At 42.0% G+C, this 72,089-nt stretch overlaps 1 protein-coding gene and 1 pseudogene across 1 annotated transcript; one reads left to right on the top strand and one right to left on the bottom strand.

Moving 5' to 3' along the window:
* Window positions 1-10,973: 10,973 nt before the first annotated feature.
* On the bottom strand, window positions 10,974-43,244 carry LOC145399102 (uncharacterized). Its single transcript, XM_080271848.1, has 5 exons — window positions 43,216-43,244; window positions 43,091-43,169; window positions 11,654-11,815; window positions 11,311-11,415; window positions 10,974-11,163 (listed from the first exon to the last, which is right to left on the bottom strand). The coding sequence occupies exons 1-5, from the start codon at window positions 43,242-43,244 to the stop codon at window positions 11,038-11,040; spliced, it is 501 nt and encodes a 166-aa protein (XP_080127974.1). The 3' UTR covers window positions 10,974-11,037.
* Window positions 43,245-51,267: 8,023 nt separating this feature from the next.
* On the top strand, window positions 51,268-51,859 carry LOC145399033 (uncharacterized; annotated as a pseudogene).
* The last annotated feature ends 20,230 nt before the right edge of the window (window positions 51,860-72,089 follow it).

A 72,089-nucleotide genomic window follows, 5' to 3' on the forward strand; every position in this document is an offset into this window, starting at 1 on the left:
GTGTGCCGTAATGCTGCATTTTGCCTAATATTAATACAAATACTACTATACAGATCACAGACAATAAAGTAAAAGCCAACGAACCCTCTTAAGTTTATTGTAAAGGTTACATAACATAACACCAGGCTCTATATTGTTTTGTACTGATAGTACGAGATTTTCGATATCGTTTTACAATTCAGTTCTGTAAAAGTAGACAAAATGATACCATAGACCACTCCTCAAAACAACTGTGCTGAAAATACTGTTTGGAGGGGCAGTTCTTACAAATAGTTACTGATAATATGAAAGTCAAAATCACATGAAATAATTATTCATTTTGCTTTATTCCCTCTTTTGATTTCATAAGAGTTAAATGCATAAGAAACTCCAAGAATTAATTCCAAGTATGAATAAGTTCATGTACACACACACACACACACACACACACACACACACACACACACACACACACACACACACACACACACACACACACACACACACACACACACACTCACACAGTTAATTAGTTACCTAGTTAGCTTAGTGACATCATCCCTTGCATATTTCAGCACACATACACAAAATATGCAATATTTTGTCCACAGACATGCCATTTCCAATTTAACATATGTATGGTCAGTATAGTACAGTCTCCAGCAAAAACAGAGCGACCGGCTCGACGAGCAGGTTGGTATATGTGGCACCACCACACCCCCAGTTTCAACCCCTCCCCACCCTCGCCTCGTTCCCATTCATTCTCCTACCCTCCACCCTTCCCACATCCAAGGGCACGAGAGTAAAGTAAGGTCTATTCGCATTGTCTCAACCACTCTTCGGTCATCCTGTGGTCCTGGGAAATAATGGTTTTGTTATGATAACGAAGAAAAGAAACATATTACATAGTGTTTCACTCCATAGTATAGTTATTTATACATCACGATCTGCATGCAGGGTGATCTAAAATAGTAGTATATTCGTATGATAGGGAGGTCTGTAATCATACAATTTATCATTTTGACAGTTGTGGACATTTGTGCCGGGAGGGGGTTGGTGATACCTAATACCCTCCTCAGGCACAAAATGATCCACAGGTATACATGGCGCGTGATGAGAAGGGTGGGTGGTGAACTGAATATGAAAGGAAGGCAATGATTGATTATGTGTGTCTGGATGAAAGAATGCGAAGATGTGAAATGGATGCAAGAGCTGATAGAGGTTGGGGGAGTGGACTTTCTGACCACTACTTGGTGGTGGCCAGAATCAAGATCCAAGTAAGATGGAGAAATAGAAGAAGGGAAGGACGGGAGGAAGGAGTAGTTGCAAGGAGAGTGGAAAGGTTACAAGAGGATGAGAAAAATGAAAAATATAAGAGAGAAGTGGAGGAACGATTGGGTAAATATGAACTGGAGCAAATGGGGGACGTGGAAGGTCTGTGCAAGATATTCACAGAAGAAATATGTGCAGCATGTAAGGTGGTGTGTGGGGTGAAGAGAAGATGGAAGGGGGTGCAAGGAACAGAATGGTGGAATGAAGAGGTGAGAGAGGGTGTGGCACAAAAGAAGAAAGCATACAATGAGTGGATGAGAAATAAGGACGTGGAAGAAGTTGAGAGGCGGAAGAGAGAGTTATATGTAGAAAGGAAGAGAGAGGTGAAAAGATTAGTAAGACAGAGTAAGAAGAGGGTGGATGAGGAATTTGGAAGGAATTTGAGTGTAAAGTGGAGGAACTGTAAGAAAATGTTCTGGAAAGAGGTGAAGAGAGTAAGACAGGGTGGTAGTGAAGTTAGTAGGGGAGTGAAAGGTAAAAATGGTAGATTACTAGTGGAGATGGGAGAAAATGTGAGCAGATGGAGAGAACACTTGAAGGAATTGTTGAACATAGAGAATGGAAGTAATGCGAGTATAAGTGGCTGGGAAATGGCTGGGAGAAGGAGGGATGTGAGAAGACAGGAAGAAATCAGTAGGATAGAAGTTGTGGAAGCAATGAAGAAAGTGAAATTGGGGAAATCCCAGGGAATTGATGGAGTGTGTGTTGAATGCTGAAGCATGGGGGAGAGATAGTAGTAGAATGGATGTGGCAGATGTGCTGATTGGCCTGGGAGGATGGTAGAGTCCCGGAGGATTGGAAGTCAGGTATAATTATTCCCGTGTACAAAGGAAAAGGAGAAAAAGAAGTGTGTGGTAATCATAGGGGCATTTGTTTTCTTAGTGTAATAGGAAAAGTGTATGGTAGGACACTTATTGACAGTGTTAGGGAAATAACAGAGGAATTAGTTGGAGAACAATAGGGAGGCTTTAGGAAGGGAAGAGGTTGTGTAGATCAGATATTCATTCTTAGACCTTTAGTGGAAAAGTTTCTGGAGAAGGGAAAGAAGTTGTATGCGGCCTTCATGGTTCTGGAGAAAGCATATGACAGGGTGGATAGACAAAGATTGTGGAAAGTATTATGAATATGTGAAGTAAATGGAAAGTTGTTGAATGCTGTGAAGAGTATGTATGATGGTGCTAAGGCTGCAGTGCTTGTGGATGGTGAACTGAATGAATTTTTCTCTTTGAAGGTTGGGTTGAAACAGGGATGTGTCATGTCTCCATGGTTGTTCAATCTGTACATGGATGGGGTAAAAAAAGAGATAGAAGGTAGGGCAGTGGATGTTGGAGTGGCCCTAATGAGAGAGGGTAGTGTTTGGAAACTCCCTGTACTGTTGTTTGCAGATGATACTGTGTTGTTGAGTGAAGACGAAAGGGAGCCGCAAGGCTTGGTGGATGAGTTTGGGAGAGTGTGTAAGAAACGGAATCTAAATGTGAATGTAGGGAAGAGTAAAGTGATGGTCTTTGAGAGAAGTGAAATCAGTGAATGACAGTGAGGCTGGATGGTGAGGAAATGCAAAATGTGAGTGCGTTTAAGTACTTGGGTAGTGTGATGAGTTAAGATGGAAATTTAAAGGGTGAACTGCTTGAAAAAGTACAGCAAGAAAGAAAGGTTGCTGGTTCCTTGAAAGCAGTGATAAGAAACAGGGAAGTGAGCATGGAAGTGAAAAAGTTACTACATGACAGTATTGTGATACCAACTCTAACGTATGGAAGTGAAGCTTGGACGTTGTTGGAAGGACACAAATCAGGAGTGAGAGCAATGGAAATGAGTTATTTAACAAGAGCCTGTGGAGTCACATGGATAGACAGGCTGACAAATGAGGATATAAAGGAGCATTGTGGTGTGGATGTGGATGTGATAGGAAGCGTTAGGAGGAATACACTGAGGTGGTTTGGCCATGTGGAGAGGATGGAGGGTGAGAGACTGACGAGGAGAGTGTATGTGAGTGAGGTGGAGGGGGGAGAGGGAGAGGAAGGCTGAGGATGAGATGGAGGGATGAAGTGGAAAGGTATAAGAGAGAGGGGGGTGTGAGTTGGGAGCAGGACAGTGAGATGGCGGGGAACAGGGCGACGTGGAGGCGATTTGTTTGTGGCCACCCCGTACGGGATTGGGGCGTCTGGCAATAGACAGACAGACAGACAGACAGTTGTATCCAGTCAGTGTGTAACATTAAACAGCTGGAAGCTATAAGTAGATGTTTTTAGTGGTAGGTGGTGTGCTCCTTCCCTTACTCGACATAATCACTGTTACTTTACAAACTCTGTTATAGGTCAGTACCATTAGTTACTACTAATACCTCACGTGTGATAATAGCAAAGTGTTGCTGATAAGTAAAAGACATGATCAGTAATATCTTGGTTATTGATGTCTTAGTACATGTTATCGGATAACGTTGGGCAACAGGGACTGGATGACAGTTTGTCTGGTGGTTAAGCCGAGGCCATGACGTGGTTGCTGGCATTACCAAAGGTCAGTCAATATTAAGACGCCATTCATTGCTGCTGACAGTGTTATAAGTATCAAGGTCAATTTCATACACAGGACAGCCAACAGTAGAGTGAGCCGCGTGGTGTGCTGACCCCGTACACACCATACAACCAGGGTCGGATTACCAGGTAAAAGGAAAATGAGCAACTGCCTACCAGGCCACGGCCTGTCACAGGCCATCCAGACTTCCAAAGCGAAATAAATATACGTTTTGGGCGTCCAAATAAGTGTCATCATCCATCAGGCCTTCAAAAACGGCCATTATTATGGCATCTCAAAATTTCACTGGAAATAACGGAAAAAAGAGATCTATATGTTGCAGGCCAACCGTCTGCCTTGCCTACCAGGCAACAGCAGGGTTAATCCGGCCCTGCATACAACCAACCCCCTCCACCCATTGCCTCAGCCACTTATCGCCACTCAGTCCAGCAAGGGACCCGCCACCTCCTCATAACAATATGAGAAATATAACCTTGCCTTATTTAGTTATAACTGCAATAGGGTGTAATTTGCGATTCACACGTTTATAACAAGGCGTATTTCGAAAAAAGTAACCATTAACTAAATTGGCCGAATGGATGATCTGCATGGTAACCAAACAAACTTGTCTCGATTGCAGCTTACGCTAATCAACATTATCATGCCGTACAACAGATAATTCAGTTTGTTCGTTTTCAACGAGCACGTTATCAACAAAGGTTTGATGAGTTACAGTTCACAATGGTCAGTGTTACTTATAGCAACATAATAGACGTAGTGGTCAGGTTAACCTTATGATTATTTGCTCTTCAACTTGTGTCCTACAGTATGTCTGTTACTACTTTCCTCTGTCTCTGTGTGACCATGGTTTTTCCCATTAGCTATCGTCAGCCGAAACGTCAATTGCCTCAGAGAGGGAAGGATGTTAATATGGACAAACGGTTTTGGATACGCAAATATTTAATAAGGAAGACTAACTGACTACCGGTATATTTAAGAACACATTTTAAAACTATATGAAACAATGGGGTCAGACATTGGATTTATATGATAATGGCATGTTGTGGGTAACTGGGGGAGTGATAAGGGCCTGTCAACACCGAGTAGGACCATCCACCATCTTTGCTATCGCCCTGTTCCAGTTGCCCTACAATATCAATAACATGTGGTATTGTGATAATACTGAATATTTTACTAGAGACCTGGTGTTCTAGCCTGACTTACCCTGCAAAGTTAAAGGCTACGTTCAGACTCTAATGCATTATAATCTGCACTGGGTATCTGAGTGAATTACATTTAGAAAATTAGGTCTTACTGTGTAATGATCATTAAATATTTATTTTCCGTATCGTTGAACTATAAATATCACTATTATATTGCACAGTGGACAATATTGTAATGCACACTTCATGGTGATAATAAAGACGTGTTTATGAGCACTGGTGGAAAATACACACACACACACACACACACACACACACACACACACACACACACACACACACACACACACAATCCACCCCGGGCAGAGCCGTCGACCCCGGGCCCAACTCCTCCCTGTACCCCCACCACAACGTGTGACGGCCAGCTACCCCCCACACACACCACCGATCACTACAAACATCTACCTGTAGCTTCCAACTGTTTAATATTACACACTGACTGGATACAACCGTCAAAATGATAAATTGTATGATTACATACCTCACTATCATACGAATATATTACTATTTTATATCATCCTGCATTCAGATCGTGGTGTATAAATAACTATCTTGTGGAGTAAAACACTGTGTAATGTGTTTTTATTCGTGATCATAACAAAACCACTATTTCCCAAGACAGATGGATGATGGAAGAGATGTTGAGACAATGCGAGTAGGCATTACTTTACTCTCTTGCCCTTGGATGTGGGGAGGATGGAGGGAACAAGGCAGGGAGGCGGTGGGATGAAACTGGGGGTGTGGCGGTGCCACATATACCAACCTGCTCGTCGAGCCGGTGGCTCTTTTTTTGCTGGAGACTGTACATTACGTTAATAATGCAGGGGCAGCTGTGATAAGACAGTACTTGGTATTTTAGGATTATTTAACAATTTTGAAAATCAAATGGCCTGTAAATATTAAATGATCCAAGCCTACAAGGATGACAGAACATTACAAAAAATACTTGGCATTTTGATGCTATAATCAACACTACACATAAAATTTTAATACCTCATAAGCATACCAACATGTTTTTGGTATGTTACTATTCTCACCATGCAATGCATTTATGTCAGAAGAGTCCAACCCTGGATGACAAGGAGCCAAGAGAGGACAGTTAAAACAGAACATGTATTACACTCTCAGTACATGTACACAACCGCATTTCGGCTGGCGTACGGCTTCACCTGCCCGTCTCAATCGTAAGGTTATGACACATCATTAAACGTAATCTAGTTAACACTTGATGCTTGTAATATGGAATGAACTCCCTGTTTCTATAAGTCTGGTGTACACTAACGGTGGGGTTGAGGTTGGTTCTGTAAGTTATGTGTTGTGTAACATTAACTGGTTTGTCGTTGGTATGTGTGCTTATCCTGTCTAAAGGATCGGCGTCACAATCAAACAGTAATGCATCTCTAATAAATCTATAAGCTGGCATTTTGGTCTGTCGGCACATTTAAAACACAAAATAAAACTTTTTTTTTTTTCCATCAAGCACTTCAAATTATGACTCAAGAAATCTTCGCCTTCTTTTTCCAGTCACATAGTGGTGGATGGACTCCTGACTCGATGAGGCATATAAATACTAGTAAGTTTATGTTCTCCCTCACGCCCAACAAAAATTTGATAGTTTTGTTGTAAATTGCAGTTACTGATCCAGGGTTATCTGTAAATCAGGATTCACAGCTATACAGTAGTAAGTAGTTACAACTGCAGCAAACACACTCTGTTTGTAAACGTACTCGTATAGCATATTAATACTGACGCCACAGAACACAACATACTTATTGGTTGTTGCTTCATTTGATGTTCCATGCAGTGACAGTGCGGTGTAAGTCATTGCTTCGTCACTGAACCAAGCCCCTGGGTACAAATAACTACATGAATACTTTATTTCAGTCACACGTCCTAACAGTGAGGTTCCGTCACCATCATCACCGATTTTCAACAAGAATTTAGTTCTTTAAAATTTATTACCATTCTATAGTCTTGACTATATTCCATCACCATATTAGATCAGACACATTTCACGTGACGTTGCTAGGATCGCCGTGCCGTCCATCAACAGCAATCAGTGCAACCATCCTCAGAACCCAACTACATCAATTATTCGTTGAAAGCATCCGTATCATTAAATTTGGTCTATGGAGATACTAAAGAATACGAGTATACAGTTAGATGGTGCTCCTCTCCTCAAACCCACCGTAATTGTGACTGCTGCAGACCGTAACACATTCCTAGTACACTCATAAGTGGCCTTGATTGCAGCTCACATCACCTTTCTGCAGCCTAATGATCTGAGGACTCTAAGTAGCATGTTACGTGGGACCCTATCATAAGCTTTGCTGTAAGCTAAATACGACACACACGGTTTAGATAATCTACTCTGTACAACCTCGTCCTTGTCGTACACCCGTCTGATTTTTTGTCTGTTAGCCCATAATTTAAGTCTGTATAAGATCAGTACGTCACACATTTTTGCTAGTGTCCTTTAGAGTAAAGGTGGATGATGTCTGTTCCAGTTTTCACTCAATTAACGCCGGCGTGCCGTAGGAATCAGTTCTGGTGCCAACCTTATTCCTGGTTCATATTAATGATCTCTTATCTGTCACCCACAATCCCATCCACTCATACGCAGATGACTCAACACTCAGACACCCATTTACAAAGTCTAATATTTCTACCTCTCAACTCTGTACAGCCATCTTCATAAATCAAGACCTATCTACGATCAGTGAATGAGGACTAAACAACCTTGTCTCATTTAATGCTAGTAAAGCTAAATATATACAATTTACTAATAGACAGATATTGCCAGATTTGTACATTACCTTCAGTGCTACTAATATTCCCATCTCCAAAAGTATTGAAGTTTTTGGCTTCTCACTTAACAATGCCCTCAGCTGGACCTCTCATGTTAGATCACTTGCTAAAACGGCCTCAAGAAAACTTGGATTATTGTACAGAGTCCGTAACTTCTTCACTGATGAGCAGTTAGCTATAATTATAAGAGTCATGTGTGCTCTCAGCTTGAATATTGCTCACCCTTGTGGAATGGATGTGGAGAGGTTGCATTAAAACAAGTAGACAAAATTCAGAACAAAGCTGTTAGAATTATTAACAACCCTGCCATTGCAAATAAACTACCTCCCCTGCAAGTAAGAAGGAATGTTGCTTCCCTTGCATTATTTTACAGATATTTTTATGGCAAATGCTCAGACAAAGTTGTGTCCATGGTGCCACCTCTCCACGCCTTCCCTCGTGCTACACGGGCATCTGGTAGCGCTCATGACTGGAGTGTCACTCAGCCATATTGCAGAACTTTTGCCTATCAGAATTCTTTCATTCCCCGAACTGCATCTCTCTGGAACTCACTTCCCCAGAGTTGTTTCCCTCCAAATTTCAACCTACAGCTGTTCAAATCTAACTGTTACAGATATTTTATAAACAGAGGACACCAGTAATCTGGTGTATGGATTTTTTTTTTATTCATTAGTTTTTCCTTCCTCCGTTCTGTTATTAAAAAAAAGTATATAGTATATATGCTTCTTCCTCTGTAGTTATCATAATCTAATTTTTCACCAGTTTTAAATATTACACGCAGCTTTTTATAACACAGTTTAACGGGATAACACAAGTTAAAAAGTACAACATTAAAAAGATACTCAAAAGAATTCAAAACTAAGAAACTGGCAGGTTACAAATCAGACAAGGGCGTATACCCACATAACGCTTGCATTTGTCCATGTCCTCAAAAACCTTGTCCAGCTCTTGCAATGTAAACGGAATATCTTGCACTGGGACTGTCGGAGCAGACTATGTCAACTACATCCTGCGTCATTGTTTGCTGAGCCGGATTAAACTTTTTTTTTTTTTTTTATGCTTTCTAAACTGTTCATCTTCTGGTTCATATTCGTCGTTCAGTCAGTGTTATCGTTTCATTTAATGGATTTCCACATCAGCTTTGAGTCAATAGGGTCAACTAGTCTCTTCCACCTTGGCTGGTTCTCATACCAAGTCGTACCGTACGTCACCCCCCGTCTGAGACACCGCCGGGTTACTTAATCGACAACCTTACAATTTTCATGGGATGCTCAATATTCACACAATCATTGGTCTCGAGGTGTGTTGGTGTCATGCCCTCCATCACACTAAAATTTTAAAGTCTTCCACATCCACCACATCATGCTTGGGACTTTTTCTAAGTGATAATTACTATTCATTTGGCAAGACACACCCAGGTCCCCAGATGGTTATATTAACATTGCAGGGGTCATGTAATTCATTCCTTGTGTATTAAATGTTACCTGCAACGGTACGTGGTCCGAACCTTTAACAGTTTGGCACATACCTCTTTCACTAAGTGAACGCAACTCCTTTTCATTATATGTAAATTAATTTCTGAACTCCATATCTCACTTCGTTTAAAAGACAAGTCCCCTTTCAGGATTTTTCTATTAACCTTTAAATAGTTTGCCACAACAGTTTCACTTATTGTAAATATTCACCAGTATTAGTACATGGTTGTTTACGGTTTCATTTCACCCAGGCACAGTCATATACAGTCATCATCTCCGCTTCGATCCGAGGCACGCCCACACGAGCATGGTTTTCTATAGTCAAGAAAACAAGCATTCAGTACACCATATAATTATAGCCTATTCATAATAAGGTGAGCCATCTAGTCACGTATAACCCTCCCAACCTTATATCTGGGTATAATAACAGTCCTAATCTCATCATATCTTCAACATTAGTATCAACAAGAGATTTGAGTTATATAACTTGACAGCATACACTTAACATCATCACACCTTTCCTGTGGTGTGTGGCGGCCATTGTTTGACTTCATAGAAAACACATTAAAGCCTGGAGCACTTTTCTGATTTTTGTTTTTTTGTTCACTTCCAGCATCCATACACTGTCGTAATTTAACAAAAACTCTAAGGATATCTGGATTCTGTAACTAAACTTTTGCTCCACCAATATTCCATGAGCATAGTTTCAACTTGGTAACATCATCACAGCGCCATATACGGGAGGGTCACACGGTTCTTCCAGTCATACGCAAGTTTGACTCCTACATTCTCAGGCCTATTATTCTCTTTCTTCTCCCGTCGTGTCAGCTGCGCCATCTCCTTCCTTACTGCTGGGTATACAATTGAAAACAATGATCAACCCCCCCCCCCCCAAGTCAACGCCACATATTAAATGCTGGCGGGCAATCGAACGAACGAGACAATTAAGATTCTTTCACAACTACCCAGACACACACTGTTTTCACCACCAATAGATGACCCTGCCCAACACACGCCAGACTGGAGTTGTGGACATGAAATCGTAACATAATCTTTCTCCTACTGTGTAAGATTTTTAAAGTCACATTTTAAGAGTTATATAAGAAAACAAGATGTTTACAGCGATTCTTGATGAAAATATTTCCCTTGACTGCCGATCTGTCTATTCAAACTGGATTCTGAAGACATAATAGGGGTTTTATGAAATGGTCAGACTATCGATAAGATTCTCAAATCTTCCAATATTCATTCCGGGGTAACTGCACATATTATATTATTTTTTTTATTTGTTTTCAGTAAGATTCTCAAATCTTCCAATATTCATTCGGGGTAACTCCACATATTATATTATTTTTTTATTTGTTTTTCCTTCCTCTGCTCTGTTATTTAAATAAAAAATTTAGCTGGTCTCTGCAGCTGTGTGGTCGACATATCCAGTTACCCACATCAGTAAGCTTACAATTTGTATATTTATATCTTAGTGCTGATAGATGATATATCAGGTTTAGGAGAGATATCGATTGCAGGGGTATTACGGAACTATTGGCCTTCATTAACCCAGTCCCTGGCGGACGACTCGGATAAACAACCAATTGGCCACACTAAACATGTAATAAGATAATAATGGAAAGTATGTTGTTGGGCTGAAAGGGTTGAAGAAGTCCACATGTCTAGAGCGGTGTGGCACAAAACATAGGAAATCCTGGTCTTTACATCTTAGTGGTTTCTGTTGGCTCCTCCTCTTCATTGTTTTGACTTTGCTTGGCGCCTTTTCCGCTTTGGGTGTTGTCACTGGTACTCCCATCCGGTATATTCTTCCTCTTGAAAAATCCAGCCTGCAGGAAGAGAGTTGAAGTGACATAGAGTTGCTTAGTGGTCAGGTGAGGTTAGATCAAGTTAAGTTGGGTCAGGTTAGGTTAGGTTGCATGGGCTAATGGTTTAGACACATGAAGGATGAAAACTGATAAATATCGGTCACTGACCATGGCAAGACCGGAAGCCACAATGGTAAGGATGAGAGCGCTGGCAGCTATCACGGCCAACCAACTCCACCAGGGCAGTCGCTTCAGCACCGACACAGACACCACCTGTAGGGGCAGTCACGGTAGTCAGAAATTTCTGTAGACTACTGTACTCTGTGTTCTGAAATTTGTGCCTACCTCTACTAAATATTCGTTTTACACTGACATATTGGAACTGATTTATCTTCAGAATTATTATATTATTTAAATAACAGTAATGTATGATGTACAGTACACGTAGCCACCGAGATGTGAGTTAGAGTGGGACAAAGATTCAACCCCATCCCCACTCCCCGAAACTGACCGAGGTGCCGCCGGTGATGAAGATTTGTGTACTGGCAGTGGCAGTGATGGTGGCGGCGGTGGCAGAAGTGTCATCAGAATGTGCCAACAGCTGATACTCTTGTTCTCCCACCTCCACCACTCCCTCGGACCTCACCTCAATGAGGGTCCTACCTGTTGTGTGCTGTGGGGAACATGGTTGATATTAGGCTTTTGTTTACTCAAGGTACTGGTACATAGAGTTTACTCAAGGTGCTATGTTCCTCTGTAATTATTAACTTTGGAAAGTGAATAGGAAAACGCCACACTAATTCAGCATGAATTATGGGCATTACTTTGGCTTCCTGTAAAGAACCGGCACAACAGAAACGGGTAAGTACCATTGTTGTTTGGAATTAGCCTACAGTGCGGTACTACCGTGAGTTTGGAGTGTGGCCAACCACCCAGTAGCTGACCACACTCAGCAGTGTGGGGAGCAGAACACGTTTGCGCACTGAAATTGCGTTCAGGCAATCATAGACAAGGGGAAAAGCTCCATGTATAAAAATCGTACAAAAATCAGTAGCGGGTGGCTGATTTTATAACAGTGAACACTCAGCTGGTGTAGGTTCAAGTTGGTGCAACGGACCACGAACAAAACAAAAAAATAAATCATAATCATCATTACCATTATCATCATCCAGTCTCGTTTCCTCACCCAAAGATTTGGTGAGGTATCTCCAGAAAACAAGGAAAGAGAAAAACATAACTGAGAGAGAACTAAGCAACAGAATGCCCAAATAAATAGTCGACACACTCATCCAGTCACCGTTCAATCCCCCCGGAATCCTGACTCCACCTCAAGGGCATGTTACCCTTAAAAAAAAAAAAAAAAAAAAAAAAAAAAAGATACTACAATTAGTGCCCACCATCATGTGCAGGAATGCAAACAGAGGACTCAGAAGAACAGAGGCCAGGGTACTAACAATAGGAGAGAGAGAGAGAGAGAGAGAGAGAGAGAGAGAGAGAGAGAGAGAGAGCACTGCTTCACAGAGCGATGCTGATGGAGTCAGTGAAAGAATGAGAGCTGATGAGACAAAAAGCCGTTGACTGTACCCTATTTAACCTCTTAACCGCGGGGCGTCACTTTTGTGACGCTCGGGCGCAATGGATCATACTGCAGGGCGTCACTTTTGTGATTCTGTGTTATTTTGAATTATCCTAGGCTTTCAAGTGGTGGCTTGTATCATCTATCAGTACTGCCAATGTCCAACACTAGTCAGCACTCCAAATCTCATCTGTACTCCCATCCATTGTTGACATTTTAGCGATTTTCCCCCCTTCCTGATTCTCCTCCCTACCTCCCCTCCATTACCCTGTCCTCTCACCTCCCAGGCCGCGCTGCGCTAAGCAAATCTCCCCCAGATTTTTCCACAGATTTCATCCATTGAAATAAGCCCTATGCCCTATACTTATACAAAATAATATATACCAAAAAAAAATAAGGTAAGTGATAGTGGTATACACCAGGAATTGGCTAATTATCACCTGACAACACCTCACATGCATTCATTCGCTACATTACCATAGTAATTTCCCCTTTGAATTATGCCTTGTAATCTATGTCTGTAATAAAAATATATATCAGTAAGGAAGGGAGAAGCCTAAGTGACATTTACGTTCACCTGGAACTACCTATTTCTTTATGTATTGGTGAGATTTTCTACCAATAATTTATTAGCATGTAAGTTAGCAGCTGTCATCCTCATTGTCATTGTCAACCCTTGCCTTCTCAGATAAGCCGCGGCATTTAGTTCCTTGTCCTCCGCTGTGGTCAAAACATGTCGCACTCGCGCCCCGCCATTTCTGCCGCTTCTGAGCCCATTGCAAAGGGCCCCGTGACCTCTACACCCAGAAAAAGTCGTGAGGGAAGCAGGAAAGGACTCTGCAGTGGAACGTGAACTAGCGAAATTGTCAATGGTGATGATGGATAGTGATTTTGACCCTTCGGGGGAATCGTGTGATGAGCTGGGTGAGGAAATCGTGCCAGAAAGTGCTAGTACGAGTGCTTCAGTGTCGAAAGTTATCCCTAGCTCCAAGGGAAAGGAGCCGTTAGTGCAGCAAGGGAAGGAATTTGGGAAGGGAGTGAAAAGGAGGAGTGTTAGCCCCAGAACAATGTCCCCGCGTGACCCAGCCCGCCATGAGTCCCGAGTTGATTCACCTCCCCACTTCACTCATTTCTTCCTCTTCGTCTGCTGAATTATCTCTGGAGTCTTCATCGTTGGAGTCACCACCAGCATCAACAGTGAAGGCAGGCCGTAGAGGAAGAGGTAAATCCTGGACCAGTAAAAGTAGTGTTGCTACTAGAGTAAGTGTCATCAGAATGTGCCAACAGCTGATACTCTTGTTCTCCCACCTCCACCACTCCCTCGGACCTCACCTCAATGAGGGTCCTACCTGTTGTGTGCTGTGGGGAACATGGTTGATATTAGGCTTTTGTTTACTCAAGGTACTGGTACATAGAGTTTACTAAAGGTGCTATGTTCCTCTATAATTATTAACTTTGGAAAGTGAATAGGAAAACAACGCCACACTAATTCAGCATGAATTATGGGCATTACTTTGGCTTCCTGTAAAGAACCGGCACAACAGAAACGGGTAAGTACCATTGTTGTTTGGAATTAGCCTACAGTGCGGTACTACCGTGAGTTTGGAGTGTGGCCAACCACCCAGTAGCTGACCACACTCAGCAGTGTGGGGAGCAGAACACGTTTGTGCACTGAAATTGCGTTCAGGCAATCATAGACAAGGGGAAAAGCTCCATGTATAAAAATCGTACAAAAATCAGTAGCGGGTGGCTGATTTTATAACAGTGAACACTCAGCTGGTGTAGGTTCAAGTTGGTGCAACGGACCACGAACAAAACAAAAAAATAAATCATAATCATCATTACCATTATCATCATCCAGTCTCGTTTCCTCACCCAAAGATTTGGTGAGGTATCTCCAGAAAACAAGGAAAGAGAAAAACATAACTGAGAGAGAACTAAGCAACAGAATGCCCAAATAAATAGTCGACACACTCATCCAGTCACCGTTCAATCCCCCCGGAATCCTGACTCCACCTCAAGGGGCATTTTACCCTAAAAAAAAAAAAAAAAAAAAAAAAAAAAAAGATACTACAATTAGTGCCCACCATCATGTGCAGGAATGCAAACAGAGGACTCAGAAGAACAGAGGCCAGGGTACTAACAATAGGAGAGAGAGAGAGAGAGAGAGAGAGAGAGAGAGAGAGCACTGCTTCACAGAGCGATGCTGATGGAGTCAGTGAAAGAATGAGAGCTGATGAGACAAAAAGCCGTTGACTGTACCCTATTTAACCTCTTAACCGCGGGGCGTCACTTTTGTGACGCTCGGGCGCAATGGATCATACTGCAGGGCGTCACTTTTGTGATTCTGTGTTATTTTGAATTATCCTAGGCTTTCAAGTGGTGGCTTGTATCATCTATCAGTACTGCCAATGTCCAACACTAGTCAGCACTCCAAATCTCATCTGTACTCCCATCCATTGTTGACATTTTAGCGATTTTCCCCCCTTCCTGATTCTCCTCCCTACCTCCCCTCCATTACCCTGTCCTCTCACCTCCCAGGCCGCGCTGCGCTAAGCAAATCTTCCCCGGATTTTTCCACAGATTTCATCCATTGAAATAAGCCCTATGCCCTATACTTATACAAAATAATATATACCAAAAATAATAAGGTAAGTGATAGTGGTATACACCAGGAATTGGCTAATTATCACCTGACAACACCTCACATGCATTCATTCGCTACATTACCATAGTAATTTCCCCTTTGAATTATGCCTTGTAATCTATGTCTGTAATAAAAATATATATCAGTAAGGAAGGGAGAAGCCTAAGTGACATTTACGTTCACCTGGAACTACCTATTTCTTTATGTATTGGTGAGATTTTCTACCAATAATTTATTAGCATGTAAGTTAGCAGCTGTCATCCTCATTGTCATTGTCAACCCTTGCCTTCTCAGATAAGCCGCGGCATTTAGTTCCTTGTCCTCCGCTGTGGTCAAAACATGTCGCACTCGCGCCCCGCCATTTCTGCCGCTTCTGAGCCCATTGCAAAGGGCCCCGTGACCTCTACACCCAGAAAAGTCGTGAGGGAAGCAGGAAAGGACTCTGCAGTGGAACGTGAACTAGCGAAATTGTCAATGGTGATGATGGATAGTGATTTTGACCCTTCGGGGGAATCGTGTGATGAGCTGGGTGAGGAAATCGTGCCAGAAAGTGCTAGTACGAGTGCTTCAGTGTCGAAAGTTATCCCTAGCTCCAAGGGAAAGGAGCCGTTAGTGCAGCAAGGGAAGGAATTTGGGAAGGGAGTGAAAAGGAGGAGTGTTAGCCCCAGAACAATGTCCCCGCGTGACCCAGCCCGCCATGAGTCCCGAGTTGATTCACCTCCCCACTTCACTCATTTCTTCCTCTTCGTCTGCTGAATTATCTCTGGAGTCTTCATCGTTGGAGTCACCACCAGCATCAACAGTGAAGGCAGGCCGTAGAGGAAGAGGTAAATCCTGGACCAGTAAAAGTAGTGTTGCTACTAGAGTAAGTGTCATCAGAATGTGCCAACAGCTGATACTCTTGTTCTCCCACCTCCACCACTCCCTCGGACCTCACCTCAATGAGGGTCCTACCTGTTGTGTGCTGTGGGGAACATGGTTGATATTAGGCTTTTGTTTACTCAAGGTACTGGTACATAGAGTTTACTAAAGGTGCTATGTTCCTCTATAATTATTAACTTTGGAAAGTGAATAGGAAAACAACGCCACACTAATTCAGCATGAATTATGGGCATTACTTTGGCTTCCTGTAAAGAACCGGCACAACAGAAACGGGTAAGTACCATTGTTGTTTGGAATTAGCCTACAGTGCGGTACTACCGTGAGTTTGGAGTGTGGCCAACCACCCAGTAGCTGACCACACTCAGCAGTGTGGGGAGCAGAACACGTTTGCGCACTGAAATTGCGTTCAGGCAATCATAGACAAGGGGAAAAGCTCCATGTATAAAAATCGTACAAAAATCAGTAGCGGGTGGCTGATTTTATAACAGTGAACACTCAGCTGGTGTAGGTTCAAGTTGGTGCAACGGACCACGAACAAAACAAAAAAATAAATCATAATCATCATTACCATTATCATCATCCAGTCTCGTTTCCTCACCCAAAGATTTGGTGAGGTATCTCCAGAAAACAAGGAAAGAGAAAAACAACTGAGAGAGAACTAAGCAACAGAATGCCCAAATAAATAGTCGACACACTCATCCAGTCACCGTTCAATCCCCCCGGAATCCTGACTCCACCTCAAGGGCATGTTACCCTTAAAAAAAAAAAAAAAAAAAAAAAAAAAGATACTACAATTAGTGCCCACCATCATGTGCAGGAATGCAAACAGAGGACTCAGAAGAACAGAGGCCAGGGTACTAACAATAGGAGAGAGAGAGAGAGAGAGAGAGAGAGAGAGAGCACTGCTTCACAGAGCGATGCTGATGGAGTCAGTGAAAGAATGAGAGCTGATGAGACAAAAAGCCGTTGACTGTACCCTATTTAACCTCTTAACCGCGGGGCGTCACTTTTGTGACGCTCGGGCGCAATGGATCATACTGCAGGGCGTCACTTTTGTGATTCTGTGTTATTTTGAATTATCCTAGGCTTTCAAGTGGTGGCTTGTATCATCTATCAGTACTGCCAATGTCCAACACTAGTCAGCACTCCAAATCTCATCTGTACTCCCATCCATTGTTGACATTTTAGCGATTTTCCCCCCTTCCTGATTCTCCTCCCTACCTCCCCTCCATTACCCTGTCCTCTCACCTCCCAGGCCGCGCTGCGCTAAGCAAATCTCCCCCAGATTTTTCCACAGATTTCATCCATTGAAATAAGCCCTATGCCCTATACTTATACAAAATAATATATACCAAAAAAAAATAAGGTAAGTGATAGTGGTATACACCAGGAATTGGCTAATTATCACCTGACAACACCTCACATGCATTCATTCGCTACATTACCATAGTAATTTCCCCTTTGAATTATGCCTTGTAATCTATGTCTGTAATAAAAATATATATCAGTAAGGAAGGGAGAAGCCTAAGTGACATTTACGTTCACCTGGAACTACCTATTTCTTTATGTATTGGTGAGATTTTCTACCAATAATTTATTAGCATGTAAGTTAGCAGCTGTCATCCTCATTGTCATTGTCAACCCTTGCCTTCTCAGATAAGCCGCGGCATTTAGTTCCTTGTCCTCCGCTGTGGTCAAAACATGTCGCACTCGCGCCCCGCCATTTCTGCCGCTTCTGAGCCCATTGCAAAGGGCCCCGTGACCTCTACACCCAGAAAAAGTCGTGAGGGAAGCAGGAAAGGACTCTGCAGTGGAACGTGAACTAGTGGAATTGTCAATGGTGATGATGGATAGTGATTTTGACCCTTCGGGGAATCGTGTGATGAGTCGGGTGAGGAAATCGTGCCAGAAAGTGCTAGTACGAATGCTTCAGTTTCGAAAGTTATCCCTAGCTCCAAGAGAAAGGAGCCGTTAGTGCAGCAAGGGGAGGAATTTGGGAAGGGAGTGAAAAGGAGGAGTGTTAGCCCCAGAACAATGTCCCCGCGTGACCCAGCCCGCCATGAGTCCCGAGTTGATTCACCTCCCCACTTCACTCATTTCTTCCTCTTCGTCTGCTGAATTATCTCTGGAGTCTTCATCGTTGGAGTCACCACCAGCATCAACAGTGAAGGCAGGCCGTAGAGGAAGAGGTAAATCCTGGACCAGTAAAAGTAGTGTTGCTACTAGAGTAAGTGTCATCAGAATGTGCCAACAGCTGATACTCTTGTTCTCCCACCTCCACCACTCCCTCGGACCTCACCTCAATGAGGGTCCTACCTGTTGTGTGCTGTGGGGAACATGGTTGATATTAGGCTTTTGTTTACTCAAGGTACTGGTACATAGAGTTTACTAAAGGTGCTATGTTCCTCTATAATTATTAACTTTGGAAAGTGAATAGGAAAACAACGCCACACTAATTCAGCATGAATTATGGGCATTACTTTGGCTTCCTGTAAAGAACCGGCACAACAGAAACGGGTAAGTACCATTGTTGTTTGGAATTAGCCTACAGTGCGGTACTACCGTGAGTTTGGAGTGTGGCCAACCACCCAGTAGCTGACCACACTCAGCAGTGTGGGGAGCAGAACACGTTTGCGCACTGAAATTGCGTTCAGGCAATCATAGACAAGGGGAAAAGCTCCATGTATAAAAATCGTACAAAAATCAGTAGCGGGTGGCTGATTTTATAACAGTGAACACTCAGCTGGTGTAGGTTCAAGTTGGTGCAACGGACCACGAACAAAACAAAAAAATAAATCATAATCATCATTACCATTATCATCATCCAGTCTCGTTTCCTCACCCAAAGATTTGGTGAGGTATCTCCAGAAAACAAGGAAAGAGAAAAACATAACTGAGAGAGAACTAAACAACAGAATGCCCAAATAAATAGTCGACACACTCATCCCGTCACCGTTCAATCCCCCGGAATCCTGACTCCACCTCAAGGGCACGTTACCCTTAAAAAAAAAAAAAAAAAAAAAAAAAAAAAAAAAAAAAAAGATAAAACAATTAGTGCCCACCATCATGTGCAGGAATGCAAACAGAGGACTCAGAAGAACAGAGGCCAGGGTACTAACAATAGGAGAGAGAGAGAGAGAGAGAGAGAGAGAGAGAGAGCACTGCTTCACAGAGCGATGCTGATGGAGTCAGTGAAAGAATGAGAGCTGATGAGACAAAAAGCCGTTGACTGTACCCTATTTAACCTCTTAACCGCGGGGCGTCACTTTTGTGACGCTCGGGCGCAATGGATCATACTGCAGGGCGTCACTTTTGTGATTCTGTGTTATTTTGAATTATCCTAGGCTTTCAAGTGGTGGCTTGTATCATCTATCAGTACTGCCAATGTCCAACACTAGTCAGCACTCCAAATCTCATCTGTACTCCCATCCATTGTTGACATTTTAGCGATTTTCCCCCCTTCCTGATTCTCCTCCCTACCTCCCCTCCATTACCCTGTCCTCTCACCTCCCAGGCCGCGCTGCGCTAAGCAAATCTCCCCCAGATTTTTCCACAGATTTCATCCATTGAAATAAGCCCTATGCCCTATACTTATACAAAATAATATATACCAAAAAAAAATAAGGTAAGTGATAGTGGTATACACCAGGAATTGGCTAATTATCACCTGACAACACCTCACATGCATTCATTCGCTACATTACCATAGTAATTTCCCCTTTGAATTATGCCTTGTAATCTATGTCTGTAATAAAAATATATATCAGTAAGGAAGGGAGAAGCCTAAGTGACATTTACGTTCACCTGGAACTACCTATTTCTTTATGTATTGGTGAGATTTTCTACCAATAATTTATTAGCATGTAAGTTAGCAGCTGTCATCCTCATTGTCATTGTCAACCCTTGCCTTCTCAGATAAGCCGCGGCATTTAGTTCCTTGTCCTCCGCTGTGGTCAAAACATGTCGCACTCGCGCCCCGCCATTTCTGCCGCTTCTGAGCCCATTGCAAAGGGCCCCGTGACCTCTACACCCAGAAAAAGTCGTGAGGGAAGCAGGAAAGGACTCTGCAGTGGAACGTGAACTAGCGAAATTGTCAATGGTGATGATGGATAGTGATTTTGACCCTTCGGGGGAATCGTGTGATGAGCTGGGTGAGGAAATCGTGCCAGAAAGTGCTAGTACGAGTGCTTCAGTGTCGAAAGTTATCCCTAGCTCCAAGGGAAAGGAGCCGTTAGTGCAGCAAGGGAAGGAATTTGGGAAGGGAGTGAAAAGGAGGAGTGTTAGCCCCAGAACAATGTCCCCGCGTGACCCAGCCCGCCATGAGTCCCGAGTTGATTCACCTCCCCACTTCACTCATTTCTTCCTCTTCGTCTGCTGAATTATCTCTGGAGTCTTCATCGTTGGAGTCACCACCAGCATCAACAGTGAAGGCAGGCCGTAGAGGAAGAGGTAAATCCTGGACCAGTAAAAGTAGTGTTGCTACTAGAGTAAGGGCTGCTAGTGCTGTACGGCAACTCAGTGTCAGTGCGAGTGACCTTGAACGGGGTAAATCTCCCTTACAGCCACCCACCACCCTCACCCATCCTACACCGCCACGACAGGGAATCCTGGATGCCTTCGCGTGGACGGAAGGGTCCAATTTTGTGCCAGAACATTTAGTTTTTGATGAGAGTTCCTCAGGAGTACAGCCTGCCTTCACTCTTGACGATGATGCTGAGTGTGTGGACTTCCTTTTGGCCTTCCTAGATGACGAAGCCATGCAGCACATATGTGATGAGACCAACAGGTATGAATCACAACGTGCTGCAAGTGGTACAGGTGCAGCCAAGATGCAACAGTGGTCCATGCTGGGAGTGCAGGAGCTGTATGTGTTCTTTGCCCTCATGCTTCTCATGCCACACTCAAAGAAGCATGAGTTGGAAGAATACTGGTCCATGGACCCCTTACTACCCTCACCCACCTTCAATAAGTACATGGCCAGAGATCGCTTCCGGAACATCATGGGAAATACTGCACTTTGCCGACAACGATGTACCTTCCCAAACCGACCCACTCTGGAAGATCAGGGAGATTCTGAGCAGAATGAAGGATAAGTTTATGTCATTTTTCCACCCCTTTCAGATGGTTGTCATTGACGAATCCTTGGTTTTGTTCAGAGGACGTCTTCGGTTTGTACAGTACATTCCGAGCAAACGCCATCGCTTTGGAATCAAGTTCTTTGTACTGTGCGACTGTAAGACGGGGTACATCCTTGACTTCATCATTTATTCAGCCAGCACTGTCGATCTGGATAAAACACACCCCCTTGGCTTCTCAGGCTGTGTAGTGAAAGTGCTCCTTGAAAAGTATTTTGGTGGGAATCATGTGCTGTATACAGACAACTATTATACAGCACCGAAACTTGCCAAATACCTTTCAGAGCACGGCATTGGCTCCTGCGGCACTGTGAAAAGTAATCGTGCCCACTTCCCTAAATTCACAGAGGCAGGAACCTCGCAGTGAGGAGACGTGCACCTTCGCAAGTCTGAGAAGATGCTGGCAATACGGTGGCATGACAAGAGGGTTGTGCACATGCTCACCACCGTACATAAGGGGGAAATGAGAGACAGTGGGAAGTCGACCGTAGGACAGGCGAACCTGTGATGAAACCTGATGTTGTGTTAGACAACAATATCACCATGCGGCTGGTGGACAAGTCCGACATGATTGGTGAGATCGACTGCCTCAGGAAGAATACTAGGTGGAACAGGAAAGTTTTTCTCCATCTCATAGATATGACGATGCTGAACGCCTTCATCCTGTACAAGATGAAGGTCAAGCCACCCAAGTCCTTCTCCCTGAGGTTGTTCGCCAGGACTTGTGTTCAGCAGCTGCTGGAAAGATATGGTAGGGTGACAGCAGCAACTCCAAGGCGCCATCCAGTAACACTTCCCGACCGACTTGAGCAGAGGGTGTATATGGATCGGCACAGACTGGTGCTAATGCCTGCCACAGGCAAAAGGAAGGCTGCGATCCGCAGGTGCCAGTTGTGTGCACAGACCACCTGACGCACACCTGAGCTCAATCGCACCTCTTGACAGTGCGCTGAGTGCCAGGTTCCCCTCTGTGTTACCTGCTTCTTTGATAACCACAGCCAGAAGCAGTTCTAAAAGTGCAAGTGGGAAAGGAGAGTAATGTGGAAATAATGTGTAAATAATGTGTAAATAGCAAGTGAAAGCAATGGATGTTCAGTACATATGATTGAACAGTGTATTATAGTTTTATCTTACTGAAAATGACAGTGAATAACATAGTGTAAGTAAAACAGAAGTGTATATATTGAAAATACAATGGAAAATGTAAATAGTAATGTAAGTAATTAGTAATATAAGAATATGAGTACAAATACTTTATGTTATAACAGTGAAAGTGAATCCGTGGCTCTCTACGTATTTTACTGAATGAAAAATTGAATGACTTCAGTGACAATAAACTAATACTACTGAAGGAAACTTATGGATAAAAGCTCCAGATATATATAAGTGTTATATAGTAATAGAAATATAAAGTGTGAGGGGTTTTATGAATAATAAATGACAGAGTACCAAGAGCGAACTAGCACAAGTGCGAAGGTCATACGCGCTCGTAATTTTCATTGCTTTCACAGTGTTTTTTTTTTTTTGGAGTATGGATCCCAAACTACTTGATAATCATAGAGTAGTGTTTATAGTGTTAATATCTGGCTGTGGTAATCATATTACGGGTTGTCGGGAAGTGTAAAGTGGAGACTTCGTTACCCAACTTCAGAGGTCTCCACAAGTCCTACGGTAACAGACGAAGGCTCAGCAAACATTCCAGGAGAAAGCTGAAGGTATGTGCCATAAGCATATGTAATTTTAATATTCTAGGACTAATAACTGATTTTTGGCAAATATTTTTTGAGAGTCTGTCGGAGCCCGAATAACCCCGCGGGACACGCAAAACATTGGTAAACATGCCCGCGGTGTAAGGGTTAAAAGTATTGTGCAAGGTAAGAATCCAACAAGTGTGGGCCATACTCCATATATGGGTGAATAAATCCTTGTACAATATAAAAATATAATATATATATATATATATATATATATATATATATATATATATAAAGGCTCCAGGGCCTATATCTCGGGGGCAGTAGCCCATCCCAAAGCCCAGAAATCCTCCTACACCTCCACATGTCACCACTTCGGCGCTAACACCCACCGTCCATGCTGAATACATGCTAGGGTTGTCTAATACAGGACTGGTGTACTGGTTTTAGCGAGGGTACTTTTACAAGTCGGCGGGTCATCTGGTAGGTCAAGAAGTCTGCTTTTATGAACTTCAAATCGTTAAGCTGTTTCCTGCCCCAGCCGGGATTCGAACCTGGGTCCATGAGGACTGCAGGCCGCCTCTCTACTGATTCAGCCACCGACTCCCCTATATATATATACATATATATATATATTATATATTATATATATATATATATATATATATATATATATACATATATATATATAATGTTGGTTGGTTGGTTTGTTACCGTAACAGCAAAAACAGCACAACGTAGGGCATTTTTTGTTGGAACACGGTATCGTTAAAATGCTCCAACTTAACATGAAAAGTAAAACAACTTCCAGTCCAACCGGGCCACCGGTTCCCAAATTATGACTCATTTCTGGCTTTTTATCGTCGACCGGAGACCTCCGTAAATTACTAAACAGATAGATAGATAGATAGATAGATAGACATACAATCTCTCTCTCTCTCTCTCTCTCTCTCTCTCTCTCTCTCTATATATATATATATATATATATATATATATATATATATTTGTTGCCACACACAAATGATGGTATTTGTATCAGAAGTTTGTATTGTGGAGTCATTTGGGTATTCGCTTGCCGCATACAGTCGTAATCGGGAGTGTGGGGAAAACGTTTTCTGGCTCAGTAAGTATTTACGGTAAACTCTGGTTGCAAGTATGACGCCAGTTTAAATAACTGAATGTGACAAATAAAAGTGTAGCCAAAATTGCGATAATGTTGAGTATTCCTATTATTAAGTCCTTGCTGATCTCGTTACAAGAGGATTTACCATAAGGTCTGAAGTGTTCTAATGTAATCATATGTAAGTTTCACGTACACGATGGTAAAATAAATGCCTGGGTAGGTGAACAACTAAAGCTTTTACCTTACCAGAGGCTTTGTATCTCCGTGAATCTACTACCAGGAGAGAGACACTCTAGGTGATAACCACACACCGTACAGTCTCACACCCATTTGTCTCATAGCGACCTCATTCTGTGAGCTCAGGCCATCCACCTACACATGATTCTTTCATGCCTACTTGACCAGGCAGTCTCATACCTACACCATAGGGTCATCTCTTGGCTATCTCAGCTGGCCCACCAGGGTATCATACAATTATCACCTCAGAAAGAGGAACCACCACAACCTAAAGAGAGAGGTCATTTCAACTTCAGGATTTTAACATCTGTCCCCACTGGACAGAGATGTCCCCAGCCATTTTCTCCCACTGAGAGCTTAGGTTGTCTACCGATACCAGGTCATATAACATTCACTTCATCAGACCATCACAATCCACCTTCCCAGTGCACCTTCTCGCCCTGGACTTTCTCAGCAGGAAGCTTGGGCTATCTAGTTGTGCCTGAACATCTTACTCCTATCTTACATGACCATCTCACGCCTAGCATCCCAGCTGTAATTGTAGACTTACGAGTACGTAAGCCAGTCTCCAGCTACAACCCCAATGGGTCATTTCCACAATCACCCATTTTCCTTTATGCACCTATTATCACCCAATGGCCTCATTTTCTTCCACTGACACATTTATGGTGGATGGGGAAGTCCATCATTCACTTACTCGGTGTGCGGTTAATCTGAAGTAAGTTTACACTGAGTGGAAAATCAAATGGCTTCCTGCAAATCAGGAAAATATTTTCTGCGCTGGGTAGCAATCTTACTACCAAAGCTACATGTTCCCAACGTGTTAGGGCGATAAATTGGATTTACCGAGGGCTACTGTCCCGCCCTGTGAAACAGCAAACTGAAAAAGAAGCACCAAGCCTGAAACCCGGATGGACCAACAACTGACGACCAAAGGTCAGACAAGGGACACATTAAAGATGGCAGAGTGGAATATGTGAGGTGCGAATGGTGAGATGGAAGAAAAAGAGATTTTACAGGTACTTGAGGAGGCAAATGTCAATATATGTGGACTGACCGACACCAAATGGTGGGGTGAGTGCGCAAGAGAATGGAAGTATGGACTGCATAACAATGTACTGGAGTTGAGGAGAATGAGAGAGTAAAAGATGTTTGCATTGCTGTATGCAAGAGGTGAAGGCTAGCATAAAGGAGTAGGAGTCAGAAAGTCCAAAGATTGTATGAGTCAGAATGAAAGTAGGAATACATGTGTTGGCTACTGTTTGTGTGTATGCTTCAGCAGAGGGCCAAGCGCCTAGAGTGAAAGATAAGGCAGATGTGGAAACATGCATGGTAAAATCTGAGAGAAGTAAGAGTGTTTCTCACTGAAGGTATGAATAAATAAGCGTGAGGTGCTGGAAAATAAGGGGTAGTTAGACAGTGGGGTGTACCCACTGAAGTGGACGATGAGAACAGTAGTGCTCTGGTGGACGTTTGTGCTTGGAATGGCTTGGTGATAGCCAATACCCTCTTCTGGCACTAGATGATCCACAGGTACACATAATAAGTGATAAAGAGGATGGGTGATGAGTTGGATTCACGTAAGGTAATGACAGAATGATCGAATGAGAAGATTTGTGATTAACATGGATGTATAGAGGTTGGAGGAGTGGACTGTCTGACCACTACATTGTGGTGGTAAAGATCGAGATGCAAAAGCCATGAGTGAACAGGAGTAGAGAAAGACAGGAGAAAGCAGTTCCTCGAAAGAGACAAGAAAGGTTGGAGGAGGAAAAAATAAAGCGGAGTACATGAGAGAAGTGGAGAGAGTGGGTATATGTTATCTGGGGCATATGGATGAGGTGGAAGATACGTGTAAGATATTCACAGAAGAAATTAGTGCAGCGTTTGAGGTAGTGTGCAGGGTGGAGAGAAGACATGTGGGGGTGAAAGGAACAGCATGGTGGAATGAAGAGGTGAAATGAACTGTAGAAAAGACGAAGAAGGAATACAGAGACTGGATGGAAAGTAGAGTAATGAAGGATGTAGAGAAACGGAAAAGAGAAATGCCTGTTGAGAAGAGGAATGAGATGAAGAAACCAGTATGAGAGAGTAAGAAAATAGTACATAAGGAGTTTGGAAGATATGTGAGTGTATAATGGAGGGAATATGAGAAACTGTGTTGGAAAGAGGTGAAGAAAGTAAGGCAAGGTGACACGGAGAGTAAGAGAAGGGTGAAAAAATAATATGGCAGAATGTTGCTGGAGAAGAGAGAGAAAGTGAGCAGATGGAGAGAACATTTCAAGGCGCTGCTGAATATAGAGAATGGAAGTAGCGCAAGTATGAATGCATGGGGAATGGCTGGGAATAGGAGAGAAGCGAGAAGACGGAAGAGATCAATAGAATGGAAGTAACTGAAGCACTGAAAACAGTCAAAATGAAGAAAGTCCCAGGAATTGATTGAGTGTACGACGAAACGTTGAAATACAGAGGAAACAGTGACAGACTGGATTTAGAGGAAGAGTAGAATGGCCTGGGGGTCAGGTAAGGGAGGATTGGAAGTCAAGTGTAAATGTTTCCTTTTACAAAGGAAAATGGAAAAGAGAAATGTGTGAGTCATAGGGGTACTAGTATTTCTCTTCTCAGTGCAATAGTAACTATAAATGGTAGGCTACTTATCGATAAAGATGGGGAGATAACCGAGGAACTATAATAGTTGCAGTGAACAATGGGGTTTTTGAAAGTGAAGGAGTCGTGTAGATCAGATATTCGTTCTCAGATATTTAATGGAAGAGCATTTAGAAAAAGGAAAAAAGTTGTATGCTGCCTTCATGGTTTTGGAAAAAGCATGTGACGAAGTTGATAGACAAGAATGTGAAAGGTATTGAAAATACATGGAGTCGATGGGAAGCTATTAGGAGTCGATTGGAAGCTGTAGTCGCGGCGCACGACTCTGAGGTTGCCATTATCGTACCCTGGCAACCTACCTGTCAACAGTGCGTCCAATTTCGTATCATATTATACACTAATCATATTATTATAACCTAATATAGTATACATGAATATTATTATACACGAACATGTTATAAACGAATCACAAGCATATATTATACACGAAACTAGGAGCACTGTTGACGGCTAGTTGCCAGGGCACGATAATGACAACCTCAGAGTAGTGCGCCACAACTATAGTATTTGAGGTGCTGAGTTCATTACCGGGCTAAGCGCTAAAATGGCCGCCAAGCACCTACATGCACCAAACAGCTAAACCATCCCTTTATACGCCAGAAGTAAAAAAGTGCTGAGAAACAACCTACAAAGGGGTCAAACTCCTGGCTGAGTAGACGTGTGTTGCGCTGTCGTGCCACACAGCAAAAAAAAAAAAAAAAAAAAAAAGTCCTGTTCCGCACTAGTGCTCAAGGCAGGCGACTGGGTCCAGACTTCCGCCAGCTGTATGGTCGCTTTTCCTATGAGTTCAGCCTGTCCTATGTTCCTTATGTTGACTCCCCCCTTTTGTTGAAGTGAATGTGAGAGCATTACCAGGCTACCCTACCCCCCTTGAAGCTGGCCAATCAGATAGTTGGGTTGCACTGCAGCTAGCCAATAAGCTGATGCCTGATACTACTCCCACCAGCAGCTTTGGAGGGAAGAGAAGAGACAGTATTGTTCTCTCACCTGCCTTGTGAGTGCTGTCTCATTATTATTATAATGTTTTTTAACCATTATTGCTATTATTAATATTGCCATTGTGTTTGTGAAGTTACTGGTACTCGTAACTGTGTTTTTTTTATTTTTTTTTTTCAGGTTATGGGTTCTTTTTTTTTTTATCATCCAGGTTACAGGGGTGTTCTAATAATGTCCTCATACATTGAATGCTGTCTTACTTTTTTATCATTATCAGCAATATAATAATTTTTAATGTTTTTCTTGATGTTTTGTGATGTGGCTCGTGTTTATTGGTGGCAAAAACTCCGAGAAAAACACGCAAAGTTTCCGACCTTTAAACTGTTATTATTGTGAAAATAATAATATTTATGTCATAGAACTTTGATTTTATTCCACAGTATGACACTCCTGGGACATTATGCTAATATATTATTGGCCTCTTATGATGCATTTCTGTAGTTGGTAGTAGGATCAGAATATTTTCTTAGCCGATCGGTTAGGCAATGGGGGGCAAAATTATCCTTCTTCACACGATATCATCATGATTAATGACAGATAGCGCAAAATAGAAGTTATTGCAATAAAGGAAATACCATAAGCTACACTTAAAAAAAAACACATATCAAAATAACTCAAGCAGTTACCGAGATACCAAAGTTTTAAAGTTGCCAGACTTTAAACACATTTTCTGGCATTTTGTAGTTTTGGCGCTTAGTCCGGTAATGAACTCAGCGCCTGATTTGCTGTCAAGAGTTTGTATGAGGGTGCTACAGTAACGATGCGCATAGAGAATGAATCTAATAATTTCTTTTTTTTTGAATGTTGGACTGAAATATGGGTGCATCATGTCTACGCGGTTGTACGTTATTATATGGATGACATTTTAAAAGATATACAACATAGGGCAGTGGATGCTGGCTTGTCCTTACTGAGTGAGGGTAGGGTTTGGAAACTGCCTGTGCTGTTGTTTTCTGATGATACCATATTGACAAATGAAGACAAATGGAAGTTGCAAAGCTTGATGAATGAATCTGGCAATGTGTGTAGGAAGCGAAATCTAAAAGTGAATTTAGCTAAGAATAAAGCTATGGTCTTCGGTAGAAATGAAAGCACAGAATGCATGGCGAGGCTGGATGGTTAGGAAATGGAGAATGTGAGTGCCGTCAAGTATGTAGGTAGTGTAATGAGTAAGGATGGACGTTTATATGATGATGTGCTCGAAAGGGTACAGCAGGGAAAATTTGTTGCTGGTTCGTTGAAACAGTGATAAATAATAGGGACGTGAACATGGAAGTTAAAAAGATGCTATGGGACAGTATTATGATCCTACTTTGAGCTATGGAAGTGAAGCTTGGACCCTTTTGGAAGGACACAGGTCAAGAGTGAGAGAAGTGGAAATGACTTATTCGAGAAAAGAATGCGGAGTTATGTGGAGAAACAGACTGACCAATGAGGAAATGAAGGAGCGTTGTTATGAACCAGTGAGCAAGTGTAGCGAAACGATGTTTATGTTTAGCTGAAAAATGAGCGGCCCGACATAACCCAGCCCAGCCTGACACGACACAGGCCAACCACGATGGTGTTCAGAGGCTAATAACTTTTCTATTATGTGAGACAGAGATAAGACTCTTTCAGCAGGTAATAGATACATTCAATAAATTTTGTTTTTAGCTATATATTTACTCATGAGACCAAAGAAACCCCTTGGAATCCAAGCTATCCATGGAAATGTACCTAGGGCTTCAGTTGACATGTTCTAATATGAAATCGAATGGAAGATTTCCTGTTGTAAAAGTATGCTTCTTGCATGAATTCTAACAATTAAACATCGGATATTACGCTCATAATTTTACATGAACGTTTTTTCTATGGTTAGGGGGTGAAATCAGCAAGGGTGTGTTTAAGAGAGAAAAAACTTGAGAAAGTTAATTAATATTTTAGTTCAATTATTCTTCTGCTATTGTTCAACTCTGCCATCAGAAATGTGGAAAGTTTACATCAAGATGAAAATACGATGATAGGCATATGTACAGACGCTCGCTCGCTCGTCACGCTCACAAAGCGCACTCTACTGGTGGTATTGATGTGGTTGTGACTGAAAGCTAAGAGGAAATGATCTGACATTGTTTGGCCACGTGGAGAGGGAGCAGAACGAGTCTGACTTCAAGGGTATGTAAGTATGATAAGGGGCAAGAGGGGCGAAGGAGACAGAGAATAAGATGGAGGGATGGAGCAGAGAGATATATATGAGAGAAGGGGGTGTGGGTTACACAGAGGGCAGCCTGATGACAGAGGACAAAGTGACATGGAGGCGATTTGTTTGTGGCTATCCCTTATAGCTTTAACGTGTGTGACTACAGATAGGCTGACAGACCAATTATCTCCCTCAGGCCTATTTTCCTCAACGGACCTATTGTTACCATGAAGATAATCTCACAATGAACCTGTTTTCCCCATGGACATATTTTTGTCATGGACTTCTTTTTTTTTAACTCTATGTACCTATTTTTTTTTTCCCCATGGACCTAGTTTCCTCATGGACCTGTTTGCCCCCATGAACCAGTTTTCCTCACAGAGACCTGTTTTCCCCCACACACCGGCCCATCCCACCCACCCACCCAACCCTGCCTACCCACCATTCCCACCCACCACACCTACACTGCCCACACACGCCATTCACGCCACCCATCCTGCCAGTTTACGCTCCACCCTGACCACTTCAAACCGCTTGCCTATCCACGCACCCAACCACCCACGGTATCCACACACCACTGAGCACTATAGGATGAAGACGCTATCTCCGCTGCGAGAGCGTGATTTTGGGCTCCATACTGAAAAACTTACACTTGTCGCTTATAATACAAAAACGTATGAATTGTGACTTTTTTCTCGGCCTAGTTCAACGAATTATTTGGAGTATATTTAGCCAATGTGTATAAAACAACGCCATAGGTTGCTGCAGTGCAGAATTTACTCTTTACGGCACTAAGGCAGAGAAAGGTAATGCCAGAAAGGTAAGAGATGGTGTGGTATTAACGTTGAAATGAGAGTGATGAAGCTGTTTTACATCGAAGTAATGGTGTTGAAATGGTGTGAGAAGTCCTTAAACTATCCACGCCATGAAACTGAATGTCCAAATTGATAAAGACAGGAAGAAACATGGAAATATCTACAAGAGAGTGTGAACAGAAGAGAAAAGGACATGGAGAGAAAGACTGGAGGTAAATGGGCCCCTTTTAGTGGCCTCATTCATGCAGGGATACTGGGGAAGAATCTTCCGGACCCAACCCGAGGGACAGTAATGTTGTAGAATTAGCGACAAAATATATTTCTTACTTGTGAAATGTAACGCCATCTCTCTTCGATGAATTCCTGTGCCCATTTTCGTATCCATAAGCTGCACTGTGGACCATAGCACTATATTTTCCGGAATCATCAGCTGCTTTCAAAAACCCACAGAGCAACTCAATACAAAAACACTGGCGTCAGGCGTGGTGTAACATGGCTGCTGCTACACCAGCGCCACCCTGGTGGCGGCTATGTAAATTATGCGGTGCTACTCACGAGAAAGTCTGCATAATGTAGAGCTCAGTGCCACACACCCGGCCCACAACTTCCCACCCAATCTGCCCACTCTGCTTGTTCATTCACCCACCCCATTCATCAGCCCACCAATCTACTCACCCCACCACCAGTCTGCACCGGTAGGATGACATGCAAGTTTTCACACACACACACACACACACACACACACACACACACACACACACACACACACACACGCTCATTCAGAGAGAGAGAGAGAGAGAGAGAGAGACACACACACACACACACACACACACACACACACACACAGATACCTTTGCTTTCAAAGTATAGATACTGTATATTCTTTCTTCTGCTTGTAAGATTAGAACTGTGCTGTTCTGTATCCACCGGCTGCAGCTGAGCCACTAATACTACTGCGTTATTAAAAGATTTCTGGGGTGAGATGGGAGCAAGAACTTTAAGACTTAATTTAAAAACAGGTAAACACTCATGGATTTTGTGTGCGATGTGTGTCATTGAATTATAGGGAAGGAACTGTCAAAAGAATAAACTGAATGTGTGGAATGTTGGCAAGAGGGAAAGACTGGCGTTGCTTGGGAATATGAAAGCCACTGTGAGGAAGCCAAGGAACCTGGTGAATCGTTTACGTGTAGAATCAAACGTAGTTAAAAATGAAAACACTCTGGTGATGGTGAAATGGGGTTTGGTTTGGCAAAGGTTCTCGTTCAACATAAAATCATGCATAAGTGTAGGTGGAGAATGGTGAGTGTAATTGGTGGACAAGAAGAATATTACAAGCTGATTTATTACGTGTATATTCATGCATGAGTGAGAAAAGACGTTTGTGATACTAAGGCACAATCAGTTGTCAAGAACTGTCTGATCGTTAATCAGTGATGTTAGGTCTAATGAGCGATATACAGTTGGGAGAATAAGAAAACTACAAGAAACTGAATCAAATGAGAGGCAGGAGAAAAGTGTCTGATCAGGGTTAGGATACGCCAGCATGGAGCTGAATAATGAGAACAATGGTTATATATGAAATGCGAGGGGGAATTGGAGCAAAAGTTACAGTTTGCTGAAACGAAGGCGTGGAAGGTCAGCGATTAGGAACCAAATAAAGATTAGTTAATAAGCGAAGACGATCGTGTTTTATGGGAGACCTTGTTGTGTATATGGCCCAAAATAGAGTTTAAGTATTCACTGAGATAAAACATGGCTACAGCAGGTGAAACAATGGAAGAAAACATAGAGCAAAGCGGAGAACTGATATGAAAAAACAGGTCAAAAAGGTAACTGGAGGCGAAGACAGCAGACGTCATGAGGCAAGTGACATGAGTGGAAGTAACGAGGTGAGGAGCAAAGGAGCACAGTATATACGGGGTGGAGAGAGAGCACTTTTATGAGCTGCTGAATGTAAACTGCGAGAACGAGACTACGATTCTATTTTTAAGATTAACAAGAGTGGAAATTAGACTGAGAAAGAGTACAGTTAGACGTGACAGACAGGTGGCAATTCCGAGGTACTGAAGTTAGGAAAGGCTTCAGAAGCAGATAAGTGATGAAATGCAGAAGTATAGGCTGCAGTGGCAGTGGCATGATTACGTTTTGTTCCTTTATTTAATTTAATGGAAGGATAGTGAATGATTAGAAGGAAGATATCTATCTATAGATAGGTAGATTATATATATATATATATATATATATATATATATATATATATATATATATATATATATATATATATATATATATCATCATCAGCCGTTGAGGTCCACTGCAGGACCGGCCTATCCCTACCGAAGCAGGGGCGATACAAGCCAATGTACAGCTCCGTTCAGAAGTTCGTACTACACTCAAAGTGGAAGGCACAAGCCTCGGTCAGCTCTTTCTGGACGACATGTTAATACCCCGAACCGCTCGCCACCCCAGACAGAGCAGCAAATACCGGAACAGTTTCAGTCACACGACGAATGCGAAAATTGAGATGAAACGGATATTTATACAGATATTGGCAAGTATTATTACATATTAATGAAGGAAATACGTGGACATTATGCGGTTGTGATGAAAATATGTATACAAGTAATAATTTACAATACACAAATAGAGGGAAATGAAGAACTCTGATATGAATCAATAAGTGATTTGTGAGCTGACTTTTCTCCCAATGAAACACACACACACACACACACACACACACACACAAAACACACACATGCACACACAAACTCACACACGCACACACAAACACACATACACGCACAAACAAACACACACACACAAACACACAAACACATAAACACACACACACACACAAACACACAACACAAACTCATAAGAACAACAACAATAACAACAACAGCCACCACCACCACAGTCTCCGCCACTTGCCACCCACCACAACCACCCACCACCATCAACGTCGCCGCTGCCGCCACCGCCGCCACCCACCAACACTCACAATCCACCATCACCTCCGCAACCACCGTCCACCACCACCGACGCATTAACAAATCGCATAATTGTGGAGGAAAAGACATTGCAATAGTTTACTTTATCCGTCCTGTTTGTATGGGAAGGCCAAGGAACACATTATATTTATTACGAGTGAGTAATCTTGCAGCCGTGGTTCAGTGGGTTAGAGCGCTCCGCTCTGACCGAAGGGTCGGAGGATCGAATCCACCCAAGGGTCATTGGTAGACATCAGGAAGGGCATCCGGTCATAAAATGCTACACGCTCTAGTTCAGAAGTCCTCTACCCAGGGGCAACGCATTGGCCCTTCGGGGATACCTGGCGTAAAACCAAATTATATATATATATATATATATATATATATATATATATATATATATATATATATATATATATAATCTTGCATCTAATAGGAGGTGGATAATATACAAGCATAATTATACGGAAGTTTTCAGACAAAAAAGACAATTTTATTTTTATTTCTATTTTATAGTCAACAATATATATATACACGAGTATAATCTGTATTATATCTATATCTATCTATAGTATTTCTATATCTGTCTCTATACCATATCTAATTATCTATATCATATTTATATCTACATCTTTATTATATTTATCTATCTAACTATCTATAATATATGTCTATTGTAACTATTATATCTAGCTATTGTGTCTATTACATCTATCTATCTCTATCTATCAACAGTATCTATCTATCTATCTATCTGTATAATATGCATACATATCCTTAATATAATGATAACTGTTGCCTAACTTTTCACATCAATATCGGGTCCAGCCTACCTCTTTCTCAATCACTGCTTGCAACTTGTCAGGCATGGAGCTTACAAGGCCACGGATGAAGTCGTGTTTGCGCCGGCAAAGTTCCTGCTGGGCGTTTACGTGGTCGAGGAGATCATTTCTTGTCCTCTCGTCTCCTGGCTGCCAGGTATTAATCATGTCAGCCCAAACATGTTTGTTACATTTAGATTGACCCCTTTGGCGGGCCAGTCTGACAGATGAAGTATGTCTTGTCTCTGAAACCACTGCCGTACTACTCGTGCTGTGTGGATGGGGCACCGGTCATGCATGGAAATTACAGGTCCATCTTGGAACGGGAAACCCTTTGCACGTAAAGATGGCAGAGAACGTTCCTTCAGGATATGGACACACTGGTCAGCAGTAAAACGCCCCTCGATGCTGAACATGTCACCCAGGCCATGTAGAGTCAGGTATCCCCAGATGTTACAGGTAACGTGACCCGATCGTGCCTCCTCACAAATGTCGGCCCTCTCGCATCTGCACGCGAAATATATATTTTCTTTTTTTTTTTTTATTGTTGCAGCCATTAGACAGAATACTAGTTGATGACATGTTCCCCTAAGAACTGATCACAGTTTTTCTCGGCACTAATGTCTTTATACAAAGAAAATAGAGGCAAAGAGTAGAAGGAATCATGTCTTTTTCCAGGACAATATGAACAGAATAAGACCAAAACAAGGGATCCTGATTATTTTAGATGCCTGGTCATATTGCCTTTAAAAGGCTGGAAATCAAGGACGGAGGGGTATGCAGACTACGGAAGACAGCTTCATTATTGACCTATTCCATAGGTGAAAGTCTGAATATCGGTTAATTATTGTAACAGCGAGGTGAACAGAAAACAGATGACTGCAACGAAGACGAAGCCTTGGGGGGGGGGGTGGAATAACAGTACGGAATTTTATCAGTAATAAAAATGGTAATATCATATACCTGGTGTTGTTTCTTCTCCAGCAGTGAACCCTACCATGCGAGGTGGAGGAGAAACACTTCTCATCCATGAAGATGACTCGCAACCAAAAGTCTAGATTCTTCTGAAACTAGCATTGAGCAAAGGTTAACCTCCCCTCTCTGTGTTGTTGTATCAGGCTTTCCATCATTGCTGGAATTCTATAGGGTATACCAGCGTCATGCAGCCTTTGCCTGACAGTCAGCGCGGACACATCTCACTGACGACTGTCCCTTATGGCCACCGCGATCGTGAGAGGTGTTCCCCCTGCTGCTGCGACAATAGCAGCATCTCCAGCCTGGGTGGTTCTTCGAGGGGCTCCCGTCCTTTCTAACATGAAAGTATTCGCTATTAGTAAATATGGCACTAATAAAAATCAACGCCGAAAGTCTAGTTTGGGAAAACATTACGAGTATGTATACTTGTGCTGAAATATATTGTATGATATGAAAATATTGTTACAAGGGCAACAGTTGTACTAAACAAACTACTGCCTATAAAGACAGTGGCGTAGCGAGACTAAATGCAGCTCAAGGCCGGATATTCTAGTTTCACCCCATCACTGCACGGGACAGCCCTGCAGACGCGATTGCTTGACGGTGGTCAAGGCTCTGCGCTGGCCAGACAGACCAGGGTTACACAACAACAACAACAACAACAACAGCTACATCAAGAGATGGGAATTGAAATCTCGTTCTTAGAATGACTAGGACTGATTTGTATGTGACCATCATAAATCAAAACCCTGTCAGCTCCATCCAAAGAAACGTAAACACAAATATCCATTTCACTGAGATGCCTGGATGCACAGCGTTCGAATAATGTGGCACTATGCATTGGAAAAAGACATCCTAAGACATTTCAACAATTAACTAGTCATATACAAGAAAGGCAGATTACTAGTTAACAGATGCATCACAGAGCGGGTGAGAGGATGGGGCAAGGCTAGTGCCTCGTTTCAGTCGTAATGGGGGAGAGAAACAAGCAGAGAATTCAGAAGAACAGTGGTGTGTGTGTGTGTGTGTGTGTGTGTGTGTGTGTGTAGAGGGAGAGAGAGAGACAGAGATGGCCCGAGTATGTGATTGGGGGGGAGGGTAAGGACAATTTTGACCAATTTGATCCGTTTGGCGTTACGGTTTGACCAACTAAATAGATGGAAACAAACCAAATTTATGAGAAAGTATTTTCTATTGTAACAGACCTACAGTATTTCCTGGAAAGTAATTTATTTACTGGTGACAAATTTTAACAAACTCTCATTCTGGATTTCTGGTGCATATAGACACAATTTAATTCAAAATTGCACTACTGTTCACTGATTTTCAGTCATACAGTGAGAGATACAAGATGCTTAAACTGACTACTTAAAAAAAAAATAACACACATACACAAATCACACTTGGTAAGTCAAATAAGGAAAAAGGTGAAAAACGAATGATGAGTCAACTTGAAGTGAATGTGGATAATGGATTAATAAGGATTCAGCAGTAACAACCTGTACTGTATATACAGATTGTGTAATGAAAATGCCTTTTAGAATTTTATTCATGTTTTCATGAGTTTCCACCAATTTGCAGTTTTTTTGAAGATCTAACTGATCAGTTAGGTCACTTTCACAAGCTAGAACCATCAGATAATGTAACGTTTTTTCTTTGGTTCGGTTTTGCAAATAGGCCTATGTTTTTAAAAGCTTAAGCCTGCTAAATGACTTCTCGATTTTTGACCAACTCAGTAATTCTTTGACTAACTCAGAACACACACTGGGGGGGGGGGGGGTGACCCCCCTCTCCCGGTCGGGCCATCCCTGGAGAGAGAGAGAGAGAGACCGAAGGGAGTCAGCAGAGTTAAGGAGACGAACAAAGCCTAAAGAATAAGTACAGTATGCATCAAAATCATTATTATAGATCACTTTCATCAAGATGCAAAATTATTTCCAAAGATCATATGAATACGTGAGACAGTTAATTGCTGTAGCTCAGTACCCATCTCACCCTTGCAATTTCATGTTGCATCACCGCCATCCAAAAATAAACAAACGAACAACTGCCCAACACTACACAGACTATCTCAGCAACATACCCCCTTCTCCACCCAATAATACAAATCACAGATCACCCAACACTACAAATCACAGACATACAGTGCATAAACACAGCCATTAGCCACCACAGCCATCCAAACCCATCAGTCAAACAGCATCCTTCGTGAACCACCACAAGACATACACTCCTCATCAACCCTACACAGAAAGACACGAACACACCTATACTCATTCTTTTTTTTAAATTGAGGTGAAGATGCACTTGACAGGTTGGTGATGATTGGCTGAATGCAACAAGTCCCAATAACATCCTCGTATTTCAAATAATTACCAGGTAATGTCACATTACTTGGTAATTATTTGAAATACACCTATGTTACTCGGACATGTCGCATTCAGCCAGTCATCATCAACCTGTCAAGTGCATCTTCGTCTTTAAAAAAAAAAAAAAAAAAAAAAGTATAGTCAGACTGCGATGTGGTCACCACTGTTCCCTGCTACGGTTCCGACACAAAATACAACTCACAAACAAGTTACTTTGCCCACACTGCAAGGCAACCCCCCACACCACAACACATTCATTCACCACATGCACATCACTATTGCAACACAGTCTTTAAATATAACCTCAACCAAAGACTTTTGGAAACGACGAGTAGAAGCATCTGATTTCCATTGGGATCGCAACGAGATGAACCTGGGGTTGCAACAATAATAACTACAACATCCAAACCTCCGCCGACTTTCAAACTCGAATTTACTTTTTCACCACCTTATCAAGATCCATTCTCTCTTCATGACCACACCAACTGTATATCATTATATGTTATTAATAAGGCTCCTCACACCAACAATTTCTTAGTTCCTATTGTTCATTATTTAACCCACTTTACGCACGCCACACACATTCCAAAACAGTCCCATTTCCAGTTCCATTACTCCATAATTTTCGCCCTATGCCATACAAAGAGTTTCAAGTGATTACACACCCACACCCAAACACACTCATAGCCAGACACACTCACACCCAGGCACAAACACATACATACACACACACCCATACCCACACCCACAAACCCACACCCATACCCAGACCCACACCCATACCCACACCCCCACACCCTCACCCATACCCCCACACCCACAGGCCTACACCCCCACACCCCTATACTCCCACACTCCCACACCCACTCTCACATCCCCCCCCCCCACACACTGTGTGGACAGTGCATCACTGAACCGAAGTCTGATATTTTGTGAAACATCAATCAAGGTTCAGCAAATATTGGCTGGGAAAGTATCACGGAACATTATATATTGCTTGTAAATCACGACTTTACAAGGCATAATGAATATTCGGGTGTGAGGTGTGTGGACGTGAGAAAGCAACAGAAGAGGCGAAGTGAACATCGGCCACCGTGCGTGGCCACGCCCGCTGGCTCTGGCAGCCACTAATAATTGTGGATGTAGTGTAGGGGATATTTGGCCATGAAAATAATGCATAATAATTACTATTTTTACACCTGTTGCATATGCTTTACATTAGTCACCCACACCACGTCAAAAAGTAAAATGGGAACGTTGACTATAATACTCAGGACGTAATTTGCCACTCTCCCAAAAACTGATGCTCAAGAAGGTTGCAACCCCACTCCCACCCCCTTACTACGCCACTGTATAAAGCTATTTTCACTGACATCTTCCACAGGGGCTGAAAACTAGTTTTAGTTTCTGTTAGCACTGGAATATAACGGGGAGCTATTGTTCACAATTATTCATTATTAGCATAACATTACAGACAAAAGACTTATGACTTACGTTGGTCCTGAAGGTTGGCACTCTCCTCCCATCTCTTTATCCACTTCATCACAGTTTTTGTAGTGAGGTCAAGTTGATGCGCTGTTGCCCTGATGGAAAAGCCATCATCACGTAGCGCGAAAAATTTGACCTCTGAGCATTAATTTCTCGTCTCGCCGATTTATGTCAACTTGGTGGGGCACGTGATGGTACTGATTTCACCTTTGAGCAGAGGATAGCCAAAACACCTCGGTGGAACACCCCCTTCCACACCCCACAGAGAGAGAGACAGACAGACAGACAGACAGACAGACAGACAGAGATAAGGAGAGAGAGAGAGAGAGAGAGAGAGACAGACAGACAGACAGACAGACAGACAGAGACAGAGACAGACAGACAGACAGACAGACAGACAGAGATAAAGAGAGAGAGAGAGAGAGACCGACGGTTACGTAGAGGAAACATCATGTTTGCTACTTCATCTTAAAACACATGATTTCCATTATTCCTTAGACTCCACCAATCGTCTTCATCTACTTTTGAGTATGAACATGAATTTTCGCTGTTCAGATACATCGTAAATGTTTGAATATCTTGGCTGCATACACATTATTTTTGGCTGCTTAGATTTTCCTTGAAACGGTAGAACTGTTCATAAATACTGAGCTAAGATGGTTAGTTGAAAAACTGCCCGTGTCTAGGGATTAAGACATGCGATAACTCACTAACTCGCATAATCATATTGATTCATAGCCGAGCTTCTAATATTCTGTTATGTGCTTTTCTGCTGTTATTTTATTATTTTTTTAAGGCGGGCGAATATAAACATACTTTCATCATTTAATCAGCAGTAAGATTGACTGATATATGTGAGTATGAAAATAAAATTCTCATTTCATTTAACAGTCGGTGAGCGAATGACACTGCTTTGATACTAGCCAAAGTCTGGTTGCTCGTGGGAGGTCCGAAGCTGTAACCTGTCGTCCGGGAAGGAGGGGCAGAGACTAGCGCCTTCCACGCTGGGTGTAGTACGAACTTCTGAACGGAGCTGTACCTCTACCCAGTGGCTTAGGCTGTCTGGTAGAGACTGTATGTAGGGTGAGAAGTGCTTGTAATTGTAATTGTAGTGTTGTAGTGGCTTTGGATGTGTGTGTAGTCTGTGAACCAAGTGTAATTGGCCCGCCTTAAGCCGATTGGGTGCAAGCATATTAGTATGCGACACTGGTTCAACCACAGCACCCCTTATGTCCGCCAAAGTAGCAAGTGGCTTGGTGAACGATTCCCAAAGTTTTTACAACTCTGGCGGAAGGCGAACCCTCGTCCATCAGCGTGCGAAACGCACACTTCACCACTGTACCACAGAGGCTCATATATATATATAATTCTATCACTATGCAGGGAAAAGAGTGAATGAAGAGAATAGAGAGCTATACTTACATTATTTTTCTCAGAGTGGTATGATGAGTGTACAGCAGTATTTTCATCAAGAGAGTGAGGGACTTAGGTGAGTTAACGAAAAAAAAAATCGAATCCGAGATTGGTAGAGGGTGTGCGGATGTGAATTTTCCCTTGAAGAAAAGTAAAGCAGTAGCATACTACCATTAGAAATGGAAAACAAGTCTCACGCAGCATTCTTGATTTACGAACATCTTATAACAAGACAGACATAGACACTATGGAAGATCTTTAACTGCTGTATATGGATGGAACCTAGGTTTGTGGCAGCGGTACAGATTTCAATGGAACAAAAGCAGCATTAAAACTGGCAGGATAGTTTAATGAGGAGTTCGAGCTGAGGGTGGACCTGAAAGACCGATGTATGCTATCTTCTTGGGTTTTCAGTATGCATATGGATGAGGTAATTAGTGAAGTTGATGAAAAGACAATGGGGTTGACTTGAAACTGGAGGGAAAACGATTGGAATGTACTGTTGCTTATTTCCAGATAATTCTTTGATGTTCGTATATGAAGAAGGAAAGTTACAGACACTGTTCAGTAAAAACAATATTGTGAGTGACGAAATTCGAAAGTGAACATGGTATTTGAGAGAAACTTTGTTATTATGTGATCTGTACAGCTGAATGCGTTCGAGAGGGAATGTGTGACGAAGGTCAACCCTTCGGCTGCTGGGGGTTTCTTTTGGTTGTGTAAAACTGTTTGATATTAACAAGAATGAAATATATAACTGTGACAATGCTAACACAAAAGTAGAGGGATAGTTTTAGCTCCTCGGCTACTAAGCGTTTCCCAATATTGAATAAACTCTGACGTCAAATATAACAGAGTACCCAATACCTGCATGAGTGAGACAGTTCAGCGAAAGGGATAGTCTGTAAATATATTACTGAGACAATGCTAACACAAAAGTTAGCCGGGTGGTTTTAGTTCTACGGCTGCTAAGCGTTTCCCACTATTGAGTAAACTCTTCTGGCGTCAAATATAATAGAATACCCATTACCTACGTAAGTGAGACAGTTCAGTGAAAGAGATAGCCGGTAATTCTGAAAAAAAAAAAAAAAAAATGCGAGGGGAATTTAGAAATAATGTTGCGATGTGGAATCGAGCAAGGAAGGAAACTGACGACTGAAAAGAGTGATCGGGGATAGGATGGTAAGAATGAATGTAGAGACGTTCTTTTACTGTATATCACCGAGTTGGAACCAGGTTTGACTAATAAGGGTGATATGTGCAAAATGCTAGAAGACCAGAAGTTCTCTGAGATATTCTTGACGAGTTACCTGGAGAGAGAATCGTACAATCGAACGAGTATGCACCAAAGTGAAGTGGAAGCTGATGTTTGTTACAGATGCAGTTAACAGTGATATACTGAGGTCTGGATACAGTGAATGAAATCTACAGTAATACGGCAGAACCAAAGTTAACAGAGGAATATATAATGAGAACAAGAGAACATGATGTAAAGATAAATTATTTGTAGTTGAGGAAAGGCAGCTTGGACTGATAGAAAGGAGTGGAGAGAAGTGGAGATTGTGGAGGTTGCAGGCACTTCTGTTGTGGCTGCCCAGGATGAACTCGAGGATCTGGTGCCTGATTAGTCTATCCTGATAGCAGTCTTATCAAAGGGAATCCAATATTCTTAATTTTAGGAGGGTTAACGTAACACTGACGTCGAGTGTGCATGATTTTCTGATTTCTTTTATTGATCTTATACAGGACAGCAAATTCTTTGATTATCTGATTTCATTAAAGTAGACTTTACTTATCTTTCTCAAGACACACAGACATGTCATGAAAATATTGCCGCTAGATCATAACATCAGACCTGAATGCAACAGCCTTGACACGTATTCAGTATGGACGATACTTATCAGCGCCGAAGTGATGACATGTGAAGGTTAAATTGCTTACCTTGAGGGCGGCGAGGACAGCGTAACCACTTACAGCCACCGTTGCCATCTCGCCTGCCGCCATGTGGCCCACCTCACACCTGTCGGCACCAAGGATCACTCAGTAAGCGCTTATATGTTACTCACGTTTTCCCAAATATCCCAAATTCCTTCATGGGCAGTAAATTGAGGGTAACAGGAAATCATTTTCTTAGCCTTTTCAATCCAGTGACTTATTATTTCATCATATTTTTTCTATCTATAGACGATTTTATTTATATTTGGATAGACTTCTCGAACGGGCGTCAGATATACCCTTCATTATCTTTTTCTTTATCATAAAGAAGGAACCAAAGGCCAGACGCCCGAAAGACTGTTCCCTCCAAGAAAAAATAAAAACAATATAACAGAAAGCCAAATTCAAGATCCGTTCATTTCGAGATGCCTGGACACACTGCGTTTGAAAGACAGGATCATAGGCAGTAGGAAATACAGACAGAGGGAGACAGTGCTACATGCCCCCTTTAGTAATGGAAGGATACAAGCGACAGTTCAGATGAGCAGTGACCATTGAAGTAGCGATAGAAAAGATATAATGACGCAAGAGTACGGCGAAGAGACAAAGATTGAAGGGAGCCAGTAAGAAGAGGAGAGTTAATGAGGCGAAAAGCCTTTGACTCCACCTTGTCGAGAAGAGTTGCTTGTGGGAAGCCTCCCTACATGTGAGAGTTGTACAATACACAGGGGCGAATAAAACCCTTGTAAAAAGTCAGCAACTGTGCGGGGGTAAAGAAGGCACGGAGTCAGCTTCACACACCTAATCTCTTGAAAGCGGATTTTACAACAGAGGTAATATAAGATAAATCCCGAGAGAAAGAAACCCCAAGCATGCTTAAAGATTATATGTAGGACTGAGTTGGATATTGTTAAAAATCAGAGGAAACTCCTGCTGAAGATTTTATCAGGATGATAGATGTAAGAACTGAGTTTCTGAAGCATTAAAAACATCAAAATTACTTTTACCCCAACCAGAGAAATGAGCCAAGTCAGACATAAGGTGTGCCTAACCTCATCCCTTGTGTGTTGAAATAACTTCTGAGATAGACGCTGTAGGAACTGGATGAAAAGGTGAAGCGTGGAGTCATCAGTGTATGTGTGGATGGAGTTAAATGTGCTGTACAGCTTAGAAGGTCATTGACGAATTAGAGAAAGAGAGCTGGTGATAGGACTGAGCCCTGAGGAACACCACTATTGATATATCAAGGAGAAGAACGGTGGTCGTCTACAATAGCCGCTATTGAACGATCAGAAAGAAAGCTAGAGATGAAGGCACGGAGAAAAGGATAGAAGCCGTATGAGAGCAGTCTGAAAATTAAAGATTTATGCCAGACTCGATCGAAAGTCCTTGAGATGTCAAGTGCAATGGCAAAGCTTTTGCGAAAGTCCTGAGAGGAGGATGACCAGGAGTCTGAAAGGTAGGTGAGAAGACTGCCAATGGAGCATCCGTGACGGAACCCATACTGACGATCAGAAAAGATGCTTTAGAAATTTTTTGTTAAGAATAGACTCGAAAACTTTTGAAACACAGGATGTTAAAGCTATTGGGCAATAGTTAGAGAGTTCGAAATGGTCACTTTTCTTTGGGACAGGCTGAATGGGAGCAAACTTCCGGCAAGAAGGAAAGGTACAATTTGATAAACAAAGGCGATAGGTTTTACTTGGTCAGGGTGTAAGCACAGAAGCACAGTTCTTGGGGACAACAGGAAGGACCCCATCAGGCCTATGTGCCTTGCTAGTACTGAGACCAGTGATGGCAGAAAATACATCAGCTGAAGAAATTATAATGTCAACCATGAGGAAGTCAGAGGGGGGAATTGATGGAGGAACAGCACCCGAATCGTCTAAGGTGGAATTGGAGGAGAAGGATTGTGTGAAGAGTGCTGTTTTATCAGCAACAGCAATAGGTACAGAGCCAGCAGAGTGGAAAAGAGGAAGGAAGAATGATTAGGTAAAGTTGTTAGAAAGGTTTTTGGCAAGGTGCCAGAAGGAGTAGGAAGATCTGAGTCGGAGAGTTTAGAGCATTTAGTACGAGTGAAATTATTTCTAGAAGAGTGAAGAACAGAATTAGCACGATTCTGGGCAGAAACATAAAGGAGATGAGATTCACGGGTGGGTTGGCTCCGGTACCTTTTGTAGGCCTCCTTCTTGTTGTAAACAGGATTAGAACAAGCGTGATTAAACCAAGTTTTTTTTTTTCCACTAGTCATGGGATATGAAAAAGGAATATATGCTTCCATGCTCGAGAGAATAACCTCCGCAATGCGCAAGGCACACTCAGATGGCTCTCAGCCATAGAAGCAATAATCACAAGGAAAATGAAAAAAGTACTGCCTGATGACCTCCTAATCAGCAACTCCAAAGTGCCTCAAACTGTCTCTTCCTGGGAGGGTCCACAGTCCTTATTGGAGTGATAGGACAGGTCAAGGCGATCGGGTTGTGGTCAGAGGAGCCCAGTGGAGAGAAAAGATTAACAGCGTAAGAAGTAAGATTAGTTGTAAGGAAGAGGTGAAGTATGTTAGAAGTCTCTCCAAGGCTGTCTGGGATACGGGTAGGGTGCACTGTAGAAGCTGCTCTAGGTCATGTAGACTTGTTCAGCAGGTGGATAAGTGAAAGGAGCGGAGAGCCAAAGATGGTCTTGAACACTGAAATCTCCTAGAATAGAGATTTCAGAGAAAGGAGAAATTGATAGGATGTGTTCCATCTTAAAAGTAAGATAGTCGAAGAATTTTCCATAGTCAGAAGAATTAGGGGATAAGTAAACAGCACAGATATATTTAGTCAGAGAATAAAAGGACAGCCGAACCTGAGAGTAGAGAAATAAGAAAATTTAAGTTCAGGGACACGAGACCAAGATATTTTGTTGCATACGTATACACAAAAGCCACCTTTGGCTTTGAAATGAGTATTGAGAAAATAGGAGGATACAGAAAATGGTTTGATAGCATTCGCCTTAGACAGATGAGTTTCAGTTAGGAAGAGAAGGTGAGGTTTAATGGAGGAGAGGTGGTGTTCAACAGAAAGTTAGAGGAAAGGCTGCGAATGTTCATAAATGTAGATGTGGGTCAGAAGGTGGTTCCAGGCATCTCGCTTGGTCGTCACTGGGAGAGGGGCAGATGGTAAGGGTTTTGATGGTATCCCTTCCCCTGGGGACTCTGAGGCTTGGTAATGAGGTGCAATTTATTTTCTATTTGAATTTTGACTAGGAAGTGTAGTGTGTAATGGGCATGCAGTTTGGTGTAGACTGTTAGAGGAACTTGTATTGGAGAGCATGCTAGTCTACTCTCCGTGTTACTGAAACACTGGAAAAAGTTCAGCAAAAGGAGAGGGTCAGAAGCTAGTCCCCAGGGCTAATGACCAGCCCTTCCAGTCATGAGCTTTCCATGCATCTTGGGAGTACCACTCTGTTCGACTGGTGCTACAATCTACTCCCTAATCTCTCTCTCTCTCTCTCTCTCTCTCTCTCTCTCTCTCTCTCTATATATATATATATATATATATATATATATATATATATATATATATATATATATGAGAGCAAAGAGCAACAGATTGTGGGTCATTTTGGGTCTATTCATTATACAGAAGCTTTAATAAATAAATGTGCTTTACGTGATAAAGACAAGGATAATGTAACAGGAAGGCTTCTCCTTTGCCCAACAAACTCAGCAGCCCAAGCCGGCAGGCAATAACGAGAAGGACCACCATGAAGCATATAAAAGTTGTCATGGACATTTCATAGGAAAGAAGGAATAGAAATCATATTTTACATTATCTTAGCTAAAAGGGAAAGTAACACTAAGTCAGCAACATGTACACATTGATGTTATTCTACAGATGTGTCCTCCAGGCTTCGAACTGTAAAACAAGAAATTCTTTATGTCAGCGTTGTATTCTTAGCAGTGATTATATTCAGCTGGGGACAGTAGCCATGTACACTCGGACACCATAATCTCTAGCCCACCTGGGTCGGTGCCGGAGGTTAGTACGGTGACCGTTCTGGATTGCGGCCCACTCAAACTATCACGAGGCAACACATGCACGAACACACACAGTCCTTATGAACCATTCGAGGCTTTGCTGTGAGTGTGTCATATGTTTAATCATAATGCTAAGCAGTCACAATCTGGCTGTATAGATGTCATTTTGTATAAGAACAGTATATGGCATTATATATTCTGCATTTTCTTCATTAAATAGGGACACGAAGAAAAACTACCGTAGGTTGTAGTTACGAAAGTAAGAATGGAAATAAAGACTTCCAAACCACTCAGTGATTCCACACAATGTTTTCAGTGTGTGTGTGTGTGTGTGTGTGCAAGCGAGACAGGGAAGTGAACTTCTGTATTCATGTGCATATGTGTGTGTGTGTGTGTGTGTGTGTGTGTGTGTGTGTGTGTGTGCAAGCGAGACAAGGAAGTGAATTTTTGTATTCACGTGCGTGCGTTTGTGTGTGTGTGTGTGTGTGTGTGTGTGTGTGTGTGTGTGTGTGTGTGTGTGTGTGTGTGTGTGTGTGTGTGTGTGTGTGTGTGTGTGTGTGTCTGTGTGTGTGTGTAGGTAGGTAGCACCAGGCGTCATCCTTAGTAGTGAAGGTTTGTATATAATTAATTCATATACGAGCCAGTTCAAACATAAGCTGATCTCTCTCTCTCTCTCTCTGTCTCTAATATTACTCCCTCACCGAAACAGGCTAGTTAGCATAGTGTAACCAAACAGCCTCGTAAGGACAAATAGGTCTGTATGTAATTGTGTGCATGCACGAAAATGACCTAATATATTTTACTAATGTCTCGATGTCCATGGGTTTTCTTTCAGTTTGACTGTGAGTTGTCTATTTTGTCTACCTGGCAGTTCAACAGGACTGCTAACCATCCTCCCAGTAATCCATCCTGTATTATCGCATCGGTGATCCGTGAACATAACGGATTCCTTAAATAAACAGACTGTTTCATAAATACCTATCATTACGTATGGGGGTGTTCCTGAGACATGAGAATACAATACAAATCATAATGCCTCGTACTGAGAACATGTGACAGACGTAATGAGGGGAATCCCTACGGGGAAAGGTGCACTGTTGCTTGTAAAAGTTATCTACAGTCCAGATCAAATTCAAAAACATGACATTCGTGAAGTGAACCCGAATCTGACACCCTACCGGTCTGGCACTGTATCCCAGAGCAAGATTAAACGAGATAATGTTAACTCGCCCGCATCCATTGGGCTGTGTTGATGTCACAGGACCCTCCCAGCTCTGTCAGTCCTCCGATTATGTATGAGTGCGTGTTCATCCAAACCGTTATTTGATTTTTTCCTCCTTTCAGATTATTCATGGTTTGTAAGTATGTATGTTCATTTAGTGGAATAAGGTATATACACTCATTTGCTATGTAAAGCATTATTTGTCTGTCTCTATCTATCTATTACCAGACCCCATCATCCCGTAAGGGGTGGCCATTTGACTCTGAGTCATTTGTTTTACGGAGAGGGGCACTAACCCTCCACCAACCCACTTGTTGACACATAGGGAGCACGTATGGTTTGGTTATATGGTTACCACCCAGCGTTGTAAATGGTTTCCTGGCTTACAGGTTTGTGGGGTAAGGTATATATTTGGTTAATTTTAGTCCATAGTATTAGGTGTTGGTTCATCCTAAAGAATAAGCACGTATAGTGTATATTTAACACAATCTGTGATCAAGCAAAAATGTTTATGAAAACACCACATTACTTGGGGGATAAAACCAAACGTGAATAGTGCTGAGTGCATAATAAAGTCGATATACTGTGGTGATTTAAATGACATACAAATAATACATATCAGCTGTGTTACTGTTGTTCCCGTGGGTAACTGTTGTTCCATTTGTAACTGTCATTCCTGTTTGTGTGTTGCTGTTGTTCCCTTGTGTTATTGTTGTTCCCGTGTGTAACTGTTGTTCCAGTGTGTAACTGTCATTCCTGTTTATGTTACTGTTGTTCCCGTGTTTACTCTTCCTGTTCGCGTGTTACTGTTGTTCCCATGTGTTACTGCTGTCGCATCTTGCAAAGATGAACCAACTTGCTTCATATTTCATCTGTATTTGGAAAAATTGTGGGAATAAATGGCTTATGCCTTTTCTGTAACTGGATTTATAGTCATACGGGGGAGTGGTCGCGTTTTTGAGGGAAAAAGAAATAACCTACATCTATTTTGAAGTGTCTAGAATCTCCCCTTTGGGGCTAAGATGCGAATGACTGTGTCTGAATGGATGAGTAAATGGGGAGTGTGTCGTCCTGTCTCGGCTACCTCCCTTTCCGTGGGGGAAGCAGCCTAGGTATATAGATAGATAGAGGATTTATAGCCAAAAACAGCAGTCTTTTACTCCCAAAACTCATTCAGAGTAGGGTTAGAACAAAATGTAACTGCTTCCAGTAGTAACCAAACTATGTGACGGAGATGCATTTTTCGCCTTAACCTGAGCAGTCCGTGTGGGCTGAAGGATCCTGTGATGCCATATGGGGGAGTGGTCGCGTTTGTGAGGGAAAGAGAATTAACTTACATCTATTTTGAGGTGTCTAGAATCACAACATCGTAAGCGCCACCACTGGTAAAATGGAGTTAGTGTTGCCAGGCTACTCCCCAAACCCTGCTCTGTCTTGTCATGATGGATTTACGATTATGTGATCCCAGCAATAGGGTCATTTTTTCTTATACAAAGTGTTGCTGTCAGACTTTCCCTGGATGGAGCGCTAGAATCACAAAAACGTAACACTAACTTCATTTCACTTGCGGCGGTGCTTACGATGATGTGATTCTAGACGCCTCTTATAATCTTGCCCCAGAGCTATGTTGCGCTAGTCCAATTTGGCTCAATTAGTTTAAGGGAAAATTGCCTGACAAGTAAGCTTCCAGACTGAAGTTCAATTTCCAGAAGCCACATTGCTGTATTTTTGAGCATGTTTGATTTGCTGTATTAGTGTCTCATGTAAGTGTTCCCCATAGAAGAATATTGCCTGCAGTGATATAGACATTATTTTAAGGGTTTTGACGACCCTTCGGACCCGAGCCAATCCCTGTCCTTTCTTCCGCTGTCCCTCTTTGCCTTCATTTTCCTCCGTGCTTGCTGTTCCTCCTTTCTGTTTCCATCTTCCTCGTACTACAAGGTCTTACTAGCCTAGCAAGGCCTTCTCAGTGGCCTATTCAGTCAATTATATACGTATTCACAGTCATAAAGCCTTAAGATCGGCATTATTAAATACAGCATTTCCAGGGGCAATGACAGTCATTAGCCGACGGATTATGGGTGAAGTGCTTGAAAGGGTACAGCAGGGAAGAAAGGTTGCTGGTTCCTTAAAAGCAGTGATAAGAAACAGGGAAGTGAGCATGGAAGTAAAAAAGTTACTACATGACAGTATTGTGATACCAACTCTAACGTACGGAAGTGAAGCTTGGACATTGTTGGAAGGACACAAGTCAAGAGTGAGAGCAGTGGAAATGAGTTATTTAAGAGGAGCCTGTGGAGTCACGTGGAGAGACAGGCTGACGAATGAGGATATAAAGGAGCGTTGTGGTGTGGATGTGGATGTGATAGGAAGCGTTGTGAGGAACACACTGAGGTGGTTTGGCCATGTGGAGAGGATGGAGGGTGAAAGATTGACGAAGAGAGTGTATGTGAGTGAGGTGGAGGGTGGAAGAGGGAGGGGGAGACCGAGGATGAGATGGAGGGATGGGGTGGAGAGGTATATGAGAGAGGGGGGTGTGAGTTGGGAGCAGGGCAGTGAAATGGCGGGGGACAGGGCGACTTGGAGGCGATTTGTTTGTGGCCACCCCAAACGGGATTGAGGCGTCTGGCAATAGATAGATAGATAGATTATGGGTTACCCACCAAAGGCCACATTTCGTGGGTATGTTACATATAGTAATGCTATAAGAGACTGGACATGTTTTTTAACACTCACCATGTTGCCTATATCACTGATAATGACTGTTAGACCAATAAGGCTGTAAAGTAACAGTTTCACAGCACTGCATTGTCTCGCTGTCATCCTTAATTCACCCGCCTTTTGATGGTTACTCCATACCCTATAATATGTTGATAATACATTAATGAATGTATACTAAAGGTCCCATGCACTAATGCCTTATCCTTTATTATCACAGTTATGGAGGTTCAGCCACAACATCATTTCAGGCCATCCCGGATGAGAGATAATCGGCATGAGTATAACAGTTCGCGCCAGGATAATTGGATATCACGAAGCAGGGAAGGGGATATAGGAGATTTCCCGCCTTCTTGGTATCTCCAGGGATACAGTTAGGCTTTAGATAAGGAGATATGAGGAGGAGGGTCACGTGCTCACCAGGCCCGGACCAGGAATACCACGAGTCACCACACCAGCGGCAGATCAACAGATCCAAAGGACCACAGAGCGAGCACAACTCTCAAGTGCCGTGCGCATAACGAGGGAAACAGGAGTTCATTGTCACCCGATTACCAGGAGGCAAATACGGGAGACTGGGAGACGATGTTTCATCCCAGCGCATATGGAAACATTAATAGAGGCAAACAGGAAAGCATGGAAATGTTTGCTGCGGTGTATGTGGATGTGGGATTCTATTTTTGGAGGTCCGTCATTTTCATCAATGAGAAATGTTTCACATCTGTCGCAGTAGTCGGTCGCCAGTGTTGGCGATTTCATAATGCAAGATATGATCGACGACACATGCATGAGACATCGACAAGCGGTCATGTGACAACCTCCATGCTTGGATGGATGTGGTGGGGAGGTGTTGGTGAACTGACGGACATTGAGGGACGTATGGATGCATAGCAGTATATAAATATTCTAGAGACATCCTTTCCACAACCAGTGCGAGAATATTCCATCCCAGACCCACAGCCAATCTATATGGTGCAAGACCGCATTCCAATCCATACAAATCAGGCAGTCAAGAGTTGGTTTGAGGCACACCCATAGATTATTCTATTGGACTGGCTCCCTAAAAGGGCCGATTGTAATCCAGTAGAAAATCTTTGGCCGCATATGATTGCTGAATGGGTTACTGAGGAGAAAAAGAGGGAGATGGTGAGGAGACACGCACATAATGTGTGGGAGGGAATGAGGAGGAGGCTGAACATATGTAGCAATCTGGTAGATTCCATGCCCACCAGATTACTTGAAGTTATAGCAGCGGATGGAGGTTGGACAGGATATTAACCTATGGGCACGAGGTAATTCAGTGGTAGCAGCTTTGTCTCGGGATCCTGTAGTCAGGAAATAAATCTCCGCCCACGACGGTGCCTTGTAGGGGGTGGTGGGGGAGGTAGTGCTTCATGCAACCTCGTTGGGGCCACATACACATTCATTCCTAACTCTCGGAAATTTGTTAAGGTATTTTACTGTGTGGTTTTACGTCACTTCACATAAACATGCTTACAATGTCTATGTATAAATATGGATAACTCTTAGGAATCTGTCCAGACACGTATGTTTACAATGTTAATGTATAACAAATGTTAAAATATTTGGGGGGTTTCATGTAACCAATAGTCATGCCTACAAAACAATCTTGTTGCTCTATGTGCATGTGTGTGTGAAATATCGGGTTATTGATCCACATTAGTTTGGAAAATCAAGAAATGAAAAGCAAGCACATAGCCGTATCGATATAGTAACACGGAAGAGTAGAAATATGGATGAACCATGGCTTTGATGGACACAGTGTGGTATGGAACGATGCTCACAATGACAAGTGGGCTAGCTATCACCGATGCTAGGTGGAGATACCACTTTAGGAAACATCATACCTACTACGGATGAAACTTGGCGTTACAGAAAACGCACACACACACACACACACACACACACACACACACACACACTGAAAACATTGTGTGGAATCACTGAGTGGTTTGGAAGTCTTTATTTCCATTCTTACTTTCGTAACTACAACCTACTGTAGTTTTTCTTCGTGTCCCTATTTAATGAAGATAATGCAGAGTATACAATGCCACATACAGTTCTTATACGTAATGACATCTATACAGCCAGACTGTGACTGCTTAGCATTATGATTAAACATATGGCACACTCAGAGTGAAGCTTCGAATGGTTCATAAGGACTGTGTGTGTTCGTGCGTGTGTTGCCTCCTGATAGTTTGAGTGGGCCGCCGTCCAGAACGGTCACTGTACTAACCTCCGGAACCGACCCAGGTGGGCTAGAGATTATGATTTCCGAGGGTACTTATCCAAGCGATTTTTAAAGGCTGACACATCATCAATTTTTACTACGCTGGAGGGCAACTTGCTCACGTATTTACAACACTATTGAAGAAGAAATGCTTATCCTTATGTGACTGAAATCGTTTGTCATTTGTTATGTAAGCATTACCTTCAGAATAATTCGGCCAACCTACTGTGAAGTATTTTCAACAACCATATTATCATATCCTTTTAAGCCAAGTCTACTAATACCAAGTCTGTTCACCTTCCCTCAGGACGCAGCGAGGCGTACCTTGTGTGTGACGTCAGTTGACTTAAGTAACAGAAAATGTATAAAAGGGCAGACTCAAATTAAACATTTATAATAAAGGAAAACGAAGAAGGGGAAGAAGTGCGGACTTGTTTAACCGTATAACATAGCAGTAGGTTCCCTCACACCCTTAAGCCTTCCCTCACACATTTCAGTCCCTTCCCTCACTTCGGACTCAAAATGTGTCTTGATCTGGGGAGTGTAGCATACACCCACTCACCACCACGGTCACGCGTCAACTGAACTTACCTTTCGTGCAAGCTGACGTCACTCCGATGCTCCGCCCCCTGCGCCAGCTTGGACCCGTTTTAGATGGAAGTGATCAGACTTGGTATTAGTAGACTTAGCTTTAAAGATTGTGTATACCTGAATAAAATCCCCTTGTAACAAATGTTTAGTTAGGATAAGTAGATTAAGTGTTTTTATGCTTTCTTCGTATGGTTTGTTTCTCAAGTTTGGTATCATTTATGTCGCCTTTCGTTGAACTCTCAAATTTCTCTTTCTTCTCTGTAATAGGGTGACCAGAACTGAGCACAGTAATTTAGTGTGGGCGTTCTAGTTAATTATTCAAGGTTAGGATAGTTTCATATGTATATTCGAATGCCGTACCAATGAATCTAGGCAAATTGTTAAGTCTTAACAACAGATGATTGAGATAATTTTGACTTGCCTGTCTCATTAAAGCTGTGTGTACTCTGTTACCGATGTAATATCATCAATCAGTTTAGATATTTTACAAAACAAACCCCGTTAGTATCATTTACACATATTTAAAACAGTATTGTACCCAGAAGTGACTCCTGTTTAACTCCACCAGTAACATCTTTCCAGTCCGATTCTTTTCCATTTTATGCAACTCTTTGTTTTTGTCATGTAAGTCAGTTAATTATCGATCCACCTGAGCACACTATGAGCTTCAGTTTGCGAAGGAGTCTTTTGTGCGGAACTTGATTTTATTTTTTATTATTATTATTACTATTGAAGCAAACAATATCAAAGAATCTGATTTCACTGTTTACTTTTAATATGTCATTCGAATTAAAAAAAAAGATCCGAGACTCGTAAGACAAGAGAGAACACACAATGATGAGATTACTTTTAAGTATTTGACGAACTTGTCTTCGGTAATCGCTTCCAACAACCTGCAAACCACAAACATTAAATCAATAGGAAGGAAATTTTCCGATTTTGATTTGTGGCTTTTTGTTAAATACTGAGTTTATGTGTGCTAGTTTCCACATCTTTACTTCAATATGCGCGGAGATATTTTATCTGCACTCCAAGCTTACTGACTGCAAGACGTACAGCTTTCACTCTAACTGTAATGTCGCTAATAATGTTACCGTTATATATATATATATATATATATATATATATATATATATATATATATATATATATATATATACACACACACACACACACAAAAGTTACAAAAACTGAATCTGTATTTTCTGTTATAGATATGTATACAAAGATGTGTTAAGAATTTCATCCGTCTCAGTTTCATCGCCAGTATGCTTTCCATTATCTGTGACTATAGTCGCGGCGCACGACTCTGAGGTTGTCATTATCGTGCCCTGGCAACTTACCATTCAAAAATGCGTCCGATTTCGTATCATATTATACACGAGTCATAATATTACGCACGAAAATATTATACACGAATATTATTGCACACGAACATATTATACACGAATCACAAGCTTCTCATATTATACATGAAATCAGACGCACTTTTGAATGGTATGTTGCCAAAGCACGATAACAACCTCAGAGTCGCGCGCGGCGACTATACTGTAGTGGGTCTTTTGCTTGTGATATTACATTCTTGTTTCTGATGTAACTCAAAATTCTGTTGACCTTATCTACTTATAATTGTGACGTGAACTTCAAAGTTGTTCGTTCTTTTTTACTAGTTTTGGTGACGTGTCATTTTAATTTCTGTTTTGATTCTTTGTGGTTATATAATTTTTGAGTGTGTGGTTTAAAAATTAACAGTGCATAATGTGTATGTTCCACCATTTGCTAGTGGTATTTTCAGCAGGCCGTCTGTTGTTATCCATTATAACATCTTTGTTTTACTGAGAGCTTGTGAATAGTATCCATGCATCATTGATGTTTATGTTTGAACAAGTGGATTCCGGTCACTGACACCATCAATTACCTTTAATTTTTGAGGATCACCTTTTTTGTTACCGGGCAGTTTTTCGTAACTAGCCTTCCATGAACTTAAGGTTAAATAAGGTGATCACTAGCAATACATTCTCCTCCTACCGTACCATTGCTCGCTCAGTTTTCTGATATTACCAGAGCACGAAATAACATGATTTCCCCTCGTGCTGGACAGTCTATGAGCTGATGCAATGAACTTTTTTGCAAGTTGGTGTACAGATCTAATCCTGCGTGCGATGACGGGGCTTCTCCCTATTTGCCAGCTGGCAAAATGAAATCACCAAAAATTAAATTTTGTGTACAGATGATTTCATCAGTTTGATTGTAGATTACTGTTGATTACTTGCGACTGTGTGGGTGGATGATTAATAAACTCAACTGTCACTTTACTAGAGGACTAATTTCTAAGGTGAAGGTTAGTATTGTCACTTTTCAGTACATGGCCAGCCTGGATGAAGTCCAGGTTTAATGTATATATCAATCCATCTCTCTATTTATCCATCGTCCAATCCTTTTTTCCCTGTAAGGAGGGTAGGAACCCAGGGCTAGGCTAACCATTCTGACATTTATGGCTACGATGATTTGAATCGCTCTCCCCTGATTGGCATTATGTGAGCAATAAACGCCAATCATCCTTAAATCCGGCTGGAGCGTCTTAATCCTATACACCTCGGGGCGTCATTTGCTTCTGTGGCTACCATCCAAAGTCGTAAATGGCTTCCTGGCTTACAGGAAACCATTTTGCATGTTACTCAGTGTACAGTCGGCCGAACGCAGCATTACATCGAGGGAGTAGTTGGTGGGCGCCCCTCTCCTATCTGTCAATCTACGGGGTGTCCCATAAGTCTCGCATCATAGGAATTAATGCACATTTCTTTTCTGTCCGGATATATGAATATGGGGGTCATTATAAACAGATTCTGTAAAATTTCCCGTGATGCCGGACTTATTGGACACCCTGTATACAGTATATCAATCTATTTATCTATACTGTAGGTCTCTGTCTATCAATCGATCGATGGATCTATCCACCTACAGTATCTATCTATATATATGTATATATAAATATGTGTATACACGGTATGTGTGTGTGTATATATATATATATATATATATATATATATATATATATATATATATATATATATATATATATAGATAGATAGATAGATAGATAGATAGATAGACTGTAGCACCAGTCGAGCAGGGCAGTACTCTCAAAGTGGATGGAAAGCTGATGACAGGGAGAGCTGGAGCTCCCGTTTCATCAGCCCTCGGGACTAGGTCCCGACCATCCCCCTTTGCTGAACATTTTCAGTGTCTCAGTAACACAGAGAGTAAACCAGCATGCTCTCCAATACAAGTTTCTCCAACTATCAACACCAAACTACATGCACAGTACACACCACACTTCCTTTTCAAAATTTTCAAAAAAATGGCGTCGATTAACATAGCCTCGGAGTCCCCAGGAGGGGGGGACCATAAATGCCCCCACCTTCAGCCCCTCTCCCGGTGACAACTCAAGGTGCCTGGAACCACTGTCTGACTCTCTTCTTCATTTCTGCAACATTCGTGGCCTTTCCTCCAACTTTCGCACTGTTGAGCACCACCTCTCCTCCTCTAAACCTCACCTTCTTTTCTTAACTGAGACTCAGCTGTCTGAGGCAACTGACAGCAAAACCTTTTCTGTATCCTCCTACTTTCTCTATACTCATTTCAAAGCCAAAGGTGGCTGTTGTGTATATATACGCAACAACTTATCTTGCTCTCATGTTCCTGAACTCGATTCTTCTGAATTCTCTATACTCTGGCTTCGGCTATCCTGTCATTCTCTGACTAAATATATCTGTGCTGTTTACTTATCTCCTAATTCTACTGACTATCAAAAATTCTTTGACTATCTTACTTCTACGATGGAACACATTCTATCCATTTCTCCATTCTCTGAAATCTCCATTCTTGGAGATTTCAATGTTCACCACCACCTTTGGCTCTCCTCTCCTTTCACTGATCCACCTGGTGAACAAGCCTACACCTTTTCTATCTTTAATGACCTACAGCAGCTTGTACAGCACCCTAACCATATCCCTCACCGCCTTGGAGAGAGCTCCAACATACTTGATCTCTTCCTTCCAACTAATCCTTCTGCTTACACTGTTAATCTTTTCTCTCCGTTGGGTTCCTCCGATCACAACCTTATTACCTTAACCTGTCCTATTGCTCCGGTACGGCCTGTGGACCCTCCAAAAAAACGTAGTCTGTGGCACTTTGGAGCTGCTGATTGGGAGGCCCTCAGGCAGTACTTCTTTGATTTTCCCTGGAATGATTATTGCTTCCATGGCCGGGAGCCATCTGGGTGTGCCTTGCGCATTACGAAGGTTATTCTCTCAGGCATGGAAGCATACATTCCTTTCTCATATCCTTTGACTAATGCACGAAAGCCTTGGTTTAATCACACTTGTTCTAATGCTGTCCGCAACAAGGAGAGGGCCTATAAAAGGTACCAGAGCCAACCCACCCTTGAATCACATCTTTTATACATTTCTGCCCGGAATCGTGCTAAGTCTGTTCTTCGCTCTGCTAAAAATAATTTCATCCGTACAAAATGCTCTCAACTCTCTAACTCGAACTCTTCCCGCTCCTTCTGGCACCTTGCCAAAAACCTTTCTAACAACTTTACCTCATCATCCTTCCCTCCTCTTTTCTACTCTGATGGCTCTGTAGCTATTTCTTCTACTGATAAAGCAGATCTCTTCACTCAGACTTTCTCCTCCAACTCGACCTTAGATGATTCCGGTGCTGTTCCTCCCTCACTTCCCCCCTCTGACTTCCTCATGGTTAACATTAAAATTTCTTCAGCTGATGTATTTTCTGCCATTGCTGGCCTCAGTACTGATAAGGCATATGGGCCTGATGGAGTCCTTCCTGTTGTTCTCAACAATTGTGCTTCTATGCTTACACCCTGCCAAGGCAAACTCTTTCACCTTTGTCTGTCAACTTGTATCTTGCCTTCTTGCTGGAAGTTTCCTCTCATTCAGCCAGTCCCAAAGAAGGGTGACCATTCCCAACCCTCTAACTATCGTCCAATTGCTTTAACATCCTGTATCTGAAAAGTTTTCGAGTCAATTCTTAATAGAAAAATTTTAAAGCATCTTTCCTATCACAACCTTCTTTCTGATCGTCAGTATGGGTTCCGTCAGGGACGCTCCACAGGCGATCTTCTCACCTACCTTTCAGACTCCTGGTCATCCTCCTTTCGGGACTTTGGCGAAAGCTTTGCCATTGCACTTGACATCTCAAAGGCTTGCGATCGAGTCTGGCATAAATCTTTAATTTCCAAACTGCCGTCTTACGGTTTCTATCCTTCTATCTGTGCCTTCATCTCTAGCTTCCTTTCTGGTCGTTCTATAGCTGCTGTTGTAGACGGCTATCGTTCTTCTCCTAGATCTATTAACAGTGGTGTTCCTCAGGGCTCTGTCCTATCACCAACTCTCTTCCTTTTATTCATCAATGATCTTCTAAGCTGTACATCTAACCCTATCCACTTATACGCTGATGACTCCACCCTTCACCTTTCCATTCGATTCCCACAACGTCCATCTCAGCAGTTACTTCAACAGGCAAGGGATGAGGCTATGGCACACCTAATGTCTGACTTGGCTCGTATCTCTGACTGGGGTATAAATAATATGGTTGTTTTTAATGCATCAAAGACTTAATTTTTGCACCTATCAACCCGACAAAATCTTCCACAGGTATACCCACTAGTGTTTAATAATATTCAGCTTAATCCTGGATCATCCTTGAACATGCTTGAGGTTTCATTTACTCGGGACTTATCTTGGAAAGATCATATTACATCTCTTGTAAAATCTGCTTCCAAGTGATTGGGTGTGCTAAGCCGACTCCGCTCTTTCTTTACCCCTGCACAATTGTTGACTCTATACAGGGGTTTTATCCGCCCCTGTGTAGAGTACAACTCTCATGTGTGAGGAGGCTCCCCACATACAGCTCTTCTCAATAGGGTGGAGTCAAATGCTTTTCGTCTCATTAACTCTCCTCATCTTACTGACTCCCTTCAACCTCTGTCTCTTCGCCGCACTGTTGCATCTTTATCTCTTTTCTATCGCTACTTCAATGGTCACTGCTCCTCAGAACTGTCTGCTTGCATTCCTCCACCTCTACGACGGGAGCGTAGCACCCGTCTGGCAGCAAACTCTCATCCCTTTTCTGTCCAACTCTCTAATGCAAGAGTTAATCGTTACTCCCAGTCTTTCATTTATGCAACAGGTCAGCTCTGGAACTGTCTCCCTCTGTCTGTATTTCCTGCTGCCTATGATTTCCAGTCTTTCAAACGCAGTGTGTCCAGGCATCTCAAAATGATCGGATCTTGAATTTGGCTCTCTATTGTATTTTGTTTTTCTCTTGGAGGGAACTGTTACTGCGGGCTCATGGCCTTTGGTTCCTTCTTCCTCGCATAAAAAAAGTATATATATATATATATATATATATATATATATATATATATATATATATATATATATATATGTTTTATATCTATATCTATATCAACATCTATCTAGCCATCTCTCTCTCTCTCTCTCTCTCTCTCTCTCTCTCTCTCTCTCTCTCTGTCTATATCTATCTAGCTATCTCTATCTTTCTATCTGTATATATATATGCCTGTTGAAGATTATTCCTTCGGACTACTGTTCTTCGGATGCCGTATCAAGCAATAATAGAAAATAGTAACCCCTCACACACACACACACACACACACACACACACACACACACACACACACACACACACACACACACACAGCAAAAACTGGTGTTACTCACGTCAACACTTCACATTGCACTTTCTGACAGTCGACACTGGAATCGCTCCCTCCATCTTGCAGGCGGCTGTAGGGAGACCAGACAATGAGGGGAAAGGAATGAGAGGGAGGGGGAGCACTGACAGGGAGGAAAATATTGAGAGGAGGAGGAAAGTACTGTACGGGGAAGAGGAAAGTAGAGGATTAATGGTAGGTGTTGTGGAGGGGGAGGAATGTAGTAAACGGGAAGGGTGGAGTGCTAAGGGGGTAAAAGGGGAATGCTGAGGGGATAAGGGGGTAGTAAGGGCATGGGTAAACCATTAAGGAGATGTGAAGATGGTGAGGGGGAGGAAGTAGTGGGGAGGAGAAACTAGTGTGGAGAGGGAAGAGAAGCAGGACAAGAAGGGGAAGACAGGGTTTTAGAGTGGGGAAGGGGAAATGGGGCTTTGATGGGAGAGAATGAAAAGGGTGAAGAATTGAGATAGGAGGAGATAGATGATGGGGGGGAAGGAAGGCGTTGGGTAAGGTGAAGGGGAAGAGGGTTAGAGAAAGGAGTTAGTAATGGAGGGTAAGTACAAAAAAAGAGGGAGGGGTTGTGAAAAAGAACTATTAAGGAATGGGGGTGGAAGCAGTGGGCGGAGAGAGAAAAGTGATTTGAGAAGGAGGTAATGATGGGGGGTGGTGGTGGTAAATAGTGTGGAGCAGTCCACAAGGAGTACAAAACGGGTGCCTTCCCACGCATGACGTCACGCGGCCTGTTGTCTCAGTATAGGACAGGCTGTCACCTAACTGAGGGCTGGAGAATGCCGAAGTGTGCTTTTAAAAAATGTAATTCCAACAATAACATAAAAGCTATTATTCATGACACTTCAGAAATATCACACAGTGACAACACTAACAGTGTCAACAATAACACAATGACAACACTGACATACTGACGTCACTAACACGTCGACAACACTAACACACTGACAACTATAACACTGACAACACTAATAATGACTAACACAGAGGCAACACTAACACTGACAACACAAAGGCAATGACACGACTAACAATGACAGCTCTGACAGTGACAACACTAGTATGGTGACAACACTAACACTGATGACTCTAACACGCTGACACCGTTATGGCAACACTAACACAATGACTACGCTAGCACACCGACAACACAAAAAGCAGACAACATTAACACACTGACAGCGCTAAGACTAAGACAGCACGAACATTAACAACATTAATACTGACAAAACTAACAGTTCCAACACTTCCGGTAACACTGACAACAGTAACACAAGGACAACACAAGCACTGACAACACTAGCACAAAGAAGCACGGACACTGACAATACTAAGCGACAACATTAACTCTGACAACATAAACACAACGCACGAACACCAACGGCATGATCACTGACAACACTAAAGCAGTGACAACACTGACAATGACAACTCTAACGCTGTGACAACACCAATACACCAACAAAACCAACTGTGACACCGTTACCACAATGACAACCCTAATACAGTGACAAAGCAAACACACTGACAACGCAAATGCTGACAACATTAACACAGTGATACCGTCACCAAATTTCTAACACTAACACAGTGTCAGCGTCAACATACTGACAAAACTAACGCTTACAACACTAACACAGTGACAACGGCATCACACTGATAACATTAACGCTTACAACATTATGACAGTGACACCGGTAACACAATGACAAAACTATAACTGACAACATTAACAGTGACAACTCTAACACACTGATTACACTAACATACTGACAACACTAAGACATTGACTCTAGCACCTAGACACTGACAACGCTATCACACTGACAACGCTATCACACTGACAACACTAACACTAGCAATTGTAACACAAGGACAGCACCAACATTCTGAAAACATTAACAATGACAACATTAACCCTGACAACGCCAATACTGGCAGCTCTAACAACAACACAATACGGTGACACCAATAAGTGACAACACTAACACCGTGACAACACTTATCACATTGACAACACTAACGAATTAACAACCTTGGTGGGGGTAGAGAAGGCAAGCGACGGAGAATGAGGCAATGAGGTTAGGGAGGGGAGGAATTGGAGGGAGGGTGGACAGTGTGGGGAGGGAGAGGGATTGAAAACAGGGAGTGAGGAGAAAGCAGATTGATTAGAAGAAAAAGGAAGAGCTAGTTCGTATTGAGAGAGAGAGAGAGAGAGAGAGAGAGAGAGAGAGAGGGCACCTGGCCGGGAAGGAAACTAAAAAATCAGTTAAACCTATTTTAATTCGAAAGTTCTCTACATCAGATCCTTACGACTCTGGTATGGTAACACCATATTGGTCAAAACAGTTTACCATCGTCACTATAATCATCATATGATAAAAAAATATTAGTCTTCATCCACTTACAATTCAACACCAAACATCTTGAGAGCCGAAGCAGGAGCAGGGTCAGAGGCGTATATAGAAGCAGCAGGAGTAGCAGTAGATGTATCAGTATCAGTAGAAGGAGCAGTAGTGGAGGTGCTGGGAGAGCCTCCTTGGTCGTCTGTTATCTCTGCTTCCCCTACGAGAGCCTCTTCCTCGCCTGGGCCCCCGGCTGTACCGTAGGCTGAGAACTGGAGAGACGCAGGACTAACTCGTATCTTTAATTTTTGACTCTCTCTCTCTTTCTCTCTTTACTGCCATATAGTCCTCTTGGGCTTGGTGCTAGTTCTTATTACTTACTTACTCTCTTTCTCTCTCTCTCCCTCTCCCTCCCTCCCTCCCTCTCTCTCTCTCTCTCTCTCTCTCTCATATACTATATATATATATATATATATATATATATGTATATCGTTTTCGTTTTCGTTTTCGTTTTTAAAGGCTCCAACATGCTTGCATGTGTCGGCCTTAGTCACCTAATGGCGGCTCTCCACGCTGCACGATCCATTGCAGCCTCCCTGTTCAGTCCCTTAACCCTAAGGTCACACTTAATGACCTCGTCCCATGTCTTTCTCGGTCTACCCCTCATAACCCCACCACCAGTATTAACACTTCTCACCTTCCTCACCCAGTTATCATCCCCCATCCTCTCCACATGTCCAAACCACCTCAATCTACCTCTCCTCATCACAACACCAATACACTCCGGTCCCATCCTACGTCTCAACTCTTCCACTGTAAACCCAGCCCCTCCAGGCCTTGGACGCAGGGACGCACCGCACATTCACCTAATCATTGTCATTTCTGTACGTCTGAGCCGGCGAATATCTTCCTCCTTCACTGCCCAGGTCTCACTGCCATACAGCATTACACTCCTAACACATGCTGCATACAAAGACCCCTTAGCACGTAGGGAGAGCCCTCTCAATGTCAGGAGAGGCAAGAGCTCCCTGAACTTCTTCAAACCACTTCTCACCCTAGCCACAGAGCTAGCTCCAGCCCCACCTCCAGCACACAACATGTCTCCCAAATAACAAAACTCTTCCACACACTCAAGAGATTCACCAGCAAGTTCAATCCTTTCACGTCTGACAATCTCCACCTGCTCACCCCGGCACGCCGTACACATAAAATCAGCATTATCTCGCAGTCTACCTCTGACACCACTACATCTCTTATGCACCCATTTATCACACACACCGCACAAGATGGAATTACTTCCCACGCCCTTGTGGCAAACTGCACATGGCCACTCTCCCTCGTCTTTGACAGTACCGCCACCAACCCTAGATATCATCACTTTTGTTTTATCTGCATTTACCCTTAAACCCTTTTGCCCCATACCATCTCTCCACTTCCTAAACCTTTCCTCCGCCTCCCTTTCATTCTCTGCAATCAACACCAAATCATCAGCATACAACAACTCCCATGGGAGTCCGTTTCTAAAGTCACGTGAAAGATATATATATATATATATATATATATATATATATGTGCAGAGAGAGAGAGAGAGAGAGAGAGAGAGAGAGAAAGACAGATAGATAGACAGATAGGTAGATATAGATATAGATATCCATATGCATATATACCGGTCTCTCTCTCTCTCTCTCTCTCTCTCTCTCTCTTTCTCTCTCATACTGCATATATATATATATATATATATATATATATATATATATATATATATATATATATATATATATATATATATATGTATATATATATATATATATATATATATATATATATATATATATATATATATATATATATATATATATGTGAGGAAGAAGAAACCAAAGGCCATGAGACCGCAAAACAGTTCAAAAAAAAAAAAATACAAAAGAGAGCCAAATTCAAGATCTGTTCATTTCGATATGCCTGGACACACTGCGTTTGAAAGACTGGAGATCATAGGAAGTAGGAAATACAGACAGAGGGAGACAGTTCCAGATTTGACCTGTTGCATAAATGAAGGATTGGGAGTAACGGTTAACTCTTGCATTAGAGAGCTGGACAGAAAAAGGATGAGAGTTTATTGCTAGACCGGTGCACTACGCACCCGTCGTAGAGGTGGAGGGATGCAAGCAGACAGTTCAAAGGAGCAATGACCATGGAAGTAGCGATAGAAAAAAGATAAAGAGGGAACAGTGCGGCGAAGAGACAGAGGTTGAAGGGAGCCAGTAAGAGGAGTAGAGTTATTGAGACGAAATGCCTTTGACTCCACCCTATTATGGAGAGCTGTACATTATGTGGGGAGCCTCCCCACACATGAGAGTTGTACTCCATACAGGGGCGAATAAATCCCGTGTATAAAGTCAACAACTGTGCAGGGGTAAAGAAGGTACAGAGTCGGCTTAACACACCTAATCTCTTGGAAGCAGATTTTACCAGAGATATAATATGATCTTTCCAAGATAAATCTGAGTGAATGAAACCCCAAGCATGTTCAAGGATGATGCTGGATTGAGCTGGATATTATTAAATTTTAATGGGTACTCCTGTGGAAGATTCTGTCGGGTTGATAGGTTTAAAAACTGAGTCTTAGATGCACTAAAAACAACAAGATTATTTTTACCTCAGTCAGAGATACGAGCCAGGTCAGACATTAGGTGTGCCATAGCCTCATCCCTTGATTGTTGAAGTAACTGCTGGGATGGACGTTGCAGGAACCGAATGGAAAGGTGAAGGGGGAATCATCAGCATACGAGTGGATAGGGTTAGATGTACAGCTTTGAAGATTATTGATGAATAAAAGGAAGAGAGTTGGTGATAGGACAGAACCCTGAGGAACACCACTATCAATAGATCTAGGACAGTGGTGGTCCATGGTGACTTCTTGGGTGGTCCACAGGACGTTCACTATATTTGGTAATAAACAGGAGATTGGTGCATATATTTTTAAATTTAATGAAAATGCAGTATGAAATTTTTTTTCAAAATAAATAATTGGCCATTCACTTTTTGGATTGTTCCTATTTAAGAAATTTTTTTATTTAAAAAAATTTGGGTCAGTATGATTGTTCTCACCAAAATCTGTCAACACATGCAGTCAGATATCTATTGCCATTTGTATCAGCTTGTATGTGTGACAGCGGATTTTCATGTTTGTTGCACAGTAAATCCAAACATAGGAATCGGCTTGCATTGGAAAGCGATATTAGTTGTGCATTATCAAGTACCACTCCTAACACTGAAAAGCGTATCAGTGAGAAGAAAATCCAAAAGTCTGGTTACAAACAAAAGTGAATTAATCAAGTTTCAAAGGAAAATTATTGTATACTCCTGCCTAATTTAAAAATTCGATTTGTTAGAAATAAATTTCACAACAAAATGTTAGATAAGTATTCATGTATTTCCTGGAAATTATATTTGTAAGAAATATATTTTAGACAAAATGTCAGCTGTCTACTGTTTGATATCATTTCTCAAAATTCTGTTTGTAAGAAATATATTTCAAACCAAAATATTTGTTGTCTAGGCTTTGCTTATTTTTACTCAAAAATGAAATGATCCACGATATTTTATTTTAACTGGGCTGTTGGTCCGTGGCCTGAAACGAGTTGAGAACCTCTGATCTAGGAGAAGAACGATGACCGTCTACAACAGCACCTATAGAGCGACCAGAAAGGAAACTGTAGAGGAAGGTACAAATGGAAGGATAGAAACCGTAAAAAATTAAAGATTTGTGCCAGACACGATCGAAAGCCTTTGAGATGGCAAGTGCAATGGCAAAGCTTTCGCCAAAGTCCCGAAAGGAGGATGACCAAGAGTCTGAAAGGTAGGTGAGAAGATCGCCAGTTGAGCATCCCTGACGGAACCCATACTGACGATCAGAAAGAAGGTTGTGATAGGAAAGATGCTTTAAAATTTTTCTGTTAAGAATAGACTCAAAAACTTTTGAGACACAGGATGTTAAAGCAACTGGACGATAGTTAGAGGGTTGGGAATGGTCACCCTTCTTTGGGACAGGCTGAATGAGAGCAAACTTCCAGCAAGAGGGAAAGGTACAAGTTGAAAGACAAAGGCGAAAGAGTTTACCTAGGCAGGGTGTAAGCACAGAAGCACAGTTCTTGAGGACAACAGGAGGGACTCCACCAGGCCCATATGCCTTGTTAGTATTGAGGCCAGTGATGGCAGAAAATACATCAGCTGAAGAAATTCTAATGTCAGCCATGAGGAAGTCAGAGAGGGGAAGTGATGGAGGAACAGCACCGGAATCGTCTAAGGTGGAATTGGAGGAGAGAGTCTGAGCAAAGATATCTGCTTTATCAGTAGAAGAAATAGCTACAGAGCCATTAGAGTAGAAAAGAGGAGGGAAGGATGATGAGGTAAAGTTGTTAGAAAGGTTTTTGGCAAGCTGCCAGAAGGAGCGAGAAGAATTTGAGTTGCAGAGTTGAGAGCATTTAGTGTGGATGAGATTACTTTTAGCAGAGCGAGGCACAGACTTGGCACAATTCCGGGCAGAAACATAAAAAAGATGTGATTCAGTGGTGGGTTGGTGCTGGTACCTTTTATAGATCCTCTCCTTGTTGCGGACAACCTTAAAACAAGTGTGATTAAAGCAAGGCTTTCTTGCATTAGTCAAAGGATATGAGAAAGGAATGTATGCTTCCATGCATGAGAGAATAACCTCTGTAATGTGCATGGCACACTCAGATGGCTCCCGGCCATGGAAACAATAATCATTCCAGGGAAAATCAAAGAAGTACTGCCTGAGGGCCTCCCAATCTGCAGCTCCAAAGTGCCACAGTCGTCATTTCTTTGGAGGATCCACAGGCCGTACTGGAGCAATAGGACAGGTTAAGGTAATAAGGTTGTGATTGGAGAAGCCCAACGGAGAGGAAAGATTAACAGTGTAAGCAGAAGGATTAGTTGTAAGGAAGAAATCAAGTATGCTGGAGCTCTCTCCAAGGCGGTCAGGGATACGGGTAGGGTGCTGTACAAGCTGCTCTAGGTCATTAAGGATAGAAAAGATGTATGCTTGTTCACCAGGTGGATCAGTGAAAGGAGAGGAGAGCCAAAGGTGGTGGTGAACATTGAAATCACCTGGAATGGAGATTTCAGTCAAAGGAGAAATGGATAGAATGTATTCCATCGTAGAAGTAAGATAGTCAAAGAATTTTTAATAGTAGAATTAGGGGATAAGTAAAAAGCGCAGATATATTTAGTCAGAGAATGACAGGAAACCCAAAGCCAGAGAGTAGAAAATTCAGAAGAATCAAGTTCAGGAACACGAGAGCAAGATAAGTCGCTGCGTACATAATTTATACACAACAGCCACCTTTGGCTTTTAAATGAGTATAGAGAAAGTAGGAGGATACAGAAAAGGGTTTGCTGTCAGTTGCCTCAGACAGCTGAATCTCGGTTAGAAAGAGAAGGTGTGGTTTACAAGAGGAGAGGTGATGTTCAACACAGAGAAAGTTAGAGGAAAGGCCGCGAGTGTTGCAGAAATGAAGAAGTGAGTTGGACAGTGGTTCCAGGCAACTCATAGAGTCGTCACAGGGAAAGGGTCGGATGGTGGGGGCATTTGTGGTCCACCCCCCCGGGGACTCCGAGGCAAGGTCTAAGTGCGCTATTTTTTTTTTAATTTAGAAAAAGAAGTGTAGTGTGTACTGTGCATATAGTTTGGTGAAGACAGTTAGAGAAACATGTATTAGAGAGCATGCTGGCCTGCTCTCTGTGTTACTGAAACACTGAAAAAGTTCAGCAAAGGGGTATGGTCGGGAACTAGTCCCGAGGGCTGATGAAACGGGAGCTCCAGCTCTCCCTATCATCAGTATCCCATCCACCTTCGGAGTACTCACCTGCTCGACTGGTGCTAGAGTCTACTCATATATATATATATATATATATATATATATATATATATATACAGAGAGAGAGAGAGAGAGAGAGAGAGAGAGAGAGAGAGAGAGAGAGAGAGAGAGAGAGAGAGAGAGAGAGAGAGAGAGAGAGAGAGAGAGATAAATAGGTAGATATAGATATTGATATCCATATGCATATATACCGGTGTATATCTATGGATAGATAAATAGATAAAATAGATAGATAGGTAATAGGTAGATATAGATATACATATCCATATGCATAAATACCGGTATATATATATATATATATATATATATATATATATATATATATATATATATATATATATATATATATATATATGTATATATATATATACCGGTATTTATGCATATGGATATGTATATCTATATCTACCTATTATCTATCTATCTATCTATCTATCTATATATATATATATATATATATATATATAAATCCATCTATCTAGCTATCCCTCTTTCTCTCTCTCTCTCTCTCTCTCTCTCTCTCTCTGTATATATAGACTGTATATAAATAGATAGATAGATAAATAAATAGACAGATAGATTTATTTATTTATTTATTTATCTATCTATATTTATATTTATTTAAAATGTATCATTGCTCGCTCGAGAACCTTAAGAGTTGAAGCACACATTTCTTTTTTTTTTGTCGGACTTTATTCCCTTTTACTCATTCTACCATAATTATTCACTCACTTTCCCTACTTTACTCCTTTTTATTTACAAAACAGACCAGAAGAGGGAAAAACAAAAGAATAAAAAAATAATCCATGCACCTGGATACAGGTGTCCTTCATTCATAAATAATCTGAAACAGTTGGACTTGAACAGCCGTAGGTTGAAGTCTGGGGGGGAAACAACTCTGGGGAAGCGAGTTCCAAAGAGATGCAGTTTGAGGGATAAAAAAATTCTGATAGGCAGAAGTTCTGCAATATGGCAGTGTGACAGTCCAGGCATGAGTGCTATCAGATGCTTGTGTAATGCGGGGGAAGGCGTGGAGAGGCAGCACAATAAATACAACTTCGTCCGAACATTTGCTATGAAAATATCCGTAAAATAATGCAAGGAAGGCAACATTCCTTCTCTCTTGTAGGGGAGGTAGTTCATTTGTAACAGTAGACTTATTAATATTTCAAATAACTTTGTTTTGAGTTTTGTCCAGTTATTTTCGGGCAACCTCTCCACATCCGTTCCAAAAGGGTTAGCAATATTCCAGCTGAGTGCGCTCATCACCCTAATAAACTATAATTAACTGCTCGTCAGTGAAGAAGTTACGGACTCTGTACAATAATCCAGTTTTCTTTGAAGTGGTGTTAGCAAGTAATCTAACATGAGAAGTCCTGCTGAGGGTATTGTTAAGTGAAAAACCGATAATTTCAATACTTTTAAAGATAGGAATATTAGTATCATTGAAGGTATTATAGGAATCTCGCAATATCTGTCAATTAGTAAACTGTATATACAGTATTTGGTTTTCCTAGTATTAAATAAGACAAGGTTATTTTGTCCCCATTCAGTGATCCTACATACGTCTTGATTTATGGAGAGTGTTGTAGTTAGTTGTGAGTTAGAGATATTAAACTTTGTGAATGGATGTTTAAATGTCAATAAACTGTGAAGTGTTGAGTCATCTGCTTATCGGTGAATGGGATTATGGGTGACAGACAAAAGATCATTAACATGAATTAGGAATAGGGTTGGAGCCAGAACTGATTCTTGTGGCACTCCGGCGTTAGTCAAGTGGAAACTGGAATATACAATACATCATTTACATTTACTCCTATCTTTCTGTCTCTCGGATATGAAGAAATCTGAGGAACAAAAGATGATAGGCCATAGCAAGGGAGTTTGGATAGCAGGGAATGGTGCCACACTATCAAAAGCTTCAGAAATATCAAGGGCCACCGCACGGGTTTCTCCATGTTGGCCGATAGAGTGATGGATGGTGTGAGTTAGGAGATCGAATATATCAAAGGGGGATCTTTCGTGGCGAAAACAATACTGTCTATCACTAATTCAGCTGTTGGATTCAAGATGTTTAAGTATGTGCTTATTAATTACAATTTCAAATATTTTACCAAGAAAAGATGTTATTACGATCGGTCCACAATCAGAGGAGTCAGAGGAACCTCCTCTCTTTGGAACTAGGTTGATACTGGCTTCTATCCAAGAATTAGAGAATGAAGTATGTATGCACAGTCAGAATAATTTAGCTAGAACAGTGGCAAGTTCTGGGGAACACTCTTTCAAAACAATTGCAGGAATTCCATATGGACCTGGAGCTTTGTTGATTGGTGAATTGTCTAGGTTGCATTTTACATAACTAGTCTGCAGCTGAAGTGGAGCTATTTCTGGAGAGTCAAGTTCCAGTACAGGGACGTTTTGGGTGACATCATGTATGGTAGAATTTCTGGCAAATGTTGGGATGTTCGCTTTATCACGCAGGTTATTTATAGTGTTATCATCAGAAGATTTTAGTGAGGGAATCGGTGATCCCTTGTTAAAGTTATTATTGAATGAAATAAGATGTGGCAAAATTTTCTGTTGTCATTAGGATTTTTTAATAGTTTGGATGCTTGGTTGTGAGGAAAGTATGATTTAGCGAGATTAATTACTGTTTTTGCATGATTTCAAGAAATTCTTAATTGACTGAGTGATTCACATGATTTTTTATTTTACGTAAAAGCTATATGCTAAGGAATTTTGGGCATTTGTTTTGGCACAACTGCTGTCAAACCATTTTGGGGAGTCTGATCTTTTAGTGAACAGTTGACTGGGTCTGAACAATTCCATACCAGCTTGTATTAAGTCATTAATATGGGGCTGGGTAGAATTGATGACACTAGAGAAGAAAGACTGCCATGGAATATCAGCAAGATAATTTCTAAATCCATCCCAGTCTGCCCTATCAAAGTGCCATCTGGTCACCGACAAGTTCAGAACGGGAAGGTTTGGGGGGGCTAACTAATGAGGCTTTGATGAGAGTGTGGACGAAGGATCCAGATGGTGACAGTACTTCTATCCTGTATTGATCTGGATTGTTTGTCAGGAATAGGTCCAAGGGATAGGCACCATGGTAAGGATTGTCTGGTATTCTGGTTAGTTGTTTTATCAATTGCGTGAAGTTACACGATTCTGCAAAGAGTTTGCAT

The sequence above is a fragment of the Coenobita brevimanus genome, chromosome 47, assembly GCF_032717465.1.
Source record: "Coenobita brevimanus isolate Jiangsu-jjx chromosome 47, ASM3271746v2, whole genome shotgun sequence".
NCBI classification, from domain to species: domain Eukaryota; kingdom Metazoa; phylum Arthropoda; class Malacostraca; order Decapoda; family Coenobitidae; genus Coenobita; species Coenobita brevimanus.

What these genes read in the sequence shown, in the direction of transcription:
- LOC145399102 (XM_080271848.1), bottom strand. Translation starts at nt 43,244, where the DNA reads ATGAAGGAATTTGGGATATTTGGGAAAAC. An exon ending in CTGTCCTCGCCGCCCTCAAG is followed by an intron (nt 11,816 to 43,090) that starts GTAAGCAATTTA and finishes TGTTCCCCACAG; the next exon opens with CACACAACAGGTAGGACCCT. An exon ending in TGGCTTCCGGTCTTGCCATG is followed by an intron (nt 11,164 to 11,310) that starts GTCAGTGACCGA and finishes CTCTTCCTGCAG; the next exon opens with GCTGGATTTTTCAAGAGGAA.